Below are 72,089 nucleotides of genomic sequence, written 5' to 3' on the forward strand. Positions count from 1 at the left end.
AACATTCCTCGTCACAATGGACATCTCGGCACTCTACACCAGCATCCCCATGATGATGGCATTGCTGCAACAGCCTCAGTACACAACACCGAGAACTGTCAATCTCCAGACGCAATTCTGCAACTCATCCGCTTCATTCTGGATCACAACGTCTTCACCTTCGACAACAAGTTCTTCATCAAGATGAACGGAACAGCCATGGGGAGCAAATTTGCACATCAATACGCAAACATCTTCATGCATAAGTTTCAACAAGACCTCCTCACCACACAGGACCTTCAACCGACATTATACACCAGAGACATTGATGACATTTTTTTCCTTTGGACCCACGGCGAGGAATCACTGAAACGACGACACTATGACATCAATAAGTTCCAACCCACCATCAGACACACCATGGAATACTCTCCAAAATCAGTTGCATTCTTGGACACACTCATCTCCAACATGGGCGGTCACCTCAGCACTTCGCTTTACTGCAAGCCCACGGATAACCTCATGATGCTCCACTTCTCCAGCTTCCACCCTAAACACATTAAAGAAGCCATCCCCTATGGACAAGCCCTCCGTATATACAGGATCTGCTCAGACACGGAGGAGAGTAACAGATATCCACAGACGCTGAAGGATGCCGTTGTATGAACGGGATATGGCGCTCGACTCATCGATCGACAGTACCAACGCGCCACAGCAAAAAACCGCACCAACCTCCTCAGAAGACAAACATGGGACACAACCGACAGAGTACCCTTCATCGTCCAGTACATTCCCGGAGCAAAGAAACCAAGAAATCTTCTTCGCAGTCTTCAAGACATCATCGTTGAAGATGAACATCTTGCCACGTTTATCCCCACACAACCACTACTAGCCTTCAAACAACCGCACAACCGCAAACAAGCCATTATTTGCAGCAAACTACCCAGCCTTCAGAACAGCGAAAACGACACCACACAATCCTACCATGGCAATCTCTGCAAGACGTGCCAGATCATCGACATGGATACCACCATTACACATGAGAACACCACCCACCAGGTACGCGGTACATACTCGTGTGACTCGGCCAACGTTGTCGACCCCATACGCTGCAGGAAAGGATGTCCCGAAGCGTGGTACATTGGCGACACCATGCAGACACTGCGACAACGAATTAACGGGCATTGCACGACAATCACCAGGTAGGAATGTTCCCTTCCAGTCGGGGAACACTTCAGCAGTCAAGGGCATTCAGCCTCTGATCTCCGGGTAAGCGTTCTCCAAGGCAGCCTTCAGGACACGCGGCAACGCAGAATCGCCGAGCAGAAACTAATAGCCAAGTTCCGCACACATGAGTGCGGCCTCAACCGGGACATGGGATTCATGTCGCACTACATTCATCCCCCACCATCTGGCCTGGGCTTGCTAAATCCTACCAATTCACACCTCTTTAACCTGGAGATACCCCTATCTCTGGATCTGTAAAGATTTAATTACCTGCAAATGCTCGCATTCAAAGCATTGTCTTGCATCTTTGAATTTGTCTATATATATGGTTCTGGAACATACCCCTTCATTCACCTGAGGAAGGAGCAGTGCTTCGAAAGCTCGTGTTTGAAACAAACCTGTTGGACTTTAACCTGCTGTTATAAGACTTCTTACATTGTGTAAATGAGTATTGATCTGTGTATTTGGGTGTCAGCGCCTGAGAGTATACTTTGTTTATCCTCTGTCAATGTGTATGTATGAGTGTTTTATTGTTTGTGTTGAAATCTATGTTTATATATTATTGCCTGTGTTAATATGTGTTTAAACTTTCCTGCCCAGTAATATATGTGTTAATATGTCTTTTTGCCTTCAACTTGCATGTCAGTGTCTTAATGTTTGTGTCTGGATAAGTGCGTTTGTGTGTGTGTGTTTGACTGTGTGTTTGTTAATGCGTGTATTTCAGCATACAATTATCATCATATAATCCCTACTTTGGAGAACGAGGCCATTCGGCCCATTGTGTCTGCACCGACCCTCCAAAGAACACCCTACCGAGGTGAACGCCCTGCCTTTCCCCAGAACCTCATAACACCACCTAACATTTTGGGCGACAAAGGGTAATAGAGCATGGCCAATCCACCGAACCTGCACAGCTTTGGTCTGTGGGAGGAAACCGGAGCAGGCGGAGGAAACAGGAACAGACATGGGAGAACGTGGAAACTCAACACAGGCAATCACCAAGGCTGGAATTGAACCCGGGTTTATGGCGCTGTGAGGCAGCAGTGCTATTTATGCATTGATGGTTGTTTATAACTAACTATTGCTGTGTATTGAAGCCTCAATGTGCACTAATGTGTGTTTGTGTTAGCATGTGTACGAGTATACTAATATGTGTCTACGTGTGCGCAGAAGTGTGCTAATGTGAACTATTGTCTCTGTTTTAATGGAAATATTACTGTCATTGTGAAATGGTGTGAATATGGGCGGCATGGAAGCACAGTGGTTAGTACTGTTGCTTCACAGTGCCAGAGACCCGGGTTCGATTCCTGCGTGGGTCACTGTCTGTGCGGAGTCTGCATGTTCTCCCTGTGTTCGCGTGGGTTTCGACCGGGTGATCCGCTTTCCTCCCACAAGTCCCGAAAGACGTGCTTGAGAGGTAATTTGGACATTCTGAGTTCTCCCTCTGTGTACTCGAACAGGCGCCAAGCGTGTGGCGACTCGGTGTTTCTCACAGTAACTTCTTGCAGTGTTAATGTAAGCCTACTTGTGACAATAAACATTATTGTTACTATTATGTATATGTTATTGCTTACCTTTGTGTTTCATATTCTTGTGTCAGTCTGCTTGTCTGGTTTTATATGTTCGTGTTTGCATATTTGTGTATCTGTGTGGACATGTGGGTGCATGTGCATATTTGTGTGTACTTATGTGCCGGCTTGTGTGTGTGGATTTGTGTGTGTGTGTGTATGTATGTACAATGTGTCTGTGTGCGTATAAACGTGTGCTTCTTTGTGTTTATGTGCATGTTTGTAAATTTTTGTTCATTTATGTGGATATGTATACATGTGTTTCTGTGTGTGAACCTATGTGTGTGTTTGTGTCTATGTGTGCTCGTGTGTATGTTTGTGGGTGCGTACGTGTGCAGGTACGTGTTTATTCCTGTTTATCTGTCTATGTATCAGCTGCCTGTAGCTTTGCCAGTTGTGGGTATTATTGGTACCGATGTACAATATGTTGAACTTTCTGCTTATAAATGTGTTTTCTGTGAGTTGCAAGCTGACATCAGGTGACCGAATGCAAAAATACAAGGAGGTGCCTCAGGAGAGAACAGTGAAAACCCAGGGAGAATGCAATCACCAGCCTGGATTTAGATTATGCAAAATCAGTTATCGCATATGGATAAGAGGAACAAGGGTGCTAAAGAAAATTATGTTGTGTGAATAGATATTTTAAGAATATCTTTAGCATGTTGGTCATTTAAAATCTTCAGCCAGTAAGCTACATGCCGTCTTGTAATGTCAGTAACTGAATTCTTAGTGTAGAGACACATCCACTCCCAAATTCCCTGCTTGGAGCGTAGTTAGATAGTGATTTAATAGTCTCTCCCTCTCTGGACAGCTGAACAAATTATTTTTGGGTTCCCCCTGCAGATGAGGTGGAGATACAGAGAGTCCACTCATCACCTTCCTCCTCTATTGGTCGGGGACGTGGAGGTAAAATTGGTTTATATTGCCCCTCCTCCTCTCTCTATTGCGGAAGTGGGCGTACAGTGCATTAATTTAGGCCCTCTCCCTTTCTTTGTTGGAAGCGGCTGTACAGTGAATTAACTAATGCCCCAGCTCTTTGGTGGGAAAGTGGGGGTACAGTGTTAATTAATGCTCCTCCCCCACTATTTGTTGGGGAGCGGTGATACACTGGATTAACTACTGCCCCCCCCCCCCCATATGCTTTGGTGAGGAAGTGAGGGGTATAGTGGGTTCACTAAGCCCCTTCCTCTTTGTTGGGGAGTTGGGGTGCAGGGCATGAGCTAACGTCCATTCCCCACTCTCTGTTGGAGAAGTGGGGGTGAAGTGCATTCACTAATGCCCCTCCCCCTCTCTGTTTTGGGATGTGGGGGTACAGTGGATTAACTACTGCCCCTTCCCCATCTCTGTTTTGGGATGTGGGGGTTCAGTTGATTACTTTATGCTCCCTCCTCTCTCTTTTGAGGAAGTGGGGGTACAGTGGATTAACTAAAGCCCCTCCTCCTGTCTCTGTTGGGGAAGTGGAGGTACAGTGGATTTACTAATGCCCCTCCTCCTGATTTTGTAGGAGAAGTGGAGATGTAATGGGTTCACAATTTCTCTTTCCCCTCTCCTTGATGGGTGATTGTTGGTCCATGTTTCTGTTTGATTCTCAATTCAGTTCCCAGTGGGTGTAATGCAGCAATTTAAAGCTGACATTAATTTTAAATTCACCTGAGGAAGGAGCAGTGCTCCGAAAGCTAGTGTTTGAAACAAACCTGTCAGACTTTAACCTGGTGTTGTAAGACTTCTTACTGTGATCAATTTTAAAGGGATGGACAATGGGAGAAGCAGGAACACCGATATCTAAATGCGATGGGTTTGTGTGTCTGAAATGGGAAAATGTCCGATTTCTTCTCAGCGGGAGGAAAGTCAATGAAGATATTTTGCTGAATCCTGGAATGAATGAGTTTTACTTTGTCTCTAACCCAGGGTGTTTCTGAGCTGAGAGCACTGGTTGTATCAGACTTGGGGCCGAAACCTGTAGAAATCCGGGTCTCATTGAACAGATCTAATATCAGCAAAGTGGAAGCACCATTAATTAAGCGGCTGTACATTTAAATCACAATTGGAGGAAAAAACCTTTATTATTTTTATTTTAGTTCGAAATGCAATTGATAGATTCTCATTGACATGAATTAACGGTGTCCATCAGAGCGAGGGAAATGTTCACAAAACTGGGTTTACCGCTGGATTTATCAACCGTTCTGTTGATGATCTTCAAGGGGATGGCTTCATGTCCCACCACACAGGAGTAAGAAGCGCCGCTGGCCCACTCCTCCGCTGCAATGGATAACAGGCTGTACATGAAGAAGGAGCTATTGCCGTTCTCCGCCATCACCTCGGTGTTCTTGTAGTTCCCGGGATTCACCGGCTTGTCATTGACGGTCCACTTGACGAAGATCTCTCGGGGGGAGAAACCTCTCACTAAGCAGCTGAGGGAGACGAATCTCTGAGCGGAGACGTCTTCAGCCGAGGGCAGCAGGACAGAGACGGACGGTTCCCGCGGGTTGGGATCTGCAGAAAATGTACAATAAATATCAATAAAATGGGGAATTCCGGAGACAATGGAACCGCGGGTTAGATGTGGGAGAAATGTGTTTTGTGTTGGATTTTAAAGGTTTCCATTTTCCACTTTGGGATCTGTCCCGGTTCCCAGCTCGGAGCAGAGGTGGACACAATCCTTTTCCCTGAGAATTTACGGATATTGGATTCGAAAGTTTCAGAAAGTGTACAGCAAGGAAACAGGCCATTTGGCCCAACTGTTCTGTGCTGGTGTATGAACTCCACACCAAACTCCCCCTACCTCACGCCCAGAGGATTGGAAACTGCCAATGTAACACCCTTATTAAAAAGCGAGGGAGACAAAAACAGGTAACTATAGGCCAGTGACCTTAACAGCTGGGCACTTAGACATACAGGATATAATTAAGCAGAGTCAGCGCGGCTTTGCGAAGGTAAATCTTGCTTCACAAATTTATTGCAATTCTTTGAGGTGATAACGAGAAGGCTAGAGAGAGGGAAACCAATAGTTGTAATATAGATGAATTTCAAAACTGTGTTTAATAAGTGAATGTGCTATTCCCACGGCTGCAGATACAAAAATAGGTAGAAAGGCAAGTGGTGAGGACATAAAGTCTACAGAGGAACAGAGCCAGCTTACGTTACTGAGTAAAATCTTGGCAGATGGAATATGATGCAGGAAAATGTGAGGTTAGACACTTTGGTCGGAGGAGGAACATAACGAAATATTATTTAGATGGACAAAGACTGGGGAAAGCTGAAGTAACGGGGGAATTGGGGGTTCTCGTGCAGAAACCACATAAAGCAAGTTCTGCAGGTAATATGGAGACAAATTGAATGTTGGCATTTATTTCAATGGGAATAGAATATAAACATGGGGAAGTCGAGCTCAAATTATACAAGGCATTAGTTAGACTACACTTGATACACTTTTGTTGCCCTTATCTGAGGAAGGCAGATTGGCTTTGAAGGCAGTCCAGAGAAGGATCACGAGGTTGACCCCGCGTATGGAGGGATTTTCTTCAGAGGAGAGGTTAAGTAGACATAGACATAGAATTTACAGTGCAGAAGGAGGCCACTCGGCCCATCGAGTCTGCACCGGCTCCTGGAAAGAGCACCCTACCCAAGGTTAACACCTCCACCCTATCCCCATAACCCTGTAACCCCACCCAACACTAAAGGCAATTTGGACACTAAGGGCAATTTATCATAGCCAATCCACCTAAGCTGCACATCATTCGACTGTGGGAGGAAACCGGAGCACCCAGAAGAAACCCACGCACACACGGGGAGGATGTGCAGACTCCGCACAGACAGTGACCCAAGCCAGAATCGAACCTGGGACCCTGGAGCTGTGAAGCGCTTGTGCTATCCACAATGCTACCGTGTTGGGTTGTACTTATTGGAGTTTGGAAGAATGAAGGCGACCTAATTGAGACATGAAAGATTCTCCGGGAGATTCTTAGGATAGACGCTGAGAGGTTGTTTTCCCTTGTGGGAGCGTCTCGGAGCAGTGCAGGATCACAAAGTGAGGGTTCACCCATTTAAGACAGAGATGAGAAGGAATTTCCTCTCTCAGAGGGTCGTGAAGCTGTGGAATTATGTAACACAGGGGGCTGTAGATTCTGGGTTGTTCAGTCTGTTGAAGGTTGAGAGAGGCGCATTTTAAATCAGTAAAGACGGCAAGAGATATGGGGATAAGGCGGGAAAGAGGAGTTGAAGATGATCACATCAGATCAGTCAGGACGTCACTGAAGGCTGGACCGGTGTTGATGGGCCTAATGGCCTACATCTGCTCCTACGTCTTATGGTCTGCAGTCTCGTTCCATCTAATCCCAATATCACTGCTTTTAATCCATTGTTCATTCGTCTGCATATCAATTTCCCCCTTAAACTCTAAGGGCCTAGAATATTTAGTTAGTGGAATTACCAATCAGAATGGACCATAAATACACTGAATGCTAAATACTGACCGCTGCACTGACACTAGAAATAGACACAATGACTGACTTATTGCTTCAGTCTCACCGCTCACCTATTTTTTTGTGGATTGAAATTCTTAAAGGAGTTGGCAGGTCCTGATGGCTCGCCACACATTCAAACTCAGCCCCACTCAGCCAGGCTTGTGTGGAGATGTTTAATTTGCTGACCACGCTCTCAGTATCTGCCCCAGGCTGGTCGGCAATCTCTGATTTCAGCAGCTTCTTCGCTTCACTCCAGGACACGTTGACTCCAAAAGGAGCATTCGAAATGACGCAGGTTAAGGTTACAGTCGCCTCCAGTAAGACCTGTTCTATTGGCGGTGGCTGTATTGTTACTGAGGCATCAGTGCAAACGGAAGGATCTGTGAATGAAAACATGAAAATTAACCCAAGTTTCACCTTCAGAATCAGGACAGCAGGATTCAGCCTTCACTCTCTAAATGTGAATAAGTCAACTTCGAAATATCAACCCCGACAGACCACCTTTAATCTTCGATATACAATAGAAAACCAGCGTGTTCTGTGAAAACTATTATAGAATCATAGATCACTACAGCGCAGAAGAGGACCATTCGGCCCATGGAGCCTGCACCGACCGTCGAAAGAGCACTCTACCTTGGGCAATTCCCCCACCCTATCCCTGTAACCTCACAACCCCACCTAATCTTTGGACATTCAGCGACAATTTAGCATCAGCAATTCACCTAACCTGCACATATTTGCCTGCGGGAGGAAACCAAAGCACCTGGAGGAAACCCGTGCAGAGACGGGGAGAAGGTGACTCCACACAGTCACCCATGGTCAGTATTGAACCGGGTCCCAGGTACTGTGAAGCCTCAGTACTAACCACTATTGTGAAAATCGGTTAGCCCCAGTATCATTTTAATGAATCAGTATTGCAGCATTCCCAATGTGATACATAATTCCTGATCTCTGGAAAGCAGTCTTGAATGCTAATTTATAAATAGGTTGGATGACGTTTTCAACAATTTCCCCCCGGAGCTGTTATCAATAAAGGTTTCAAGGCACCCACTGCCTCTGAAATATAATCAGCTGTTTCGGAATAAAGCTGAGATCAGGTCCACCTCACTCACCAAATGATTTGAAAGTAGAGGAAACATTCTTTGCTGTTCTGATAACATCCTGAATGGTGAGCAATCCAAATGCAGCTCTTACATCAGAATGAAACACAAACTACATGGCAGTAAATTAGAACATAGAACATTACATCGCAGTACAGGCCCTTCGGCCCTCGATGTTGCGCCGACCTGTGAAACCCCTCTAAAGCCCATCTACACCATTCCCTTATCGTCCATATGTCTATCCAATGACCATTTGAATGTGTTTAGTGTTGGCGAGTCCACTACTGTTGCAGGCAGGGCATTCCACACCCTTACTTCTCTCTGAGTAAAGAACCTACCTCTGACATCTGTCCTATATCTATCTCTCCTCAATGTAAAGCTACGTCCCCTCGTGCTAGACATCACCATCCGAGGAAAAAGGCTCTCACTGATAGTCCACCCTATCTAATCCGCTGATCATCTTGTATGCCTCAATTAAGTCACCTCTTAACCGTCTTCTCTCTAACGAAAACAGCCTTAAGTCCCTCAGCCTCTCCTCATAGGATCTTCCCTCCATACCAGGCAACATCTTGGTAAATCTCCTCTGCACCCCTTCCAATGCTTCCACATCCTTCCTATAATGCGGCGACCAGAACTGGACGCAATACTCCAAATGCTGCCACAACAGAGTTTTGTACAGCTGCAACATGACCTCATGGCTCCGAAACTCAATTCCTCTACCAATAAAAGCTAACGCACCGTTCTCCTTCTTAACAACCCTAAAATAGAAGTTATTCTGTGCTTTGTACTAACTTCAGTAAATTCCTGATTTGGATTGACAGCAGAATGCAGGATTATTTATTGTTTCCTCTGTTTGTGTCTCTTACCAGACGAGGCGATGTTCAGACTTTGGGTGACCTCTTGATGAGTGACCTGGCAGGTATAGACCGCTTTGCTGAACCATTCCCCAGCGGAGACTGTCAGCCGACTGCTCACTGAGAAGTTCCCGTTCACTTCATAGGCGGGAGAGGTGACAATTCCTGAACCCATGGGTTGTCCATTCTTCAGCCACTTCACGTTAATTGAGTTTGAACGGAAATTGTTGATTGAACAGACGATGGTTGCAAATTTCTTGCTTGAGATTTCTTCATTGGAACTCACGGTGACGAGAACATTTGGGGGGATGTCATTTCCACCACCTTCAAAAACACAAGTTAACATTTCTTGCAGAAGATCTTGTAACAAATAAAATGACTTATTATGTTTAACTCTTTGTCTGCAGTCAATGTTTTTCGCCAGGAATCAGAACTATGCAGAGTACCATAAATGTATCATAAATAACCAAAGTTGTAAATAAAGGAATGACAGATTTTCTGTTTCTCACAGGTTATGTGAATTGCGCTTTCACATAGCCGTCCGTCAGTCCAGAAGTAAAACACTCGAACACGTCAGTAACGAATATTCGTTTATTCACGGCCGGGACAAATCTCTAAGTAGTCGGGGAACCACCTTCGAGAAGTGCCAAAGTCCCAGAGTACGGACTGTCCCTTTATACAATCACAGCTTAGAGGTGGTCCCCTTAAATTCCTAGATACACCAATGATTTGGCAAGGATCCAGAACATGTAACTTATATGGAATTATTATCCTGACGTAGGGTGGTTACTATGACATAATCATTAGCACGGTTCACTAATACTGCTGCTGCTAACGGTTTTCTTATCCTATCCGTCCATCAGGTCGAACTTCCTTATCTCTTTCCCTCTCATGCTCCTGAGTCAGCTCTTTCACATTCCAATGCCCATTGTCTCAGTTGACAAGGTTTTACACACTCATCTTTGCTGTCTCTGCACTAACAGATACAGAGATATGTTCTCATTCCATTCTCTCAACCCTTTAACATCTTTTACTTGATGATCACAGATATATTTCAGAACCTTAATATTACGTACAGACAGCAAGGTTAAAACAAGACAATAAATGTAATCCACTTCCACATTTCCACAACACTTACATTTCATTCCAATGCTCTTGTCTGAGCCTCTGTGTCGAACCTCACAGCTGATTTTGCTGCATCCCCCCTCTGACTCGGTGATGGTTAACTGGCTGCTCAGGGTGTAGGTTCCCTTCAAGTTTCTCACTGACGGGTATTTCTTAACACCAGTGGTGATCGGCTGCCCATCTTTCTTCCAGGTAAGTCTGGTGATTTCTGGGGAGTAGTCCATCGCCAAACAACCGTAGGTCACGGAGCCATCGGTGTTGTGTTGCTGACAGGAGGAGACCAGGCTGTAGAGAGTGGGCGGAGACGGTGTCGCTGGGAGAGAATGGCCCATTCAACAAGTTAGACTCTGGGATCGTATTTATTCAGTAACGTAACCTTTCAATATTCGACTATAACTATGAGTTTATTCTAACATTTTCCTATTAAATGCAACAACGATATTTCAGCATTTATTTGATCTATCATTTGAGAATCACCACCTGTTCGCCCCCTCATTATAAACTCACATATCTTTCTCCGTCCCTATCACCTGGCAAAAAAAGAACATTTTGATGTAATCTGAATGGTGTAACTTTCATTGGATTGAAAGAGAGGAGCAGAGGGGTTATCCCCATTTTTTCAGCCACCATGTAATACAAAATGGAAATGTCCCATAGTTCCTGAGTCTCCCTCCTTTTTAGAGTTTACTGGTGGGGATTTAACCTGAGCGTCACCACACCTCAGGCGAGAGGCAAGGTTGAGAATGGGAGTTTTCATGAATAACCTCAGCCGGTGCAGCAATTGAACCCGCGCTGCTGGGATCGCTCTTCATCACGAACCAGCCGTCCAGCTAACTGAGCTGTGTACGTCACAATCCAACTACCTGAGCTGTGTACGTCAGGATCCAGCTAACTGAGCTGTGCAGGTCACAATCCAGCAATCTGAGCTGTGTACGTCACAATCCAGCAATCTGAGCTGTGTACATCACAATCCAGCTAACTGAGCTGTGTACGTCACAATACAGCTAACTGAACTGTGTACGTCACAATCCAGCGAACTGAACTGTGTACGTCACAATCCAGCTAGCTGAGCTGTGTACGTCACAATCCAGCTAGCTGAGCTGTGTACGTCACAATCCAGCTAGCTGAGCTGTGCACGTCACAATACAGCTAACTGAGCTGTGTACGTCACAATCCAGCTAACTGAGCTGTGTACGTCACAATCCAGCTAACTAAGCTGTGTACGTCACAATCCAGCGAACTGAGCTGTGTACGTCACAATCCAGCTAACTGAGATGTGTACGTCACAATCCAGCTAACTGAGCTGTGGACGGCAAATCCAGCAAACTGAGCTGTGTACGTCACAATCCAGCTAATTGAGCTGTGTACGTCACAATCCAGCTAACTGAGCTATGTACGTCACAATCCAGCTAACTGAGCTGTGTATTTCACAGTCAACAACATTTTGTGATAAAGAAGTTGTATCTTCATTTATATCATTGCAGTTTTGGAAATTGCCTTTTTTCAAACTGACTGATCCCTCTCCTCTCTCCACCTCACTACCCCCACTCCCCAAAACACTCCACTTCAGAATGCACACTTATGTAATTACAACAAATCTCTAAATTTGAGTAGTTGCAACATTCTCTAATTTTAGGATCATGCACATTAACAGCGGGAGGCGGCCATTCTGCCGTCGAGCCCCCTCCACCATTCAATAATGGCTGTGTTGATTGTTGTGTTAACTCCACATTCCTCCTGTCGCTGAGACCGGGCTGTGTGCCCCGCGTCTCTGTGCGTTTCCCCATCTCTCTGTGATTCGCGCTGGACCTCTGCACCGTTCACCTGCTCCTTTCACTTTCTTCCACATCTCGTTGTTCTTTGTCCACTGCTCGTCTCTTTCCCCAGTTCTTTGAATATTTTCCGGTTCCTGACACTTTCCATGGGCTGTTTGAACTTCTCGCCAGTATTTTGCGCTTTACCCCGATTCTTTTCGCTGATCGCCCGCTCCATGGACTTTCCTCCGGATAGCTGCAATTCTCTCAGCTCTCTGCGCCTTCACCGGCTTGGTGCACTACCCCCGGCTCTCTGTCCCTTTCCTCTGCTCTCTCTGCTTTCTACCAGCTCTCTGCCCTTTGCTACGGCTCCCTGTGCTTTCCCCAGCATATCTGCCCTGTTCACCACATCTCTGTTTCCCCCCACATCTCCGCTCTGTCCCTCACATCTCTGTGTCCCCCTCCCCCATTCCTGCCCTGTTCCTCGCCTCCTTGTTCTTTCCCTGGCCCTGGAAGTTACTCCGGCTCCGGCGCTTTCTCCCGGCTCTCTGAACTATCCTCTCCCGGGCCGCACAGACACTTTCGGGCGCCAGTCGTGCTCATGCCCCGCTCCAGTTCTCTCTTTCTCTCTCGTTGCAGACATTCGGGACCGATTTAGGGACCGTGCGTAAGAGAATGAGTGAGTAACAGAGTGAGGGTTGGAGAGTGAGAGGGGGTGAGTGAGTTGGGTGATTGAGGATATAAGAGTGTGGATGAGTCGGAGATAATGGTTGATTGACTGAGTGATGGTAAATGGTGAGGGTGTGTCACTAAGGGTGAATGACTCAGGGTGGGTGAGGGCAGTAAATGAGACGTGGAAAATAAGTGAGGCCGAGTGAGTAAGTTTCGGAGTTGAGTTTGTTAGTGCAGTCGTGTAGTGAACATGAGAGCGAAGGTGAGTGAGTGAGGGTGGGAGAGTCAGGATGGGTTACTGTGGGTGAGTGACTGGGTGGGTGACTGAGTGAGAGTGAATGAGTGAGAGTGAATGAGTGAGGTGAATGAGTGAGGGTGACTGAGTGAGGGTGAATGAGTGAGGGTGAATGAGTGAGAGTGAATGAGTGAGGGTGAATGAGTGAGGGAGAATGAGTGAGGGTGACTGAGTGAGGGTGAATGAGGGAGGGTGAATGAGTGAGGGTGAATGAGTGAGGGTGAATGAGTGAGGGTGAATGAGTGAGGGTGAATAGGTGAGGGTGAATGAGTGATGGTGAATGAGTGAGGGTGAATGAGTGAGAGTGAACGAGTTACGATGAATGAGGTTGTATGAGTGTGGCTGAGTGATTGAGGTGTTTAACTAAGAATTAGCGGATGAGCTTGGTTGTGTGAGGGATATGAGCGGCGAGAATGAGTGTGGGTGGGTGAAAATGAGGCAGTGAATGTGAGTGGGTGCGTGACTGAGGGTGATTTAATGAGGTTGGGTGAGTAAGGGTGAGCGAGTTAATGAGGGCGTGTGAGTGAGTGTGGGTGAATAAGGATGAGTGAGTGTGCGTAAGTGAGGGTGAGTGAGTAAATGTAAGTGAATGACAGTGTGTGAGTGTGAGTGCGAGTGGGTGAAAGAGGGTGGGTTAATGATGGTGTGTGAGTAAGGCTGGGTAAATGAGTGTGCATGGGGGTATGTGGGTGAGCGAGGGTGTGTGAATGAGTGCGAGGGCAGTGTCAGTGCGTAAGAGTGAGTCAGTGTGGGTGGGTGAATGAGGGTGAGTGAGTGAGGATGGGTGATTGAGTCAGGTGAGAGACTGAATGAGGGTGGGCGAAAATGAGTGAGGGCGGGCGTGTGAGGGTGGGTGAGTCAGTGAGTGATGGTGGGTGACTGAGTGAGGGTGAATGTGAGTGAGTGATGAGGGTAGTGTGAAGGTGAGTGAATTAGGTTGGTCAATGAGGGTGAGATAGTGATGGTGAGTGAGGGTGTGTGAGGGTTTGTGAGCGAGTGTGTGTGTGTGAGTGAGTGGTGAGGGTAGTGTGAAGGTGAGTGACTTAGGTTGGGCTAGTAAGTGTGAGCCAATGAGGGTGAGTGAGGGTGTGTGAGTGAGTAATTGTGTGTCTGTGAGTGTGTCTGTGTGAGTGAGTGATGGTGTGTATTTGAGTGAGTATGTGCGAGAATAAGTGTGTGAGTGAGTGTGTGTGAGTGAGGGTGTGTGACTGAGTGAGGGTGAGGGAACAGGTGAGTTAGGGTTGATGAGTTAGAGTGGGAGCGTACCATTGGCTGAAAGAGGGCGAGTGAGCGTGTGGGCCTGAGTGGGTGAGTGAGATTGGCAATGTGTGTAAGGGAGAGTGTGCAAGTGTGTGTGAGTGTGTGACAGAAAGTGTATGAGAAAGACAGCATGTGAGAGACAGGGTGTGTGTGTGTGTTGGCAAGAGACCCTTTGTATAAGTGTGTGTGTGAGAGTGTGTGTAAGAGAGAGAAAGGATATGTGTGAGAAATAGAGTGTGTGGGAGAGAGACAGTGTGTGAGAGGCTGGATGCGAGTGTGTGGAAAAGTAAGTGCGCGAAAGAGATAAAGTGTGCGCATTTATCTGTGGGAGTGTGCATGTGGGAGAGAGGGGGCGGAGATGAGAGAGAGGGTGTGAGATGATGTATGTGTGAGACAGATTCGTGTGTCTGACAGAATATCCAAGAGAGTGGTAGTGTGCGTGAGAGTTGGTCAGAGAGAAAAAGTGTGTGAGTGCAAAAAATGTGTACTTGTGTGAGAGTGTATTTCTGTGCAAGGAAGTGTTTGAGTTTGTGTGTGTGAGCATTTTCTCTGTGGGTGTGTGAGAGTGTGGTAAGAACGAGAGTGCGTATTTGTGCTTTGAGAGATTGTGTGTGAGAGAGAGAACAAGAGAATGTGTCTGATAAAAGCAAATTATTGCCGATGCTGGAATCTGAAACAAAAATAGAAAATACTGCAAAATCTCAGCAGGTTTGACAGCATCTCTGGAGAGAGAAGAAAACTTCCTTCTGCCCCTTCTCTCTCCACAGATGCTGTCAGACCTGATGAGAATGTCCAGCATTTTCTGAGTGTTTGAAAGTCTGTTTGTGTGTGGGTGTGTGAGAGAAGCAGTGTGTGAGAGCGAGAGTGGAACTGTGTGTGTGAGACGGTGAGTGTATGTGTGACAAAGAATATGTAGATGTATGAGTGTGTGTGTGTACTTGTGTGAAAGAGTGTATGTGTCTGTCTGGCTCACTCCCAGTTTCCATATTCTCATTCACCCTCACACTCCACAAATATTCCCATCCACTCTCACAGTGAGTGTGGGCGACTCAGTCAGCATAATCCGGTTCGCGGACCATGGGCTGGACAATCATTTAAATCGTTCACAGATACGTTGTCCATTGACTTTGTCAATTAACGTGCATAATTTCACCGAGCAATGAAATGAAATGAAAATCGCTAATTGTCACAAGTCGGCTTCAAATGAAGTTACTGTGAAAAGCCGCTAGTCTCCACATTCCGGCGCCTGTTCAGGGAGGCTGATACGGGAATTGAACCGTGCTGCTGGCCTGCCTTGGTCGGCTCTCAAAGCCAGCGATTTAGCCCTGTGTTAAATCAGCATTTAGCTAAATCCCTAAATCACATTGCTAAATGGGGCAATATGTTTCCAGATATCTGATTCGATAACTCGCAGCTTGTTAGTTCGATGTTTATTCTGTCTACTTGACCTCTGCGGGGAAAGGCCCTCAGGTCACGCACAGGTCATTTTAAGATATAAAATAAAGTCCCCACTCCTCCTCACAAAAGCTCCTATCTCCCGCTGCAAGGATGGAGATACAATGCTGGTCTGATATAAAATAAAACATCTGCTACATTGTCGAGCGACAAGAGCCTGTCAGAGACTGGGAATTCTGTGTCAGGTAATTCAAAACCTATCTCCCAAAGGCATTTTACCATCCACAAGTCTGGTCTGTGATTGAATCACTTCCACTTCTCTCAATGATTGAACCACAAAATAAACTGCAGAAATTCAACATTGTCCAGGACAAAGCCGACGCCAAATTAGCCCCATTCACTGTCTTAAACATTCACTCCCTCCATCACTGACAAACGTTGGCAGCAGTGTGGGTGATATACAAGATGCACTGCAGCAACCCTCCAAGGCTTCATCGAAAATGCCTTCCAAACACCCAACCTCTACCACCTAGAAGGACAAGGGCAGCAGATGCATGGGAACACCACACCTGCACTTTACTTCCAAGCCACACACCATCCTGACTTAAAACTGTCCCGATTCCTTCACTGTTGCTTGGTCAAAATGGTGAAAATCTCTCCGTCACAGCACTGTGGATGTATCTACACCACATGGACTGCAGCTATGCAAAAAAGTGATTCACATCAACACTTTCTCAAGGGGCAATTAGATAGCAAAAGCTGGCCTCACCAGCGACTATAACATCCTGATTAAGATTAAATGTAAAATACAGAATAATTTGTCTCTTTTCTTGCGCCATTAAATAGTAAGAAGTCTTACAACACCAGATTAAAGTCCAAAAGTTTTCATTCAAACACGAGCTTTCGGAACACTGCTCCTTCCTCAGGTGAATGGCGAGGTATGTTCCAGAAACATGTATACAGACAAAGTCAGAGATGCCAGACAATGCTTGGAATGCGAGCATTTGCGGGTAATCAAATCATTACAGATCCAGAGATAGGGGGTGATCCCAGGTTAAAGAGGTGTGAATTGTCTCAAGCCAGGACAGTTGGTAGGATTTTGCAAGGATCACTCCCTATCTCTGGATCTGTAATGATTTGATTACCCGCAAATGCTCGCATTCCAAGCATTGTCTGGCCTCTCTGACTTTGTCTATATAAATGTTTCTGGAACATACCTCTCCATTCAGCTGAGGAAGGAGCTGTGCCCCGAAAGCTCGTGTTGAAACAAACCTGTTGGACTTTAACCTGGTGTTGTAAGACTTCTTACTGTCCTCACCTCAGTTCAACGCCGGCATCTCCACATCATGGCCATTAAATAGGATAAGGACTGTTATGACAAGGAATAAAAGAGAATAAATCTCCCTCTGCATTGCCTACTCTAACATTCCAAAGGCAGATGCAGCAATGATTAAAAAGCAACCAGATCTCCTACACTACCTGGCATTTCTGAATTGTTCTTTCTGACTGTCACAATTTGGGGCAAGTATCTCAGTCTGAGGCGCCTCGTCAAACATAAAGTAAAACTTTCACATTCCTCACAGATACCATTTAAAAAAAAAGAAATCAGTCAAATTCCATCCCCTAAAATACAAGAGAATGAATTATTCAAGCTGTTTCATTCTAATTGATCAATGGTCAATTTACGACAACAACAACTCAATAACTTCTTTGAAATTAAACTGATATTAATTTCAAAGCTTCCATCGCCTTTCAGATATTTCTCGCTGTATGTCTGAACTGAGCACAATGTATTTTCACTGAGAATGAGCACATTAAATATAACAGGTTCAGGGGAGTTTAATGACAGTGATCCAGTGATACGATAAGAAATAAAGAAACCAGGAAACATTCACATTTAAAACCGATTAGCTGATTTGATCTAATTAATTAATTAAATTTAATGAAATAAACAGGGCGAAACACTTCATCCACCTGAGTAAAGAAATTATTGTTTTCTAAATTAATTTTGGTTACAATTACAGATTCTCTAAATGCTTGACTGTCGGGGGGCATTTATGTTTAATTAGTTAGTACAAATATGTTATTGCCTGTTGGTTAATTGTCAATTAGGTGTCTTGTCAGATTATTTGCACTCTAATAAAAATAATAAAATGAGTTTTCTATAATTCAGAACTAGTTCCTGCCTGGAAGTTTGTTACAGCATCTGAGTTTAATTAAATCTTCAGCGATGCTAAACAATAAATATCAAATAACTGGATGGAAACATTCAAACATGTATAATATTTTTACTGAAAAATAACCATGTTTTAATGTTTAACTTTTTTGTTTTGAACTGCTCTGTATTAACCTACAAAAATGTTAACTATTAATATTTCTGAACGCATTGATAAATCTTGAATTTCATCTATTCACAGAGTGTAATTCTCAAGATAAGTCTATGAGTGCAATATTTCAAATACTTTCAACTGGGCTGACATCGCGAAAACTGTCCCTGTGAGGTGTGATGGCATTACATCATCTGTTTGTTAAAGCGAGACTCCCGAGTTTCTAAACTGTCGCATATAAACTATATATATAAATAAATAAAGTGGCAGGCTGTTTGTGATCAATTAAAGTGCTTCCTAGATTTAATAACTCGACTAATCTCTGTAATTTAATTATTAAAATTATTATGAAAGGAGATCCAAATTAATTAGTGTAAAATACGGTTAAAACTGTTCATTCAGATCCTCTACAAAACTAAACATGACGAGCAACTGGAGTAAAGATATTGTTACTCAATTTAATATTTAATATAAATAAGCATGCGGCTCAGATATAATCTGTCCTCCTGTTCTGTAATTTGTCTTTCATATACTTCTATTCCATATACAGCACAGTTGTGCGAAACAGGGTATTATTATTTATTGCAAAGCTAATACTGTGTGTAATTAAATTAATCTCTTTGAATTTCAAGCTTTTACTTGTCAATCTCCTGCCCAATGCAGTCTGAACATTCTTCCAATTCAAATAAAATCATATGAACAATTCCTTCACTGTCAGTGGCTTCCAGGTCGCAGAAAACTCTTTATGATTAGATTAATGACAATTATCTCACTATCCAACTATAAATGGCATTGAAGGAATCATGAATCATAATGAAGAAGCAGAATCATATAGTTGTGGCTGCACAGAAATAATATAACAATCGGACACATAAATTGCAAATTGCAAAGTTAAACTCCTATTTAAGTAAATGCAAATGTTATCGGGGATATACAAATTAAAGCAAAAATCTCTTGTGCAACTGAACACTGCTGTAGAATCGGTACGGTCTGATTAATCTGTAATCATCAATTAAACATTTTAAAACGCCCGAATATATCTTTAATTATTTTGTTCATTTCCGAAACCTGCCTCTTTTCTCCCTACAATCGCATTTCAAGCAGGTTCAAACAATTAGAATGCATTGTGCTAGAAAACATGTAACTGTCAATATCACCGAGTTTAAACAATGTAGAAACACCAAACCGGTTTTTAAAATCACCCAGACACATAATCCCCTCAGCAGGAAAACACCAAAACTCATCACTGAGGGACTGAAACCCGTTTGCTGGAGAAGCAGCTCAATTCCACATTGAACACAATCAAACGTAACATTTCAAAAACATCTCAATATCGAATCCAGCAGACAAGCTCGCCACCAAATGTATGAATTATCAAATAAATAAAAATATGGAATAAAAGCAGTATCATTGTGAGGAAGTAGGACAGGTCCAAAAATAATATTGAAACTTTACGATATTTTATTCATATTGGGCTATATTGAAACATATTTAAATATTTAATGTTTGCAGGAGATGGTAAAAGCTGCAACCATCAGATGCCACCGTGATGAAACATTGCTGAGAAGCGAGGCTGTGATAGCAGGAACAAATTATGTTTGGAAGGAGCATCTAAAACTGTAATTTATTTTAATCTGCAAATAGTACTTTTGAAAAACCTAATATCTTGTCTGTTTTTAGCCTATAATCATGCGTCAAGCAGTTTCAAACGCGTGTATTGTTTTCATCCAATTACAAAACATGTAGCCGCTCAATATCATCGAGTTCAAACAACGCAGAAACAATACAGAAACAATGCTGAAACGTCACACCGCTTCACAGATTTTACTTATTCAAAGTTACCCAGACATAATCTCCTCAGCTGATAAACACCAAATCACATCCCCGAGAGGTTAAACCTCGATTCACGGAGAAGCAGCTCAATTCTACAAACACTTTGAACAGAATCAAACATAACATTTGAAGACAATCTCAATGAGAACCCACCAAATCCGCCAGTCACCAAGTGAATTAATTGTTACCCTAAACAGAAATGTGGAATAAAAGCGGCAAAATTGTGCGTAAATGGAACATATTTAATAAATGAACACAGAAAATTTCGCATATTTTGTGAATATTGGGTTAGATTTTTAACACTTGGTGGTAAAACTTGCAGCCACCAGATGTCACCGAGATTAATCATTGCAGAAACGCCAAACTTTTTAACAGTCGTTGGATATTGAAAGTAACCCGGTTACACAGTATCCTCAGTAAATAACCACCAAATCATAACAACCAGGGACTGAATCCCTCAACAGAAACTTTTGTCAAGAGGCAGAATAATTCTCTTTCCCCTTTTCAGCAAAATCGTATGAAACATTGCAAAACAACGCAATACAAAATCCAGCAAACTATAATTCAGCGAACGAATGAATTGTTAACTTAGAGAAAAATATAAAACTAAGACTCAAGTAAAACAGTGAGTAAATAATTGCACGGTTCTTACCTGCAGTCACCGTCACCATGGTCCCTTGTCCCCAGTAGTCTAGATAGTCACAGTGTCACATTCCCTGGGCAGTTCCATACAATAACCGCACCTGCACAAAATAGACAGAAATCCACTTTATTTTAAATATTCACAAACCAGCAGCAAAAGAAAGCCAAGGTGAATGTTCATGAAATTATAATTGTATTTGTGGATATCGCTTGCTCTTCATAAATGTTTTACATTAAGAACATGTTATTGAAATCACCAACTGATTGGCGAATAATTATCACAGATTTTCCACATTTCTTCTTATCATTTGGACAGAGATGGATATATAAATAATACTTCACTATGAATAAAGTTGGATTGTAAAAGGGATCACTGAGTCAGCCTCAGTTCATTAGTGCTGAGGGGATTTTGTATTGACACTAGCTAGTGTGCCCCCGCCCCCCCCACACCCCAGGTATCTGGTATCTTGCGCAGTAATAGACGGCGGTGTTTTCGGTCTTTAGGTTCCTCATGTCCAAAGAGAAGATGTTGTTTGAAGTGTCTTTGGACGCAGTAAATCGATCCTTAATTGCTGGGGTATAGATGTTGTCTGATGAACTATAATAATATACCAAGCCCTCCAGCGCCTGTCCGGGAAGCTGGCGGAACCAGCTCATGTAGCCACTGCCAAGATTGAAGCCGCTGGTTTTACAGGTCAGTGTCAGGGAGCCTCCGGGACGCCCGGTCTCTGCCTCCGGCTGAGTCAACACAACATCCGACTGGACACCTGTAAAAATATATCAAAAAGCCCGAGGATTAATGCTGGTGAAATGATTGGTGACTCTGGGAACATTCCAGAGAGAGACTAACACTGAGACAGTAACAGTGAGAGACTTGGACAATAAAAACTACTCACGGGATAAGAAAGTCAGCAACAAACTGAGAGAAATGGCCCACCTCATCCTTCTGGTCATTTGGGGGAAATGGTTGTGTCAGGAATTCAGTGAACAAACCAGCTCCCGGACTGTTGGATTCGGGTCCCAGTGAGCGGCATTTAAATACCCGGCAGAAGGGGGCGGCTTTCCAGGCGCCGCCTGTTGATTCCCTGGTGGAGGCGGCGACTGGATCCACGTCCCACCTTCCACACCCCCAACAGAATGGACACAGAGATTTACTATATGTTATTGTTAAAGTAGACATTTATCTGTATCGGGATATTTGTTTGAATGGATTCATTTTATTATCTGTAATCTGAAATTATATTTTCGCATCTGTTAATAAAAGTTAATTTCATTGTAAATTCAGTCCCTTTATTTCTGCACTCCATCATAAGTGGATGAACAGAAACAGATTAACTATATTATGATGAAATGACGTCTGTCTGTCTGATTTGCAACAACTCCGGGTCTCTATCCAATTAAAATAATAATTTATAATTTATCAGCAGAATTGTTCTCGATTTCGGTAACTAAATACGGGCAATGAATAAAGTGATTCTATTTAAAGTATGCACGGTTATCATTAAATAATGTAGGTCTAGTGCCAAGAAGAAACTCTAACAATACACAATGTTTCTCCTCGTATTTCTCGAACTGTCCATGAGCCTCAGACAGTCCTGTGAACATTAGCGGTAAAATAACCCGCTTGCCTGATAATTCAGCAGTGAGTTGACAGAGAGACATAAAATTCACATCAGCTTTTGACAGAGAAGTTAATGAATCGGAACGGACGCGGCGATCAGCAAAGTTATCCTTCAGCATCCAAATCATTGCCGCTAATTTTACTGTAAGAAGTCTTACAACACCAGGTTAAAGTCCAACAGGTTTGTTTCAAACACGAGCTTTCAGAGCGCAGCTCCTTCCTCAGAAAGCTCGTGTGCGCTCCGAAAGCTCGTGTTTGAAACAAACCTGTTGGACATTAACCTGGTGTGGTAAGACTTCTTACTGTGCTTACCCCAGTCCAACGCCGGCATCTCCACATCATGGCTAATTTTACTGACCAGCGGCTGTCTAACATTCACTGGTGTTGGGAACACAGGATATCAGGACATTGAGGCATATTAAGCAATATCACAGGAATAAATGTTTTATTCTCCACTAAAGCAGGTCATGAACTGGTAATTTCTCCACTCATTGGCAGCAATGAGAGGGACTGTTAAATAATGGAAATCAGCACAAATTAAACTGTACAGAACACTTTGTTAATCAGGTAAAAGAGACCACTCCATTTAAAAGACATCAAGAACTCGGAGAATATTGTAGGAATCTCCCCCCCCCCCCCCCCCCCCGCCCCCCCCCCCGCCGAGTTCAAAGCAGTTTTTTTTACATTTAATTCATTCTATTTTATTTTTTGTAATTTCACTTATCTTATTGAACTTGTGGATTGGGTTAACCAACACCACTCACTCTCACTTCATTAGGCTCTTAACAAACGGACTTTAATAACTAGAGTGACCTTTACTCAGAACTAATATAAATTAAATAGCATCTGGTCAGGTTACTATTTTCCGATTGTGTTTAATCTCATAGTGAACAAAACAGTCAGTGAATATATTTCTTTGCATGGATCACCATTTAAAACGTTCACCTCATGTGCGACTAAACATTTATTGTTTGAATGGATAAATCCCATTTAATCCATTCATATTCAGGTAAATCTGCCTCACACAGTATTTGGCAGCAATCCAGCCGCCTGCAGTCAGGGAGGCTCGAATGTCCAAAGTTGTTTACAGGAAGCATCTGGATTTGTTTTTCAAAGATCTGTTTCCTCAGTACTGGCCGCTTGGCTGCAAGCCAACTTCAAACTCTTAACATTGCCAATGAGGACTATTTATAAACAAATCTACCCAGCAACAGTACTGCACATAATTTTATGTTTTAAATTGAGAACCGTTTTGAACTGTTCCCATCTCTAAGGAAAGGAGAGTTATACAGCTTTTCTAGCCTCTCTTAGCAACAGTAGCCGGCTGGAGGATCTCTCCCACATCTCATAACATTGTGATGATGCATAGAAATACATTCAGACTATCAGACAGGGGATACATTTTGTAATAGATAAACATGTAATTTATGTGTTTTTCCCTTTAACTTCCTTGGAATGTTTGACTCACTGGCAAGACCAGCATGTGATCCCTGTCCCTAATTGCTGTTGAACTGAGTGGGCCAGCTCAGAAGGAACTGAAGAGTCAGACATGTTGCTGTCCGACTGGAGCCACATGTCGGTGAGACCAGGGAGGGATGTCAGATTTCCTTCATTGATGATGCAGAGGGGATTTCATGGTCACCATTAGTATGTATTCCAGATTTATTAATTAAATTCAAATTCCACCACCGGCCATGGTGCGATTTGTACCTGAGTCCCCACAGAATTAACCTGGGCCTTTGGATTACTGGTACAATAACATTAATACTACACCACCACGTGCCAAAAGATAAAATGATGACTGCTTTTATGTCGGGATGTATGTTGGTTGGATGCCTGAATATTTTGATTGAGGAATCAGTGAATGTGGTTGATGGTCTGAAAGATATTGTTCTACATTCTTAACTTTGCGCTTGATAAATTAAAGCAGGTCCTTCATAATTTGTGTCAGTCTAATACATTCGGTGGTTCAAGATTTTCTGGATGCTTTCCATCCCCAGACTATGGGGAACTAACGAGCTGGACGTCATTATAAGGAAACTGGAGATATTCCTGCGGTTCTGGTGATTCTTCTCTGCTGATGGCGAATCTTCATCTCAAAGAGAGAATGCAGGAATATGATTACATTTGGGACGGTTGTAATATTGTGGGCATGTGGTCATATCATGTACAATAAGTCACTCCAGATGTCCCAACCCAAATTAATGAAGACACCAGACTGAAAACAGAAATCCTGTGAAACTCAGTGGACAGCTGCAGACGTTGCATTACTTTTCAAAACAATGTAATAACAAATCGGGATTTAAAGATTCATTAACGTCACATTAGGTACAGGTATTTTCATTTCTACCGGCACTTTAAAAATCGGCACACACTCCAGTCTGGAGATTATGTGTGACGATGAGGTGATCACTGACCAATACAGCGCAGAGGCTGCTGGGTAGCTGCATATTAACCTCGGTGTGGTTTAATTCCATTTCACATTGAATTCTGATGCAGATGTTACTTGTTGGTGACAGAATGGTCAACGCTATCGCAATGAAGTTTAATCGCAATAGATTATGTTAAACATAGGAATTAGGAGCAGAAGTAGGAAATTCAGACCTTCGACCTGCTCCGCCATTCAATCATCATGGCTGATCTCTTCCTGGTCTCAAATCCACCTCCCTTAAATGAATTGCTTCACATATTGTAAAACCAAATGCCGAAAATAATTGGTGAATGTAACTATTTATTTTGTGAGTTGATCATAATTTATTAATATAATTATTTAACTTTGTGAATTGTGACAATTGGTAACATTCGCCATGGAAGTGCTAAAGAATGACCATCTCCACCAAATAGAATCTAACAATCTCTCCTTGACATTCAGTGATATTGCTATCGCTGAATTCCCAATTATCAATACCCTGGGGTTACCATTGACCAGAAGCTGTCCTGGAATGATCATATAAATGCTGAGGCGCCATGATCCGTTCAGGGTCTAGGAAATCTGTGGCGAGTAACTCACTCCTGACTCCCAAAGCCTGTTACCATCTATAAGGCATAAGTCAGGAGTGTAATTGAATACTCTCCAGTTGCCTGGCTGGGTGCAGCTCCAACAACATTGAAGAAGCTTGACACCTTCCAGGCCAAATCAGCCCGCTTGATTGTCACCCTATGTGCAAACACCCTTATGATGGACATGGATAGAATGGATGGCAGGAACTCATTCCCAGGGTGGCGAGGTCAGTCACCAGGTAGCATAGGTTTAAGGTCCGTGGGGCAAAGTTTAGAGGAGATGTGCGAGGCAAGGTTCCATCCACAACCGACGAACAATGACAATAATTTACCATCCGCAGGATGCACCGCAGAAACCCATCAAGTCTCCTTTGAAACGCCTTCTAAACCCAGGCCCATTACCTTCTAGAAGGAAAAAGCAGCTGACACATGGGAAGGTCACTTGAGGGGCAGCAGGGTAGCATGGGGCAGCAGGGTAGCATGGTGGTTAGCATACATGCTTCACAGCTCCAGGGTCCCAGGTTCGATTCCCGGCTGGGTCACTGTCTGTGTGGAGTCTGCACGTCCTCCCCCTGTGTGCGTGGGTTTCCTCCGGGTGCTCCGGTTTCCTCCCACAGTCCAAAGATGTGCGGGTTAGGTGGATTGGCCATGCTAAATTGCCTGTAGTGTCCTAATAAAAGTAAGGTTAAGGGGGGCGTTGTTGGGTTACGGGTATAGGGTAGATACGTGGGTTTGAGTCGGGTGATCATGGCTCGGCACAACATTGAAGGCCGAAGGGCCTGTTCTGTGCTGTACTGTTCTATGTTCTATGTCACCACCTGGAAATTCCCCTCCAAATCACTCACTATCTTGACTTGGAAATATATCGCAGAATCTTCGGTGTCGCTGGTTCAAACGACTAGAACTCCCTCCCTAACAGCACCGTCGGTGTACCTACACCAGAGTGACTGCGGAGGTTCAAATAGGTGGCACACCACCACTTTGTGAAGGACAATTAGTGATGGTCAATAAATCATGGCCAAGCCAGCGACACCCGCACCATGTAACTTAATTTAAAACTGTACCAATTTTTGTGAAACGACGATAATTGGTGAATTCAATTATTTATATTCATAATTGAATGAAGATTGATGAATATAATTACTATGTTTCTGAACATTCGTGGCCTGCTCCTTCTCTGATGGAAGATATAAACCATCCCACAGGAGATGCAAAATCATAACCAATATCTGAAAACAAAGTGGACAGAGGAAACTGCAGCAACTATTGACATATCTCACTCATAGCAGCACTGGAAAGGCCTTTGCTAGCTTCACACTTTGAACATTTCATCTGCTTGCAGGCCGAATGTAGTTGGAAGAAAGGTGTGGTGTTTGTGTCGCAAGATTTACTCTGGGCGTGATCTGTTCCCTATACCACAAGTCTACCTCTTCACCTTACCATCAGGAGAGCAGGGACTATAAGATTTGGGGATAATTGGCTGTCTCTCAAAGCTCCCCTGTCTCATTAACTTCTTCCATGGCAAAATGCACTGCATTGTACAGATTGACGATTCCACTTCCGACAGATTCTAAGTGAATAATTGAGTGAAAGAGGACCGTGTGATTGACCCAACTCTATTCGGGAGCTTTCTCTTCAAGCTGCTGATCTTTGCCTGCCCTGAAGATATGGATGAAATCCACTAGCACACTCGGTCAGGCTGCAACCCCTACAACCTTTCAGTCATCAAAACTGAGACAAAATCACAATGCATCCGCATCAGAGAATTCCTCCACGCTGAAAATTCGATCATCCAAACAAAACATCATCCATAGAGACTCATGGACTCTATCCCCAATGCATGTAACTTGTTCTTCCTTGCCATAAGCATGAGGAAAACAGTGATCGTGGACATGGTGTTGCACTTTCTGCCTTGATGTAGAACATGATGCTGACATGGGGAAAGCAGGTACTACCTTTGTTTGACTCATTAAAATGTCCATGGAACAACATCAAGCTTTGGAACGAGCTAATGGTTTATAAGGCCTAAACTCTCAGAACCTTAGGTGAACAAGTTAGAACAGTGGCAAGCACAGTTGCTTCATAGCTTCAGGGTCACCGGTTCAATATCCGCCTTGGGTCACTGTGCAGAGTCTGCACATTCTCCCCCTGTCTCCGTGGGTTCCTCCGGGCGCTCCGATTTCCTCCCACAGTCCTAAGATGTCCAGGATAGGTGGATTGGCCATGCTAAATTACCGTTAGCATCCAAAGAAAGGTTAGATGGTAGTACAGAGATAGGGTGGAGATGTGGGGATAGGGTGGAGGTACGGGTTAGATAGGATGCTGTCTCCAAGGGACTTGATGGGCCGAATAGCCTCCTTCCACACTGTAAATTCTATGATTCTATGAACCTTGTCTTCTGTCTGTGAAACAAGGAACACTTGCAGCTGTCAAGAAAAATAGCTCAAAAAATTTCATCTTTGTTGTCCGCAGTGCATTATGGATATTTACTGGCAGGACAAAATCAGAAATGCAGCAGTTCTCTCAAAGACAGAGCTTCCAAGTCCCTTCAAAACAATCAAAAAAGGTGGTTTTCACGGTTCTAGTGTGGTCTCCAAATGGAAGATGGTCACATGACAAAGGAATTTCCACTTTGCGAAGCAGCCGGAGCCACGCATCCAGTGGGGAGCCAGATATTCCACTTCAAGGTTTCTTCTAAGTGTGACATAACGTCCCTAAACCTAAATATTAAGCATCGCAATTGGGTGTCACCAGCAGCAAACGGAAAAAATGGCGGCACTTCCGGTGGGCTGGTGTGAGCCACCAGGACCAGTGGATTTAGCAGCTTTGACATTGACATAAACCGAGAATATGAAAACCCAGAACGACAATTGGGAGCTTCATGTGCAACACTTGTCTCGAAATCAGTGGATATTTGTTGGGTATCTATTAGAAATTGAAGGATGCCTGTGACCTGAGTGACATTCAGTTGTACACAGCATGGGTGCTTTCGCGCACACACACGAAACACAGATATACAGTCTCTCACACATGCATTCTCTCTGTCTTACACGCACACCCACAATTTCCCATTCAACTTAAGATCCCATCTTAACTTCCTTGGAGGCCTTGGAGACAATGACCCCAACCGTCTTTCAGCTGGTATAATGAACCAACAAATTCGCCCCAACATCATGTACGCTAAGTTGAATGTTAAATTTCCTATGGACTCCATACAGGGCCCAGGAAACACTCCTCCATTTAACAAACATGAACAAAACCGCGCGACCAGGGATTGAGCCGCTTTGCTCTGGCGCTGACCTCACTGCGCAAGAATTAGCCACCAACACCTGCAATGAGTTAAACCTTAGATTATAGCAGCTCCGCAGAACGCGATGTGATATTACATTTGTGGAGATGAATTATTGACCCATCAACATCATGGATCATACCTGCCAACGACATTTTCACAGTAACTGCAATTGCAAAATCTGGCCAGCAGATGGAATTTAAATCGAGATGCTTTACATTACATGAAACAGACATTGCCTCAATAATTACTGCATTAATTCCTGTCTCTGTTAATTTTAAATTGGGCTCCATCTGTATTTTTGTTAGACTAGACTGTCTCTGTTTACATTACACGACACTCTGTTTCAATTAATACTGCACCAGTGCATGTCGTTGTTTATGTCACACAATCACTGTGATCCAGTTTTCAATGGATAGGATCTACCTTTGCAGTTCACCCACATCCAGTCCTGAATAGTAATGAACAATTAAACAAATAGCCGGAGCAGGAGCCTCAATAAAATTCCCCTCTTCAATGATGCGGGAGCCCAGCACGTTCGTGCAAAAAACAAGACTGAAAGTTCCTGCCAGAGGTGCCGAGAGGATGATCCATCTCGGCCTCCTCCGGTGGTCTGCATCATCGTGGATGTCAGTCTTCAGGAAATTTGATTCCTCCACACGATATCAAGAAATGGCTGACAGCGCTGCAAACGTCATTAGCCCTGGCAACATTATAGCAACAATACTGAAGGTTTGTGCTCCAGAACTGGCTGGGCCCCAATAAACTTGTTCCAGTGCAGATACAGCACTGGCATGGACCCAACAATATGCAACATTATCAAACATGACCCGTTCACAAAACGCAGGATAAATCCAACCCAGCCACTTATGTCCCTTTGCAGCCCAGATCAGATATAGAGGAAAATTGTCTCTCCAGTTCTCATTAAATATCTAAAGTCATTGAATGCTCCAACCACATTTTCGAGTATAACTCCCTCTACGTATTCCAATTCATTGAACTCGATCCATTAGTTTGAAGCCAACGGGGTGAGATCGGGGTGAGCGAGATGGTTTAGCTCTGTGGGCTAGACAGCTGGTTAGTGATGCAGAACAAGGCTAGCAGCGCGGGTTCAATTCCGGTTCCAACTCACCCGAACAGGCGCCGGTTGTGGCGACTAGGGGCTTTTCGCAGTAACTTCATACATGTGTCAATAAAAATTATTATTATTATTGGCCACATGTCGATTAAAGACAATGACCCATCGTGGAGAGACATGAGATAGAACCAGTTATGAGAAAGACACAGAGAGAGATAGGATACAAGAAAATTCTACTAACACACTTGGCATGCCCTTTTCTTTAGAGATTAGAGGGAATCTTTCTTAATTATGAGCATGGATATCATAATTATATTTTTCTCATATAACTGATGAATAAAAATGTCGAAAAACAAACACTACTGGAATCCGTTGATCTATTAGCATCTTTGGATCTATTTCTGTGCTGTGTTGGTGGGGAAAGATTTGTTTTGTTTTTTTTCAGTCCAAAATCTAATCTGGGACATCTATTTCTGTGTTTATTTACATTAACACCTCACTGGTCACAATGAAATGTCCATGTCAGCAAAACGAGACAAACATAGTCACTTATTGATTAGTTTCAACTCAAAATAGCGGTTTATTTTAAGAATATTGACAGTTGGTTAAAATGAATAGAAACTTCCATCAGAACAGATGTTACTTAATTGAAATAAAAAATACTTTAAGTTAAGTATTCATTCTGAAAGTTCTGATGCCTATATTAATAAAGCATCTTTAACCAGCGACTTTTCCACTGAATGATTATTTGATTGAAATATTAACCGATTTAAAGTAGATAGATTCAAACATCAGCCAGAAGAGTGACCTATAGTCACACCAATCTCAGATCTTTTGACAAATTACAACTTGCATTTTAAAATGTTACCATTTGGAAAACGCTTGCATTTGTGAAACGCTTTACCCGACTTCAGGTCACCATCAACGCCCTTAAAACTCACTGATATATTTTTGCTGAATTTAGTCACTGCTGTAATGTTGGAAACAGAGCAGGGAATTTGTGCACAGCAAGCTCCCACAAACTGAGATGTGACAAGTGACCAACTAATCTGTGATTTTAGATGAAAAACGGACATTGGTCCAAGATACTGGGAAAAGTAGCTCTGCTCTTCAGAATTATATCAATAAGGTAATCCACCTGAAATGTGAATCTGTTCCTCTCTCTGCAGATGCTCACTGACCTGCTGAGCAGCCTACTTTGTTGTTTTTGTTTTAGATTTCCAGAATCTTCAACACTTTGCACAGTTTTAGTTCATTCTCGCCATATGGCCATCTGTGACAAAGTCAGCATTAACTGTCCATTCCGAGAAGCCGGATGTGAGCCACCTTTTTGATAAGGTGCACTTCGAGCGGTTTTATCACATTTGACTTTCTGTAGCAACTTCCCATCAACTGACGTTCTTGCTCAGCAATATCAAAGACAGTTAATAGTCAACCCATCACTGCTGAACTAGTCACATATAGGCCAAACAGAATAAGGAGGGAAGATTTCTTCTCCTGAAGATTGTTGGTGAACCTGCTGGGCTTTGGGAAATTTCGATAACTTCATCAGTATTGTAAATGACACGACGATTTGTTTCTGATATATTAATTCATTCAATTGAAAGTCCCCCAGTTGCCATAAAACCTTAATATATAGGAGCAGAAGTTGGCCATTCGGCCCATGGAATCTGATCTGGCATTCAATGAGATCGTGGCTGATCTGGTAAAATCCTCAACTCCATATTTCCTACTTATCCCCATATCCCCAGACTCCCTTCCTGATGAAAAATCTGTCTGTCTCAGCCTGGAACATATTTATTGACCAGACCACCTCTCTACGGCAAATACTTATATAGAATCACTACCCTCTGAGAGAAGAAATTCCTCTTCATCCTCGTCTGAAATGAGCGGCACCTTACTCTGCGATTGTGCCCTCTGGTCCAAGATTCTCCCAAAAGCAGAAACAACCTCTAGCATCTATATTGTCAAGCCCCCTGAGAATACTATATATCTCAGTAAGTTCGGAACTCATTTTTCGAAACTCCAGCGCGTGTAGGCCTTACCGACTGAACCTCTCCTCATGCAACTGGTCAGCGTGTTTGGCTGTTTACCGAAAGGTCTGCGCTTCAAGGCCGGATTCTTTTTTATTTGCTGACAGGTAGAGTAACAATGGGTCGAAAGGTCTATTTCTGTGCTGTGAAATGCTACCTACTTTGAAAATCCCTCCATACTCGGGATTAACCTAAAGAACCTTCTCTGAACTGCCTCCAAAATGTCTATCCTCACATAAGGAGACCAGAACCGTTCACAACATTACAATATGACCTGGAGGAAATTGTACTCCTGTGTCTGGAGTATTAGCTCAGGCCTCCAGATTGCCAGTTTTGTAATAATATTGCGAGACTGTCCCTAAGGCTGTAATAGCATCACATCTAAAAGATGGGACAATTGAACATTAAACACTCCTCCTGCATTGGATCACAGGTCTGAAGCATGTGCTCAGGTATCTGTTGTGGGAGGTGATATCGATTCCACTGAGACAAGACTGTTAACCTATCATGGTTTGTATTTTGACATTCTGAAATATTGCTCAGTGAATCTAAAGTTCAAACTAAGGGTCTAGTCTTACATGGGTCAATTTAATTTTCAAAGGCTGGTATTTTACTAGTCCTGGGTCTTACTCTGACACAATGGTAATGGTGAATGGGAATTCCACTGGCTCCATATAAAATATCAGTTATTCCAAAAATAGCATCTAAATGCAAGCAAAGCAGAAACATACGCACAACTTGATCTTCCCACTGTATGAGCTGCATGGCCAGATTGGTTGGAAACTGGGATAGTTTTTCTTAGGACCGAGCAGGTTATGGGAAGGCGTGGTAAAAATGGTCACAATTAGGAATGGTTTTGTTTGATTAATTAGGAAGAAACTTGATTCACTGGCAGGGGGGGGGTCAGAAAACAGAGGACACTGATTAATTAGATATTAATTAATTCTCCCCTCTGATTATAAACCTATCAAATTGTGTCAGGACTAGAGAGGGCGGATGCAGAAACGATGGTCCCGATGGTGGGAGAAGATAGAACGAGGGGCCACCGTCTCAGAATAGTGGGTGAACGATTTAGGGCTGAGATGAGGAGTAATATCTTCACCCTGGAAGTCGTGAATCTGTGGAATTCTCTACCACCGAAAGAAGTTGAGTCCAATGTATTGTATGTTTTCAAGAGGAGTTAGACAGCTCTTGGGGATCAAAGCTCTAAAGGGACCACATGAAACGGGGGAAAGTGAAGCAGGCTCGAAGGGCAGAATGGTCTACTCCTGCTCTATTTTCTATGTCACTGTATTACATCAAATCCGTTCCTTCTCATGTCGAATGAGACCCTGTCTTTATTTGTATTAAAGTAAACCCTGTCCCTGTCTATACTACGCTGTTCTGCTTGTGCTACACGCAATTAATACTACACTAGACCATGCATAGGATTATATTACAATAAGTTCCGCCTCTTTTATATTCCACAGGATTTGTCTCTTTATATCATATCAGGGCCTAGCTCTGTTGATATTTTACCGGACTATATTCCTGTTGCCTATTTCGATATTATAACTGATTTTATACGTTTGCTTGTTTGTACAAGTACAATCATTGTTGATTTGGAGATTATATTAATTCTTGTTAATAACTACAAGTAGTTCTATGAAATTTGCATTTGCTCTGCTATCATGTGGGCAATATTAAGTTTAATATTTTACCTGCGCTCCAGTAATGAACTGGGCTTGAGGGACAGGCCGACATGTGAACACCGGTGCACTGCCATTTGCAAAGGTTAATGGGAATTTCGGTTTTATTCAAAATGATGAATTTACTCATGTCTTACACTCTTTCGATTGGAACGTTTTTTTCACTGTGTGGATTATTTTCCTGCCTCGTTTTATATTCACCAATGACCTAATATACGGCAGTGTTAGACTGAACAGTGTTCTCACAGAATCACCAGATTTTGTATGGATTTCAGCCCAGGGAGGAGGGAGAGTGTGTGGGACGGGGATTTACAGCTTTGAGGGAACAAGAGAGGAAGTGGAGGAGGCCTTGGCACGACACAGCGACCAGGTCACCTTGATGGGGACGAGCTGCGGAGGGTGGTGGAGGTCAACAGAGGACTCAGAGGAAAGCTCGAAGACTTGGAGAAGCGCTCAAGGCGGCACAATTTGAGAATTGTGGGCTTGCCTGAAGGGACAGAGGGCCCAAGGGCAACACAATATTTCACTAAAAAGTTGGCACAGCTGATACGGGAGGGTGAGAACCCCTCCCGGTATAAACTAGACCTAGCTCATCGGCCATGAAGGCCGAAGCCCAAAGTGAACGAGCCGCCAAGGGCAGTAATTATCTGCTGCCATACGTTCGGCATGAAGGAAAATGTATTAAGCTGGGTGAAGCGGAAGCGTGAGGTGCTGTGGGATGGTACTGTGGTTCGGATCTACCAGGACTTGACGGTGGAGATGGCAAAAAGACGAGCGGCATTTGGGCGAGTGAAGGAGGCACTGTACAAAAAGGGGGTGCGAATTGGTATGGTGTACCCGGCGAAGTTGAGGGTAACGTATAATGCCAAAGACTTTTATTTTGAGACAGCGGAGGTGGCTGAGGCATTCATGAGGGCAGAAGGCTTGGCACAGACGTGAGGAGCGGAGCTGGAAGAGAGACTGTGGGATGTGTTTGAGCAGCATGTTGAAATGCTACAACTTTCGTTTTACTGATGTGTATTGTAATTTACTTCTCTTTGCATTGTTACAGAGTTCAAGTTAATGGTGGGTTGTTTGGTATTCTGTGTTGCGACGATTAAATGTTATGTTAGTGAATTGTAGGGGTTGTATTGTTGGGTTTGTTGTTTTTTATTTTTTCTTTCTCTGGGACTGGGTGGAAGGGGACGATATGTCTTTGCGGGGGGGGGGGCACCCGCGCGAGCTAACTAAAGTCAGCTAGTGAACGGAGGTGAGCTGAGAGGAGGGCTGCAGGCGGTGGAGCCTGGACAGCAGGCTTCAATGGGTCTACGAGGCGAGCGAGGGGGGGGGGGGGGCGAAGGGACGGAGGCTGGGGGATGTTGATTCAGGGGGAAATGTAGGGGGGGTTTTGGGAGAGGGGGAATTGGTTCGATGTTAACAATGGACAGGGCGGGTCAGGCTTATGGGGCAGGGCCCGCTGGATAAGAAAGGTGGGGGGGGGGGGGTGGGGGTGGGGTAAGAGACCCCCAGCAAGGATAGTCACATGGAATGTGAGAGGGCTGGGAGTTCCAGTCAAGAAGTCAAGGGTGCTTGCGCATCTTAAAAGTTTGAAAACCGATGTGGCAATGCTGCAGGAGAACTCACTTGAGGGACCAGGTGAGATTTAAAAAGGGCTGGGTTAGCCAAGTGTTTCACTCTGGATTTGATGGAAGGGCTCGAGGGGTAGCGGTGTTGGTGGGCAAAATGGTACATTTCCAGATGGAGAAGGTGGTGGCACATCAGGGGGGTAGATATGTGATTGTGACAGGGGCGCTGGAGGGGAGACTAGTGGGGGGGAGGGGGTTGGGGGGTTGGGACTGGAACTTGGTGCAGGAGCCAAGGTAGGTCAGGTCACGGCCGTGATCGCTGGTCCCATCAGCGGTCGTGAAGGCGCTGTCTGGGCTAATGGTGGAAACTGGAGGGGTGGACACTTGGAGGTTCATGCACTCAAGGGAACGGGAGTACTCGTTTTTCTCAGCAGTCCATAGGGTATACTCGCGGATTGACTTTTTTATGGTGGGAAAAGCTTTGCTGGCTGGGGTCAAGGGGTCGGAATACTCAGCAATTGCAGTGTCAGATCACGCTCAGTATTGGGTGGATATGGTACTGGAGAAGGGAGTAGCGCAGAGGCCGGGGTGGAAACTGGATGTGGGGCTCATGGGGAACCAAGTGTTCTGTGAGAAAATTGAAAAGGGAGTTAAGGAATATGTAGGTTTCAACTCTGCGGGTGAGGTGTCGAAGGCAGTTTTCTGGGAGGCTCTAAAGTTGGTAGTGAGGGTGAGATAATTTCGTTTAAGGTCAGGGTGGACAAAGAGGAGAGGTTGCAGCGGCAGAGCGTAATGGATGAGATGCTGGAAGTAGATATGAGTTATGCAGAAGATGGGGATCCAGCGAAGCTGGAAAAGAGGAAGGAACTACAGGCGAGCTTCGACCGACTATCCACCAGAAAGCCGGTGCGCCAACTGAGATGAGCAAGGGGTGCAGTTTATGAACATGAAGATAAGGCAGGTATGTTCGCAGGTCAGCTCCAGAGGGAGGCAGTGGCAAGGGAAATTCTTCAGGTGAGGGACAGGGCAGGGCAGTTGGTTTGGCTCCGGAGCGGATTAACAAGGTTTTTGAGGAGTTTTATGAGAGGTTGTACAGGTCAGAGCCACCTGGGGGAGACCGGGAGATGCAGGAATTTCTAGATGGGTTGGAGTACCCGAAGCTAGGGGAAGGGGAGAGGGCTACATTAGAAGGAGCAACAGTGGAGCAGGAGATAAAGGATGCGATAGGGAGGATGCAGTCGGGGAAGGTGGCAGGGCCGGATGGGTTCCCGGTGGAATAGATAGATAGATAGAGAAATACAGCACAGAACAGGCCCTTCGGCCCACGATGCTGTGCCGAACTTTTGTCCTAGGTTAATCATAGAATTTTGGACACTAAGGGCAATTTATCACAGCCAATCCACCCAACCTGCACATCTTTGGACTGTTATAAAATGAATATAATATGAATATTATAACAAATTCAAGGATACGTTGGCACCCCTGATGGTGGGGATGGTTGAAGAGGCGATAGGAAAGGGAGTGTTGCCACAAACCTTGGGGCAGGCATCGATTTCACTGTTGCCAGAAAAAGAAAAGGGTCCGACGGAGTGTGGGTCGTATAGGCCATATCACTTCTGATTGTGGAGGCAAAAGTATTGGTGAAGGTACTGGCGGATAGGCTGGAGTGCCTCCCGAAGGTGATGGGTGAGGATCAGGCGGGGTTCGTGAAAGGGAGGCAGCTGTTTTCCAATATTTGGAGGGGTTTGAACGTCGTTATGGCACCGGCGGAAGGGAAGGAAACAGAGGTGGTTGTGGCATTGGACGCCGAGAAGGCGTTTGACCGAGTAGAATGGGGATGCCTGATGGCAGTTCTGGAGTAGTTTGAGATTGGACCAAGATATGTGAACTGGGTAAAGCTATTATATAAGGAGCCAAAGGCGAGTGTCCGAACAAACAATATCAGCTTGAGATACTTTTTTCTCCACCGTGGGACGAGCCAGAGATATCCTATGTCGCCCCTGCTGTTTACACTTGCGATTGAGCCGTTGGCCACCGCATTAAGAAGCTCGGGTGCATGGAAAGGAATAGTGCGGCGGGGGGAATGTGCGCAGGACGTCCTTATATGCCGATGACTTGCTGTTGTATGTATCGGAGCTGAGTGCATCAATAGGACAAATATTGGAGCCACTGCGAGTATTTGGGTCTTTCTTGGGCAACAAGCTGAACCTGGACAAGAGCGAGTATTTTGTGGTATCTCGCCCGGGGGTGGGGGCTGGGATGGGGGGCTGCCATTCCGTAGGGCTGGGACTCACTTTAGATACCTGCGTGTGCAGGTTTTCCGGGAGTGGGAGAAGCTTCGTAGGTACAACATCTCTAGTTTGGTGGGGAGAGTGAAAGCCGATCTGGCAAGGTGGGATGGTCTCCCTCTGTCACTGGCGGGTCGGGTACAGGCGGTTAAAATGAACGTGTTGCCGCGATTTCTGTTTATTTTTCAATGCCTACCGATTTTCCTGCCAAAGACTTTTTTTCAGGGAGATTGAGGGGAGGATTACCTCGTTCATATGAGGAGGGAAGGTGGCCAGAGTTAGAAAGATGCTGCTACAGAGGGGAAGGCAGGCAGGGTGTTTGGGTCTTCCGAAACTGATGTACTACTACTGGGCGGCGAATGTGGAGAACGTGCTGAGCTGGGTCATAGGGGTTGATTCCCAGTGGGTCAGAATGGAGGAGAGTTTGTGCAGGGGGTCGGGACTGAAAGCAATTGCAACAGCGCCGCTCCCTATAACTCCGGGGAAATACTCAGGGAGTCCGGTAATAATAGCTGCATTGAGAATTTGGAGACAGTTTCACCAACACTTCGGGTTGGGGGTAGGGTCAAGGTAAATGCTGATTCGTGGAACCACAGATTTTAGCCAGGGAAGTGGGATGGAAGTTTTGGGAAATGGGAAGAGAAGGGGATTAAGACGCTAAAAGATTTGTTTCTTAGGGGTCGGTTTGCAGGATTGAGGGCGTTGGAAGCGAAGTATGGGCTAGAGCAGGGAGAAATGTTTAGATACATGCAGGTTCGAGATTTTGCCTGGAATGGGATACAGAACATTCGGGAGGAGCCGGCCTCCACATTGCTGGAGGCGGTGCTTACAACAAGGGGACTGGCAAAAGGGGTAGTGTCAGCGGTGTAGGGATCTATTTTGGAAGAGAAGAAGGCACCGCTGGAAGGGATCAAAGCAAAGTGGGAGGAAGAGTTGGGAGAGGTTATAGAGGAGGGGGTCTGGTGTGAGGTGCTCCGGAGAGTGAATGCCTCCACCTCGTGCGCGAGGTTAGGGCTGATACAGCTGAAGGTGGTATACAGAGCACACCTCATGAGGGCGAGGATGAGCCGATTATTTGAAGGAATAGAAGATGTGTGTGAGCGTTGCGGGTGGGAGGGGGCGGGGGGGGGGGGCGCTAATCACGTTCAGATGTTTCGGTCCTGTCCCAAGCTAGAGGATTACTGGAAGGAGGTTTTTAGGGTAATTTCTAAAGTGGTGCACGTGAAACTGGACCCGGGTCCCCGGGAGGCCATATTCGGGGTGTCAGACCAGCCAGGGTTGGGAAAGGGTGCAGTAGCGGATATCGTAGCCTTCGCCTCATTGATCGTCCGAAGGTGAATACTGCTGGGATGGAGCGCAGCCTCTCCACCCTGTGCCCTGGCGTGGCGGGGGTATCAGTTGGAATACTTGACCCTTGAGAAGATTAAGTTTGAACTGAGGGGAAGGACGGAGGGATTTTATAAGTCATGGGCATTATTCATTATGCACTTTCAAGAACTGGATAACATTCAACATCAGTTGGGAGGGATTGGTGTGGGGGTTGGGGGGAGGGGGGCTGTGTATATTACGGATGACTATGGGTAATCCCTGATTCCTTTTTGTCAATTGTTTATGTTAACATGCGGGCTGATGTTTGGGGGTTGGTGGGAGGATGGGATCGTTGTTATTGGTATGTGGATTGACATATTTGTTGCTGATTATTGTTTATTGTTGGTGGGTGTAAATTCGGGAGAAACTGAAAAAGGAGGAGAACATAAATATACTTTTTTAAATCTCCAGAACACTTCAAACTTTATGTAAACTCACGTTGGAAGTTATTTTAATTTCTGGGCATATATCTGTACAATTGTACATCTCTATCCGTGTTGGTCTTTTCCTGCGACCGTGTGTCAGTTTCCAATATGCCGTGGGCTGTCCACGGGAGGACGCTCTCTGATCACTTGTTTTAAGACATAGAACATAGAACATAGAACATAGAACGATACAGCGCAGTACAGGCCCTTCGGCCCTCGATGTTGCACCGACATGGAAAAAATCTAAAGGCCATCTAACCTACACTATCCCTTATCATCCATATGCTTATCCAATAAATTTTTTAATGCCCTCAATGTTGGCGTGTTCACTACTGTTGCAGGTAGGGCATTCCACGGCCTCACCACTCTTTGCGTAAAAAACCCACCTCTGACCTCTGTCCTATATCTATTACCCCTCAATTTAAGGCTATGTCCCCTCGTGCTAGCCACCTCCATCCGCGGGAGAAGGCTCTCGCTGTCCACCCTATCTAACCCTCTGATCATTTTGTATGCCTCTATTAAGTCACCTCTTAACCTTCTTCTCTGTAACGAAAACAACCTCAAGTCCATCAGCCTTCCTCATAAGATTTTCCCTCCATACCAGGCAACATCCTGGTAAATCTCCTCTGCACCCGTTCCAAAGCTTCCACGTCCTTCCTATAATGAGGCGACCAGAACTGTACGCAATACTCCAAATGCGGCCGTACTAGAGTTTTGTACAACTGCAACATTACCTCATGGCTCCGGAACTCAATCCCTCTACCAATAAAGGCCAACACACCATAGGCCTTCATCACAACCCTATCAACCTGGGTGGCAACTTTCAGGGATCTATGTACATGGACACCGAGATCCCTCTGCTCATCCACACTACCAAGAATTTTACCATTAGCCAAATATTCCGCATTTCTGTTATTCATTCCAAAGTGAATCACCTTACACTTCTCCACATTAAACTCCATTTGCCACCTCTCAGCCCAGCTCTGCAGCTTATCTATGTCCCTCTGTAACCTGCAACATCCTTCCGCACTGTCTACAACTCCACCGACTTTAGTGTCGTCTGCAAATTTACTCACCCATCCTTCTGCGCCCTCCTCTAGGTCATTTATAAAAATGACAAACAGCAACGGCCCCAGAACAGATCCTTGTGGTACGCCACCCGTAACTGAACTCCATTCTGAACATTTCCCATCAACCACCACTCTCTGTCTTCTTTCAACTAGCCAATTTCTGATCCACATCTCTAAATCACCCTCAATCCCCAGCCTCCGTATTTTCTGCAATAGCCGACCGTGGGGAACCTTATCAAACGCTTTACTGAAATCCATATACACCACATCAACTGCTCTACCCTCGTCTACCTGTTCAGTCACCTTCTCAAAGAACTCGATAAGGTTTGTGAGGCATGACCTACCCTTCATAAAACCATGCTGACTGTCCCTAATCATATTATTCCTATCTAGATGATTATAAATCGTATATTTTATAATCCTCTCCAAGACTTTACCCACCACAGACGTTAGGCTCACCGGCCTATTGTTACCGGGGTTATCTCTACTCCCCTTCTTGAACAAAGGGACCACATTTGCTATCCTCCAGTCCTCTGGCACTATTCCTGTAGCCAATGATGACCTAAAAATCATAGCCAAAGGCTCAGCAATCTCTTCCATGGCTTCCCAGAGAATCCTAGGATAAATCCCATCCGGCCCCGGGGACTTATCTATTTTCACCTTGTCCAGAATTGCCAACACTTCTTCCCTACGCACCTCAATGCCATCTATTCTAATAGCCTGGTTCTCAGCATTCTCCTCCACAATATTATCTTTTTCTTGAGTGAATACTGACGAAAAGTATTCATTTAGTATCTCGCTTATCTCCTCAGCCTCCACACACAACTTCCCACCACTGTCCTTGACTGGCCCTACACTTACCCTAGTCATTCTTTTATTCCTGACATACCTATAGAAAGCTTTGGGTTTTCCTTGATCCTACCTGCCAAAGACTTCTCATGTCCCCTCCTTGCTCGTCTCAGCTCTCTCTTTAGATCCTTCCTCGCTTCCTTGTAACTATCAAGCGCCCCAACTGAAACTTCACGCCTCATCTTCACATAGGCCTCCTTCTTCCTCTTAACAAGAGATTCCACTTCTTTGGTAAACCACGGTTCCCTCGCTCGACCCCTTCCTCCCTGCCTGACTGGTACGTACTTATCAAGAACATGCAATAGCTGTTCCTTGAACAAGCTCCACATATCCAGTGTGCCCAACCCTTGCAGCCTACTTCTCCAACCAACACATCCTAAGTCATGTCTAATGGCATCATAATTGCCCTTCCCCCAGCTATAACTCTTGCCCTGCGGGGTATACTTATCCCTTTCCATCACTAACGTAAAGGTCACCGAATTGTGGTCACTGTTTCCAAAGTGCTCACCTACCTCCAGATCTAACACCTGGCCTGGTTCATTACCCAAAACCAAATCCAATGTGGCCTCGCCTCTTGTTGGCCTGTCAACATATTGTGTCAGGAAACCCTCCTGCACACATTGTACAAAGAATGACCCATCTAATGTACTCGAACTATATCTTTTCCAGTCAATATTTGGAAAGTTAAAGTCTCCCATAACAACTACCCTGTTACTTTCGCTCTTTTCCAGAATCATCTTCGCCATCCTTTCCTCTACATCCCGAGAACTATTAGGTGGCCTATAGAAAACTCCCAACAGGGTGACCTCTCCTTTCCTGTTTCTAACCTCAGCCCATACTACCTCAGAAGAAGAGTCCCCATCTAGCATCCTTTCCGCCACCGTAATACTGTCCTTGACTAGCAGCGCCACACCTCCCCCTCTTTTGCCCCCTTCTCTGAGCTTACTAAAACACCTAAACCCCGGAACCTGCAACAACCATTCCTGTCCCTGCTCTATCCATGTCTCTGAAATGGCCACAACGTCGAAGTCCCAGGTACCAACCCATGCTGCCAGTTCCCCTACCTTATTTCGTATACTCCTGGCATTGAAGTAGACACACTTCAAACCACCTACCTGAACACTGGCACCCTCCTGCAAAGTCAAATCTGTGCTCCTGACCTCTATACTCTCAATCTCCCGTACCCCAAAACTACAATCCAGGTTCCCATGCCCCTGCTGAATTAGTTTAAACCCCCCCAAAGAGCACTAACAAATCTCCCCCCCAGGATATTGGTGCCCCTCAGGTTCAGATGTAGACCATCCTGTCTATAGAGGTCCCACCTTCCCCAGAAAGAGCCCCAGTTAGCAGATAATCGGATATCCCCGCCCTGCCTGAACCGATCCTGTAGCCACGTGTTTAATTGTCTCCTCCCCTAACATTTTCCTTAATGGCACTATCACGTGGCACGGTGCAAATTAACACAGAGATAAACCACTCTGGTGTATTCTACGCTTGAGCTTCCATCCTAGCTCCCTATATAGCCTGCCTGGACACCTTTTCCGCCTTTCCTACCTATGCGCTTTAGTGCCAATTTGGGACTACGACTCGGGTGGCTGCTCCCTCCTGTACTTAGCCGGACCGGGACAAAACACGATCCCGCAGACACTCACGTACCCTGCACTCTGGGAGGCAACATACCAAACGGGAGTTGCTCACTCTCGCTCCCCACAAAATTCTCCTAATCTGTGCCCCTGACTATTGATCTCCCCAGATTACTTAATGTTCTACTCCTTTCCCCCCTTCCCTTCTGAGGCAACAGGGGACAGGACTCCGTGCCAAGAGGGCCCGTACCCCATGCGTCTTTCCCCTTGGTAAATTCCCCCCCCCCCCCCCCACAAGTAATTTCCAAACGGTATACTTGTTACTCAGGGGAACGACCGCAGGGGGGTCCCTGCACTGACTGCTTCTTCCCAGTCCCTCTTACAGTTACCCATCTATCTCCAGTCTTTGGTGTAACTACTTCCCTGAAGCTCCTATCTATGACCCCCTCTGCCTCCCGAATGATCCGAAGTTCATCCAGCTCAAGCTCCAGGTCCCTAACACGGTTTTTGAGGAGCTGGAATTGGGTGCACTTCCCACAGATGAAATCAGCAGGGACACTGACGGCGTCCCTCACCTCAAACATTCTGCAAGACGTGAACATTGGCGGAGAGGGGATCGCATTCGACCTCACAGCCTCCCTCTGACTATTTCAACTTTTACAATTGCAGCTCTGGTACACTCAGTGATCACTGTCTCTGTTTCTGAAATTCAGACTGGAACCATGAGGGTGAAACTCTGCGTCTAGTTATTGTCCTGATCACAGGAGCGTTATATTGAACCTTTATCGAAATTCCCCAATTGCCATATTTTTCCAGTTTCATCTCCGGATACATATCCTCTGCCTGTTACTCCTTCTAACCCGCGGTACTTCTGTTGTTTATTTTCAGGAATGAGTAACGGAGACTCAATGTCCCAGTCAGAACAAGGAATTGAAAGAGAAGAGGGTTAAAGATTGAGCAATACCTAGTTACTCGGTATTGAGTTCAACTACCGACTATGGCCTCTTCTGGTGTCGCCAGTATCCACACCGAGCTCCTCAGTATCTGCTCAGAGCCGAGAGTTATGGATTTAATGAGACGGCTCCGGTTTTCAACAGTTCAGTCAGAAACTCAACCCGACACAAAACACTTTTCACATACACATGACAGATTTGAAGGTAACACGCAACGCCGTGCATTACTACGCGCTGAGACCCACAGTGAATGAGGGCCCGGCGGGCCAGGAGACACAGGATGATGACAGATGGCTGCTTGAGCGTCTGGAAGCCAGTAACCAGTGGCATATCACAGGGATCTGTGCTGGGACGCCTATTATTTGTCATTTCTTTCAATGACATAGATGACTATGTGGAGGGTAGGGCCAGTAAATTCGCGGAATACACAAAGATTGACCGCGTGAGCTTGAGTGACTTGGGTTGCAGGAAGATATAGACAGGATGGTGAAATGGGCGGATGGAACTTAACCCTGAAAGTGTGAGATGATACACTTTGGAAGGAATAATTTGACAAGGAAGTATAATATGAAAGGTCTGATACCGACTAGTTTTGAAGAGCAAAGGGACCTTGGGGCGTGTGTCCACAGATCTCTGAAGGCTGAAGGGCAGGTTAATAGAGTGGTGAAAAAGGGATATGGGTCACTCGCATTCATCAATCGGGGCATAGATGGAGCTGTACACAATCTTGGTGAGGCCACAGCTAGAGACCTGTGTGCAATTGTGGTCTCTACATTACAGGAATGATATGATTGCGGCAGCGCGGCGGCGCAGTGGTTAGCACAGCTGGCTCACGGCACTGAGGTCCGTGATCCCGGCCCTGTGTCACTGTCCGTGTGGAGTTTGCACATTCTCCTCGTGTCTGCGTGGGCTTCGCCCCCACAACCCGAAGATGTGCAGGGTAGGTAGATTGCCACGCTAAATTGCCCCTTAATAGGAAAAATGAATTGGGCACTATAAATTTATTTTTAAAAAGGGATATGATATGATTGAACTGGAGATGGTCGTGCGGTGATTCACCACGATGTTGGCTGGGATGGAACACTTAGGTTATAAAGAGAGGTTGGATAGGCTCTGGTTGGATTCGTTGGAGCAGAGAAGACTGAGGGGTGACCTGATCGAGGCGTACATGATTATGAGGGACATGGACAGCGTGGATTGGGCACCGCTGTTCCCCTCGGTTGAAGAAGGGTCAGTCACAAGGGGACGCAAGTTCAAGGTGAGGCGCAGAATGTTTTGGGGAGATTTGAGGAAAGACCTAATGCATTGCCTGGGAGGAGGCGGGTGGTTGAGGCGGGATGTCACTCATCCTTTAAAAAGTACCTGGATGAGTACTTGGCACGCCATAACATTCAAGGCTATTGGCTAAGTGCTGGCAAGTGAGCTTGATGGGCCGAATGGCCTCTTCTGCCCTGTAGTACTCTGTGATTCTGTGATTGTGCGATATTGTATTCCAGCCGTCACAGTAGGTAACACAACAGGTAAATGCAACAGCAGGTATATAACACTGAGGGAAGTGTAGGAACAGAGTCTCTATGTGTACAAAGGCGCATCCGATGTGTTTGGATTTCCAAAAGGTTTTCTGGTCCTTATCGCAAATTATCTGATACTTTTTTCAATGAGGCTTTCAGCGGTATTATTTATTTTATTTATTAGTTTATGGGATGTGGATGTAGGCGTCGCTGGCCCCTCCCCTCTCTTTATCTTCTATCTTCTTACCAAGTGTCCCAGTGTCGGGAACACATCAAGCCTGTCTTTAGTGATGATTTATTTGTTAATTATTGTCCATCAGATTCAAACCATGTCCTGAAAATGACCACTTTGCACTTGTTTATATTAAGGATTCTTAGTTTACTTTGTGTAAGAGAATTAACATTTCGAGCTTTATAATAAGGGTACTGTAATTATTAGGATTTTCATTAACCATCTGACTTTAGTTTACACCATTGACTGATATTTCAAAGTAAAGTTGATTTGTTCCCTGTGCATGTGTTCCTTCTGAAACATCAGAGCAGGAACATAACTAGTTCCAGACCCCCTCCGCGTTTTGTATTCTGAATGTTAGTACCGAGTTCCAGGTGATCCCCAAATACACAGCAGAAAATTCTTCCCTCACACAGTGGATGTAATAATCAGACTACACCTGTCTTCGATGTGAACTATTTAGAGGTGTTCGTGTGTATTGTGCTTGGGGTCTGTGCTCACAGGAATGTATTCAGGTGTCAGTGTCTGAACCGCTGTTATAAACATCCCTCAACAGACAGCAGCTGTGACGCAGAATCCTGCGTCAGTTTTTGTTCGAGACTTTCCCTCGTTCCCATCACTGTGAGACTCTGTGCATAGTAATAGACCGCAGTGTCAGACAGCCGCAGCTCCGAGATGGTCAATCGGTACAACTTCTCTGATTGTTGGACGGTAACGGAAAACCGTTCCTGAGCGAAATCCGCCTTCAATTCAGCACCACCGCCCGTGTGCCTCCCGACTGCATTTTGACACAGCATTTTGCTGCTCAGAGGGAAAGACCAGTATAAATAGACAACTTTATCTCTAATTGGCCTGAGCTGCAGCTTGGTCTCTAATTGTCCTGAGAGACAACTTGTTCTTTAATTGACCTGGAATAAATCGTCTCAATATTAGAAACCCAGGTGTTGAATATAAGCGAACATGCTCAGTTTATTTTACTGACTGTCACTCATCAGGCTGAGCTTGTTAAGAGGAACTGGTTATATGTAACCAACTACTGGACACAGACAAGGGGAAGATTTGATCTCGTCACTCTGTCTTAGTGACATACTAGGCAGTACAGGAAGGGACAGGGGAACATGAACAGAAGAAACCTCCAATTCCATAGATGTTATACGTTCGGGTTCTCTAATAAGCCTGCACAGAGTTTGTCCTGCCAGTCCTTCATTATAGGGTGAATAAAATCTAAAAAAACCACTTCCATTCGGAGCTTCTGGAGAAATTGTCGATTGGGCCTCCTTAAGTAAGTAATGGCATTCCACATAATGTACCCCCCCCACAGACCGCCGCTCCGTCACCGTGTCACACTGCGGTCAGTAGGTTTTTGTACGAGGCTCCCTCTGGTTGCTGTCACTTGTGTCTCTCAGTCCGCAGTAATACCACCGTAGGCTGTCAGACAGCCGCCGCTCCCGGATGCTGGAAGAATTCCCCTCACTTGTCGATTTGTCGATAGATGCCGAAAATCGAATCCCCGCGCAAATCTCCTCTGAAAACGATTCCGTAATTGGAGATGTAGATATAAGGAAGATAGGGGCTTTCTCCTCGGTTAGAACATAGAACATAGAACGATACAGCGCAGTACACGGCCCTTCGGCCCACGATGTTGCACCGACATGGGAAGTCAAAAACTAAAGGCCATCTAACCTACACTATGCCATTATCATCCATATGCTTATCCAATAAACTTTTAAATGCCCTCAATGTTGGCGAGGTCACTACTGTTGCAGGTAGGGCATTCCACGGCCTCACCACTCTTTGCGTAAAAAACCTACCTCTGACGTCTGTCCTCTATCTATTACCCCTCAATTTAAGACTATGTCCCCTCGTGCTAGCCACCTCCATCCGCGGGAGAAGGCTCTCACTGTCCACCCTATCTAACCCTCTGATCATTTTGTGCCTCTATTAAGTCACCTCTTAACCTTCTTCTCTCTAACGAGAACAACCTCAAGTCCATCAGCCTTTCCTCATAAGATTTTCCCTCCATACCAGGCAACATCCTGGTAAATCTCCTCTGCACACGTTCCAAAGCTTCCACGTCCTTCCTATAATGAGGTGACCAGAACTGTACGCAATACTCCAAATGCGGCCGTACCAGAGTTTTGTACAGCTGCAACATGACCTCATGGCTCCGGAACTCAATCCCTCTACCAATTAAGGCCAACACACCATAGGCCTTCTTCACAACCCTATCAACCTAGGTGGCAACTTTCAGGGATCTATGTACATGGACACCGAGATCCCTCTGCTCATCCACACTGCCAAGAATTTTACCATTAGCCAAATATTCCGCATACCTGTTTTTCTTTCCAAAGTGAATCACCTCACACTTCTCTACATTAAACTCCATTTGCCACCTCTCAGCCCAGCTCTGCAGCTTATCTATGTCCCTCTGTAACCTGCAACATCCTTCCACACTGTCTACAACTCCACCGACTTTAGTGTCGTCTGCAAATTTACTCACCCAACCTTCTGTGCCCTCCTCTTGGTCATTTATAAAAATGACAAACAGCAACGGCCCCAGAACAGATCCTTGTGGTACGCCACCCGTAACTGAACTCCATTCTGAACTTTTGCCATCAACCACCACCCTCTGTCTTCTTTCAACTAGCCAATTTCTGATCAACATCTCTAAATCACCCTCGATCCACAGCCTCCGTATTTTCTGCAATAGCCGACCGTGGGGAACCTTATCAAACGCTGTACTGAAATCCATATACACCACATCAACTGCTCTACCCTCGTCTACCTGTTCAGTCACCTTCTCAAAGAACTCGATAAGGTTTGTGAGGCATGACCTACCTTTCACAAAACCATGCTGACTATCCCTAATCATATTATTCCTATCTAGATGATTATAAATCGAATCTTTTATAATCCTCTCCAAGACTTTACCCACAACAGACGTGAGGCTCACCGGCCTATAGTTACCGGGGTTATCTCTACTCCCCTTCTTGAACAAAGGGACCACATTTGCTACCCTCCAATCCTCTGGCACTATTCCTGTAGCCAATGATGACATAAAAATCAAAGCTAAAGGCTCAGCAATCTCTTCCCTGGCTTCCCAGAGAATCCTATGATAAATCCCATCAGGCCCCGGGGACTATATCTAATTCACCTTTTCCAGATTGCCAACACTGGAATGTCTTCTTCAATCCCTACGCACCTCATGCCTCTATTCTAATAGCCTGGGTCTCAGCATTCCTCACTCCACAACATTATCTTTTAGTCTGCAAGCTGAAGTACTGACGAAAAGTAGTCATTAGTATCTCGCTGATCTCCTCAGCCTCCACACACAACTTCCCACCAAGTCCTTGATTGGCCCACCTCTTACCCTATTCATGTCTTGGTTATTTCCTGCATAGATACCATATAGAAGCTTTTTTGGGTTTTCCAATTGATCCTACCGCCAAGACTTCTCATGTTCCCCTCCATTGCTGCGTCTTCTTCGCTCTCTCTTTAGAATCCATTCCCTCCGCTTCGCTTGTAACTTCAAATCGCCCGCAACGAACTTCACGCGTGCCTCATTTTCACCATAGTCCTCCTTCTTCCTCTAAGCAAGCGATTCCACTTCTGGTTTGTTAAACCACGGTTCCCTAAGGAAAATCTCTCTAGGCCCTTCCTCCCCTCTGAGTGTACACGTAACATATCAAGAACAGCAATAGCTGTTTCCTTGACAAGCTCCAATATCCAGCTGTGGCCCAACCCTTGCTAGCTGACTTACTCTCTCGCAACCTACAACATCCTAAGGGTCATGTCTATGGCATCATAATTGCCCTTCCCCCAGCTATAAAAACTCTTGCCCTGCGGGGTATACTTATTCCTTTCCATCACTAATGTAAAAGGTCACGCGAATTATGGTCACTGTTTCCAAAGTGCTCACCTACCTCCAGATCTAACACCTGGCCTGGTTCATTACCCAAAACCAAATCCAATGTGGCCTCGCCTCTTGTTGGCCTGTCAACATATTGTGTCAGGAAACCCTCCTGCACACATTGTGCAAAGAATGACCCATCTAATATACTCGAACTATATCTTTTCAAGTCAATATTTGGAAAGTTAAAGTCTCCCATAACAACTACCCTGTTACTTTCGCTCTTTTCCAGAATCATCTTCGCCATCCTTTCCTCTACATCCCTAGAACTATTAGGTGGCCTATAGAAAACTCCCAACAGGGTGACCTCTCCTTTCCTGTTTCTAACCTCAGCCCATACTACCTCGGAAGAAGAGTCTCCATCTAGCATCCTTTCCGCCACCGTAATACTGTCCTTGACTAGCAGCGCCACACCTCCCCCTCTTTTGCCCCCTTCGCTGAGCTTACTAAAACACCTAAACCCCGTAACCTGCCACAACCATTCCTGTCCCTGCTCTATCCATGTCTCTAAAATGGCCACAACATCGAAGTCCCAGGTACCAACCCATGCTGCCAGTTCCCCTACCTTATTTCGTATACTGCTGGCATTGAAGTAGACACACTTCAAACCACCTACCTGAACACTGGCACCCACCTGCGAAGTCAAATCTGTGCTCCTGACCTCTATACTCTCAATCTCCCGTACCCCAAAACTATAATCCAGGTTCCCGTGCCCCTGCTGAATTAGTTTAAACCCCCCCAAAGAGCACTAACCAATCTCTCCCCCCCCCCCCCCCCAGGATATTGGTGCCCCTCAGGTTCAGATGTAGACCATCCTGTCTATAGAGGTCCCACCTTCCCCAGAAAGAGCCCCAGTTATCCAGAAATCTGAATCCCTCCCGCCTGCACCATCCCTGTAGCCAGGTGTTTAATTGCTCTCTCTCCCTATTCCTCGTCTCACTATCACGTGGCACGGGCAACAGCCCAGAGATAACAATTCTGTTTGTTCTCGCTCTGAGCTTCCATCCTATCTCCCTAAAGGCCTGCCTGACATCCTTGTCCCCTTTCCTACCTATGTCGTTAGTGCCAATGTGGACTACGACTTGGGGCTGCTCCCCCTCCCCCTTAAGGACCCGGAAAACACGATCCGAGACATCACGTACCCTTGCACCTGGGAGGCAACATACCAAACGTGAGTCTCTCTCGCTCCCACAAAATCTCCTATCTGTGCCCCTGACTATTGAGTCCCCAATTACAAATGTTCTACTCCTTTCCCCCCTTCCCTTCTGAGCAACAGGGACAGACTCCGTTCCAGAGGCCCGTACCCCATGGCTTACCCCGGTAAGCCGTCCCCCCCACAAGTATCCAAAACGGTATACTTGTTACTCAGGGGAACGACCGCAGGGGGTCCCTGCGCTGACTGCTTCTTCCCAGTCCCTCTTACAGTTACCCATCTATCTCCAGTCTTTGGTGTAACTACTTCCCTGAAGCTCCTATCTATGACCACCTCTGCCTCCCGAATGTTCCGACGATACAATTGAATGTAAGGTGCACCAGCAGCTGAATAGCTGAACCTAATGGTCGCCGAGTCTCCTTCAAACTTCATTGCTGTAGCCGGCTCCTGTGAGATCGAGTCTGCAGCAGTGACACCTGAACACATTTAGAAAGAGCGAGCGGTAAAATGTATTATACGTTTCCTATAATGCAGACGCTCAGGGAACGGATCACATTATAATGAGCGAAAGAGCGGAATAAAATTAACTTCGACGTTGCCCACAACAAGAAGATGACGTAACTTGTAAACTTACCAGGTGTAATAGCTGAAATAGTGAAAAATTAGTTGAAAATGAAAGCCAGCATGTTTCTAGCGAGCTTGTCGCGGTTTTAAACAGAATGATTTGACTCTGTATTGTTTCAGTGACGAGTTGTGGAGATATTCATCTACATCCGGTCCCTCCAGCGATTGGTTCATCCATGAACGGATCAAGAGATGACGTCCAATAAGCGCCCATGTTTTCTTCTCCCCAATTCATCCAATCAGATCACAGCCCCTTTGTTCTCCATTTCATTACATCAGAACAGGGAGCAGCGAATCAGTGAAGTTGTTTCCCCCAAAGCGGGAACCGAGATTAGGATTCACCACATTGTTATCCCTTTAGCGGAGTCAGCGTGTGAGCTGGTGGCAGTGAGGGGAAATTGTTAATGTTGTCCGTGTAACAATGTCAGATGTTCCTATTGAAAGAGATGACTACTGACCATATTAATTATAGTCTTTATTGTCACAAATAGGCTTACATTGCAATTAAGTTACTGTGAAAAGCACCTAGTCGCCACATTCCGGCGCCTGTTCGGATACACAGAGGGAGAATTCAGAGTGTCCAACTCACCTAACAAGCACGTCTTTTTGGACTTGTGGGAGGAAACCGCAGCACCCGGAGGAAACCCACGCAGACACGGGGAGAATGTGCAGACTCCGCGCAGACAGTGGCTAAAACGGGAATCGAACCTGGTACCCTAGCGATGTGAAGCAACAGTGCTAACCACTGTGCTACCATGCTGCTCTTCCTTTGCTATAGTTTGGACGGATTGAGGCGCCTTTGGAACAGTTTCCGGCTAATCACACATTAATACGTGTCAGGGTCAGAGATAAGAGCACCGGTGACCGTTAACAGAATAGTTCAATTATCTCAGTCCAAGTAAGCAGAGAGGCGGTCTGGGAAATCTCGAAACTTATCTCAGTCTTTGCAGAATCTCTTCAGTAGATATTTCAGAGGTTTCCCGGGAAGCGGTATGTTGCTGGATGTGGAATAATTGCAGTTTAGTTGCAACCTTTGCCCTATTGAATCATTAATCCATGTGGATCCTGAGACACTAATTGTTGGTCACTTGTTCCTGTAACAAAAACATGGAACGAGCCAGAATTCCGTGAATACCTGTAACCAATGGAATACAAACGGACCATTGAAATACGGACTCACTGGAAAGCACTGCTATCATCATCAGTAAGAGATATGGCAGCACATGGTGGCTGATTTAGATGAGATAAATACAAAACATGTGAAAATCTGTTGACTCTGATATTGAAGACAAATTCGGAGAAGGGGAAGATGTTGCTTGTTACTAGAATAGGGGCGTGTCTCTTTGACAGGTTTGACTAACTTCTAAGATTGGCAACAGATGTACGCCAACCAGAGCTGGTTGTGAATCAGTTATGGATGCCTCCCGTCCAACATTAACCTTGTGAATGAAGTTCTGTTTCTCCTGCCCCGCTCTCCCTCTCTGTCCCATACCCTCTCTCTCTCTCTGCTTTCCCCACTTTCATCACTTAATTTAACTTAATTCACATTTTTTCTCTCCAATCTCTCTCTCGCATCGTCTATTCCTTTCACTCTTTCTCATTGAATATCGGCTTCACTCTGCGTTAATCTCCTTATACCCTTACGCCTCTCTATCCCTCTCGATATCGCTCTTTCTCTGCCACCTTCCCTCTCTGTCTCTGTTTATAATGTGGGAAGGTGAAAGTAATTGTGCTTGTTGCCAATCACGGTAATAAGTGTCCCACTCAATGAGCTCAACTACTGCTGATAGTTGGGGCAGCACGGTAGCATTGTGGATAGCACAATCGCGTCATAGCTCCAGGGTCCCAGGTTCGATTCCGGCTTGGGTCACTGTCTGTGCGGGGTCTGCACATCCTCCCCGTGTGTGCATGGGTTTCCTCCGGGTGCTCCGGTTTCCTCCCACAGTCACAAAGATGTGCAGGTTAGGTGGATTGGCTATGATAAATTGCCCTTAGTGTCCAAAATTGCCCTTAGTGTTGGGTGGGGTTACTGGGTTATGGGGATAGGGTGGTGGTGTTGACCTTGGGTAGGGTGCTCTTTCCAAGAGCCGGTGCAGACTCGATGGGCCGAATGGCCTCCTTCTGCACTGTAAATTCTATGATAGCTGAGACGCATTAGAGACATTAGAGCTTCCTGGATCCCCAGGACTGTCTCTTTTGTTGGGGGGGGGGGAGGGGCAAAGTTGCTCTGGTGAACTCCTCTGCGACCTTCCCACGTACGGGATTACAATTGCACTGGGCTGGGAACTATCCAAAAAAGAGACGTATATCGTTAACTTCGGATGATTTTTGCCACTTTAAGCCTAATAGCTACTCTGAAAGGTAGAAGGGTAAAAAACCTCTAACTCCAGATTGACAATTTAAACACCCAGGCCTAACCTCACACAGGGCAGCCTGGACACACAGTCCCACTCTCTTCCCTTCCCAGGAGAACCCCCACACCCACCCCACCCTTGACAAGCCAAAGCCGCCCATTTACACCCGCCCCCATCCCACCGCCCGCCCAAACCATGGGCCCAGCCCGAACGCCCTCATCCGACAATGCCGACACCACCCCTCATGTCACCCCACGACTCGGCCTGACCCCTCCCTCCTGAGCACCAGCTACCCCAAGCCAACTCACCGAGCTAATCCGACCCTGTCCCCTCCATCTCCAACCCGGTCCGAACCCACAGCCCTCAACGCCGCCTCGCCCATCTTTATCCGGTCCTGCTGTCGAGCCCCATGAATCTTCGGTGCTAACCCCACACCTTCTCAGTTCTGACAGTTCGACACCACTCCCTTGTCCAGTCCAAACCCACTTTTCAGGACCAAACCACGTCATCTGGCCCGCAACCCTCCTTCCACTCCCCACCCCGCCTCCATCATGCTTCTCTGATCTGACCCACTTCTCTGATCTGACCACCATTCTGCGGTCGCCTGCCACCCCTCTTCCAACCGTACCCCACCTGTAGTCCGACTCCCCCTTCTCTGGTTCGACCCCCCTTCTCTGGTCTGATCCCCTTCTCCGATGCGATTCACCCCTCCTCTCCAGTCGGTCCCCGCCCCATTTCTCCACCCTCCTTCATCTTCTCCGTGTCGACTCCCCATATCCCCCGAATGACCTGCTCCCTTTAAATTGCCCCTTGAATCCTCCCCTTTAGGGCAACTGCTGCCGTTTAAAGGGGGAGTGACTGTTCTCTCTCTGTCCCAGTCACTCAACGCCGATGTTGCCGGGGACGGGATTCGCTGCTCCAGTATTCCCAGTCTGAGTGAGGAAACCCCAACGAAAGTAAATCCGGCAAGAGTGGCAATCTCGACTGTGCAATGGTGCGATGGCTTTTAACAATAGGACCTGGAGCATTTCCAAAACACCCAGTGCACATATGGTAGAAATGGGCTCTTCTCTTCGTTTGGAGATTTACAGGCCAGTCTAAATCTTAGAACTGCGGAGTTGGGAGGACGGTACCTGATTTTCACTCCCACATTTAATGGGAGAGAAATTTCAATTTTCCAAGATCAGCTGGAGGAACCTGACTTGATCAAGTTCTATGTTTTGATTCATATTCTGTGCAAACACCGGGAGAATCATCTGCTCTGATATCCTGTTCTGGCTGAGACAGTGAATCCTCATTACTCACCTCCGAAAGTAAACAGAGCATTAGACGAAAAAATAGAAAGAGAAGAAGCAGCCAGAAATGGTACTCAGAAATCATGCGAGGAGAGGGAAATATTGTCGGAAAGTTCCAGCATCCTGGACAGGTGACCAGAACAATTACCACCGACAAACAGAGAAAGCGCCTTCATGCTTCCAGTGTGAACTGTGCAATCAGAAACTTTGATCATCGGGGGGAAATCTGTAAAACTGCGCCGGGATGTCAAACAGAATCACTTCTCCATTTGTATCTCTCTCAGAAACTCTCTGGGTCTAATGAGCGATAATAAGTGAGCGCGAGTGCCCTCTGCTGGGCGGCAAAAGCTTTGGCGACACTATTGGATTGCACAGACACATACAGACAAATACACAGGCACACGCATATATCTATATAGACTGATAACAACAGTCTATACACACAAAAATAGCTGGATATCCTTTTAAATTGTAGACCTAAGTGTAATTTACCTCATATCGCCAATGGAGTCATTTGCTTTTATCGAAGTAATCCGTGACTGCTTCTATCCACGAGATGGATTCGCAGCATCGGCAGGTAAGGTTTTCGAATCTCCCTAAACTGTTTCTTCATATCCGCATATTGGTGTGTTTCCATCTGCACAGCTAGCGATTAGTCCTGATACAGCCTGATTCGCCTTCCTTTGAATTGGAAGTTTTTCTCGCTCCAAGCAAATTACTGCGGATGTTGGAACCTGAGACAGAACCTTAAAGTGCTAGATAATCGCAATAGGTCTGTGGCAATCTGGTGAGAGCGAATGGAGCTGGCTTTTCTAATCTGGGTGATAGTTTCTCAAAGCTAGAGAGGACTGCCATTATTTTGGTTGTCCTTTAAATTATTAACTAAGCCTCAAGCTTTGGTGAAGACAAACTGTTTCATCGGGAACCTGTGACATTTCACCAGGAATTATCTCGAAGTTGCATTAGCATCTAATGGCATTACTTGCAGCGATCTGCCAGCTCCAATTGTGAAAAATCGACTGTGGATCCTTGACAAAGCGTCAACCTACTGGAGAATGCGCCTACCTTATGAGTTTTTTAGATTGCACTTCATATTGTTATGGGCCAGGGTTTAGAGAACCCCAAAGTGTATCATGGAGTTTACCTGACCCCCAACTTTTAATTGATTGTGGTATGGGGAGCACACGGCCCACTCTACAGGTGTGGTACAGCATAAATGGAAAAGTATTTTTTAAAGAAAAACAATGTTTATTCTATGAATTCAAGTTAACCTTTTCAAAACAAATAGTGAATATATTAGCAACCATTAATTCAATTACAACCCCCAAAGAATACGACACTAAGTAATCATTTAAGCTTTCCTTTTAACATCCTGAAGACTTACAAAAATAAAACACCTTTTAACAGAGGCATATCGGGTTAAAGTCACTACTGAAAACATTTATAATTCTGAATTCACCAAATGATCATGAAATAGTCTTTTCATGACAGAGAGACCAATAGTATCAACAGCTCTGTCTGGGTTCGGCTCCCACACTGAAACTAAACCACACCCTGCCGCTAACAGCCTAAAACGAAAGTAAAAAGCTGACGGACAGCCCAGCTCCACCGACACTCTGACATCACTGCAGTAATATGAGCAGCCAAACATTTCTTAAAGCGACATTCACATGACAATATCAGACTAGAAGAATCAATATATCAAGAATAATCTGTATTTTCTCTCGAACTTCAAGAAGCTACCAAGTGTTCTCCCTGTTCCTTGGTGATAATAATAATCTTGCTGCCTGGCGAGACTATGTTTAGTCAGGGTGTTATCCAGACGTTCCGTTTACTTTATGACTTTTGGAATATTCTGCACTTGATTTACAACAAACAGAAGCGATGATCCAGTCTCCCAGGATCTGTCAGAATTAACAATTCAGGAAGAACAGAGCGTTATACTGTAATGTCGTTCCTCAGCAACTTACGGGGCCCCAACTCGCCAAGGTTCCTTCGATAGTACCTTCCAAACCCACAACCACTGCCATCTAGAAGGACAAGAACAGCAGGTACCTGGGAACCCCACCACCTGCAGGTTCCCTCCAAGTCACTCACCATACTGACTTGTAAATATATCGCCGCGTCTTCACTGCCATTCGGGAAACACCCTGGAACTCCCTCCCTAGCAGCACAGTGGGTGCACCTACATCTCAGGGACTGCAGCGGTTCAATAATGTAACTCACCACCACCTTCTGAAGGGGAACTAGGAATGGACAATAAATGCTGGCCGAAGCAGCGATGCCCACATCCCATAAATGATTGTTTTAAACACTCTGTTCTGCTTCTAACAGTATCAGCTAGTTCCCCCCCAAAGAGTGCTCTTACACAAAAATCGGCATAACTCAGTCTATACAGTGTGGGGCACAGGGATCTTTCTACAAGATCGTAAAAACCACAGCACTCAACAATTGGAGAGGAACAATTGCAGAAATATATTAATTAATTTCAACTCATATTTATACTATAACCGACCTCTTTAAATCTAGTCTTCGCTTTTCATTTAGTTGATGCAGTTTCCCGTGCCTGTCTAATGCTGAGAAAGTCTTCTCCATCTGTCCTTGACAGTTTCCGCCCTGTTCACTGAGTGTATTTGACCCCCGAGTTGTGTTTTTGCTTCATAGCGCAGTTTATACACCATAGACAGATTTCATAAAGAAGATAAAATATAACACCTCAAGTGCAGATTCCGCCAATAACCTGTGGGATTTTATAATGTTCCTTGATGCTAAATGTTACAAATTCACCATGGATTAATCGGTTTTTCTACTGTTAATTAAAGACCAGGGTGTAATTCCTCGCGTGGTTAAAAAGTGACCCATTCCCTTATAGATAATATTGAAAGCAATCGAGTTCCGATAGTTCCCCGGGATCCATTCGATGTCAGCATTTCCCATCGCCGGACACGCACAGGACTCACAGAGACCACAAATAACTGAATTTATGATCAACGAATGCGGTAAACATTTGGTGGCAGCTTGATACCGTGGTCATATGCTTTTTTGTTGCTCCGTGCTGTTTTCAGTCTTGAGCGGCTACACTAGTAACCATTGTGACTGCATCTGCCGCCTAACACGGCAAGGATGTTGCAATCTGCCGTTTAAAGGACAGTTTTGGTAACGGTGGCCGATTTGGTCTACTTTCCTATCACTGTGAGTTCCAACGACCCCCGAGGCGCAGTCAAGTATATCCAGCAGCGGTCAGTCAGTCTGTCAGAGTCCACGATAGTCAAACTTGGTCAATTTACTTGGATAGTCAGCAAGCTCTCTCCAGTGAACGGCTTTTAAGCAAAATTCGCTACCATTCTTCACAAATATCGAGTTTTTCCACAATATAAACCCAGGCTGTGTATCTGGGTGTTGCCGGTCCCAGTATAATAGTAGTTGCTCGTTGAGTATCATAGGTACAGTTTAAAGTCACCGCTTCTCCTTTCCGTCTTAATATCCGAGGATAGCTGCTGAGTGACAGAATCTCCATGACTCGGATCTGAAAAAAAACATTCAAGTGGAAACAGATCAGACCAACGATTACTTAAAATCAGTTTTAATACATATTGTGGTCATAAAACAAAAGATGAGAGACGCTGGATCCACAATTACTTGTCAGGAATGTTCCCCACAACACAACCCACAAGCTGAGTAGCCGCATTGTTTATCTCCGCTCTGTGAAAGGCAAGTTGGATACTTGAAGTCTACTGTTCTCAACCCAGCCCTGAATAATCTGCTGCCCTGTCTCAGGATGTGCTTCACCTCATTTGATTGTGTCCCCAGTGGTGCTGTGAGATTGGCAGCTGGTGAGCTGCCAGACAGTGAGGCGCTCCGAGCTGGCTTCAGTTAGCGATCTGATAGGACTAAATGTGTTTCCTAATTAGACACGTGGAACTAGATTTTGCAGCCGGAAACATGGGGTCTCTGAATGGGGTTTCTTCATTCTGGCTTCAATTCTTCATTTCAAATTTCAGTGGCCTTACCGTCAGGGCAATGGTAGTTCTAACTGCGCGAGATGCCAAAAATTAAGTTGTGAAACACCAATTATTTCAAATTCTGTCAGAGTGTTTTTTTCGGGCCGCCATGTTAAAATGTTATGTTGTTCATATCATTAACTGCTGGTGCTGCACATACAACTGAGCAGACATAACGAATAGATTGTCGCTATAATTTAAAAGTGTCCCCAGCACCTTTTTCTGCAGACGTATTTTAAAATCGGTTTAATTATTCCGTAGAACTCTGACTGTCTTTACGTTCGCGATGAATAATCTAAACATCTATAATGTATAGATTTTGGATTTAAGGTGAGAGAGAATACTTATTATTGCTTTTTTTCTTGGAGTGTGCCTCTCGTGGGTGAAAGTGATCGGAAAAGAGCGCAGGGAGTGGCTTCAAAGTCTCTAAGATCAGATGGAGGGACGGTTTTATTAACAATAATTCAACACCGACAGGACATGGATAACATTGTTCAGAATTTTTTCTAGGATTTAAAAAACTGGGGCAATAAAAGGAAATAAGACACCGGAGTTTTATTTTCCCTTGCACTGCTTTACCATCCATTTCCACATCATTGCATTTCGGAATATTGTGGTCTGACGCGCGCCCTCTAGTGGGAGAGATGTTCGGCCGCTGCTGGACAGGTTGCGATTCTGTCTTCAATCTTTGACCTAATAGTGAAAGGTGACAATAATACCATATCCAGGTTGAGCGCTCCTGACGCAATATCAAAGCAATAACAAAGATTTTATTCATTCAACTAACGACTGTGTCAAGAAAGTGAAAGCATTATGAGTAAAAGGTAGAGACTGACGATTGAGAGGGAACGTGCAGGGGAAATATATTGAAAAGCAGCGGGTCAATTCAGGTTCCATAGATGCATTTGTAAAGTATATTTTTATTGGACACTTAAGTTGTTGATGTAATTTACAAGAGGACTTGGTCCGTTCTTATTGAGTCCTGTGTTCCTTTGTAATTGTTTTTAAATCTCTGTGAATCTGACGGTATTGCTTTTGTTCATGGTGTGCGGGAGTTAGCTGGAATGACATCGAATTGAACTCTCAGTGTGGGATTTCAGGAATGCGCGGTACCTCTGCAGCATAGCGGGACTCCGTCGTGGAGAAATATGCAGCCGTGTGGATATCAAGGCGGGGTAATTTTGGTAGCGCTACTAAGCATGGCAATTAATCACTCGTAAACGTCGGGGCTCCGTTTTGTTATTGTGCCATAAGGTAAAAAAAAACACTGCAGGTAATTCCCGTATCTTACTGTACCAGAACACATAAGGTCTGTGATAGCCTGTTTGAAAAATGTTGTTTATGGTAATATTACTTTGCTCTTCAATCGTCTGTTCAGCTACCGGCTGCTCCAGTGAATCTTAATGGCTCCATTCTGACTTAGATAATAGCAATATTTAACATTACATAAACATCACAATAATTTCGATATTAACAATGATTTGGGTCGCAGCCAGGGTTGGTGGTGCAGAGAATATATATTTACTTGGGAACATAGATATTAATAAGAACTACTACAAAAATGAGTTTCCCCACTGGACCGCTGATACAGTCAATGTCCAACAGAGAAAGGCGACAACAATCTCTCCAATAAAACAGGGCAGGTAAGACGCTTCAGAACAAGAACAACACAGGAAAGCTGAGGAGGATTTCCACAAGCAAAATTGCTGTATGTAGGATTTATCTGCAAGGAAGTCAATAGGAAAATTATCTAATTGTCTCACTGTGAGGCGGGTAACTTAATCATCATCCCATACTGCGGGCCACCAGGCTCGTATCAGGAGTGCCAGTGTTAGTAAATTATACAATGCTTAACGAAATTTTCACCTGTTTAGTGAATAGAAACCAGGGTCGAATAGAGCCAGAGTGTTACAGCGCGAAAAGTGACCCTATGGCCCATGGTGTCTGAACATTAAGTACCTATCTATTATCATCCATTTTTCAGCGCTTGCTCCATAGCCTTGTGTGTCATGTTGTTTCACGTGCTCATCTAAAAGCTTCTTAAGTGTTGTGAGGGTTTTCCCCTAAACCACCCGTTCAGACAGTGACATCCAGATTCCCTCCAGCTCTGGGCTGAAAATGTTTTTCCTCAAATCCCTTCTGAATTCCTGCCTATTATCCTAAACGTTCCCCTTGGTTGTTCACTCCTCTAATAGGTGGGAAAGTGTCTTTCTATCTACCCTATCTATATCCCTCATAATGTTGTAAACTTCAATCAGGTACGCCCCCCCCCCTCTCTCAGCCTTCTGTGCTCTAAGAAACACAACCGCAGCCGGATCAGCCTCTTCATGGTGGAAACGCTCCATTCCAGGCAACAGTCTGCTGAAACACTCTGCAACCTTTCTCGAGCAATCACATCCTTCCTATGGTGCGGCGACCAGAACTGCACACAGTACTCTAGCTGTGGTCTAACGACAGTTTCATACAGCTGCATCATAGCTTCCTTGCTCGTATATTTTCTGCCTCGGCTAACGAAGAGAAGTTACCCTTATGCCCTCTTAACCACGTTATCTCCCTGTTTTGCTGCCTTCGGGGATCTATGGACATGTATCACAAGTCCATCTGACCCTCTGTGCTTCACAGCGTCCTACTTTCATTGTGCATTCCCTTGCCTTGTTGGTCATCTCAAAATGCACCATTTCAAACTTTTACGGGTTGAATTTTATTTCCATAATTTCACCCATCTGACCTGCTCATCTATATCGTCCTGTAATCTCAAACCTGCCTTCTCGCTATTTACCACAGCACCAGCTTTCCTGTCATTTGTGAACTTGCTGAGCATACCCACCACATTGACATCTAGATCATTAATGTGCACTACAGACAGAAAGTGACCCAGCACTGATCACTGTTGTTCATCCCTGGATGCAGGCTTCCAGTTAAAAAAACTGAACAGATGTGTTGGACTGGTTCTGAATTAACGTACAAGGTAGTAGGAAACGCTTTAAATGTTTATATTAGAGAGGGGAGGGATGAATAAAGACACGTGCAGTCACCAAGAAAAGGGCAGGGAAAGATGTTGTAAACTACAAAGGCTAGTAATGGTATTACTGATCGATTGGTCAATCCACTATCAACGAAGTTGCATTTATAAACTAATGCAACGGCGCAACTGGACAACACCAGTTCTGACTGTTGTGTTTGGTGACGTTGTAAGAATCTCCCTGTCACTCTCATTGTGGAAACTAACCCCGCTTGTGTGCGTGCGCTCCCTGCTGAACAGATTTAATTGTGAGTGAGAGTTTTTGTATGGAATCCGCTATATCTCGGCAGCAGTTTGGGCTTCATGGCACAGAAATCCACATGTTAGCTCGATAATCATGTTCTCCTGATCAAACGTAGAAGGAAATCGATCATTGAGATCACTCTTCCTCTACACAGTCACCCCAATAAGACGAAACATGTAGCGTACGGTTTCCCTGGCTGCTGACTGTACCCGTGCACATATGTGGCAGAATCGATTGTTGTCAAGATGCAGGTGAATCTGATATTGTTTTGATCTTTAACCGTACTTTTCCAGCATCTAGCAGCTGTATTTAGTCTTGGTAGCTCCATTCTAACAAACATAAAAGTAATAATAAAAATCAGAGTCAACCTCATGTTAATCAATATGATAATCAACTCCGCCTTCACTATTGCTTTACCAGCAATAGCAGTTATGGCAGTTAGTAGGAGAATCGATTTTACTGGGACGGAAATACCTAGTTTTCACGCAGAAACTGGTGAGTGCTTGGTACGTGCTGGCGGAGGATGTGGTGGAAGCAAGCACATTAGCAACATTTAAGAGGCATTTGGATGGGTACATGAATAGGGAGGAAATAGATGGATTACTAGTAAGGGTAGAAGTTTTTTCTCTCGTTAGGGCATCGTGATCGGCATAGGCTTGGAGGGGCGAAGGGCTTGATCCTGTGCTGTACTTTTCTTTGTTTGTTTTGTTCATCCGGTTAAATGAGGTTCGTTTTAATCAAGATGTAAACACAGACCTGCCAACGATTCGCTGAATCTTAAGCACACATTCATTGATAGGTTGCAGATATGATTTCCGATCCGCACATATCCATTGGATCCAAAGTTAGCTACTTCCATTTTAGTCTGGCGCCTGAGCTGTAGTTATCATCTTGTATATTTTATAGTTCCTCCCATCAAAGAGCTCCCCTACCGTATTTTCCTGTTTACTGCAACGGATGCGGTTGTTGGTTCCTTTTATTGCTATTAAATGTACTTTAACACAGTTGAACATATAGACAGAAACTCATTTAGAATTTTGTTTAAATCGCAGCAAAATGACTTATTTTGACAAGTGTTGTGTTTTATTCAATTGATTATACCTTATTTCTCAATTATTTAATATTTTAATATATTATTACATATCTATTATTTTTCTTCCCATTTTGAATTCCTGCATCTACTTTATGTTTTTTCTTACCATATCCCTTTATTTCTCTCTGTGTTTATGTTGTTATCTGTTCGTTTGTCTCTCTTCGTTTCCTCGACTTTATTGTCTCCACATCACTTCACCGGGTCCCTTCACTGTACCGTGGTTGGTGAATTTGTTGAAACGGGAATTTGAGATGAATTTGATTTTCTACTCTCTGAACTTGTATGCCACGCGAAGGAACGAAAACGAGACAATGAAATTGAGAGAGAGAGAGAGAGACGACATACCGACAGAGAGAACCGAACGGCAGAGAGAGACAGACACGAAGAGAAAGCTGGAGACACCAAGGCCGCGTAAATACGAAAGGAATTAATTAGCCCAAGAGCAAAAACGATTCGAGCCCGATTCTCAGGTGTTCTGAGGGACCAGCCAATTCTACCCTTGGGAAACGCCCCTCAGAATCACATTGAATGAAGTCTGCAGCTGATTGGAGATTACTCTTTAATATCAGACTAGAGCTGCAACGTATTTCAAACATAATCTTATTTCTTTCCAACTTTAAACCGGGTACCATGTTCTCCTCATATTGCTTTATGGTGGTTTTGATTCTGCTGCCCAGTAAGTAAATGTTTAACATAATATTCAATATCACACACACACACGTTCCACATGTTATGTTCACTCCCAGACGTTTGAAACATTATTTGTCTTGTTACAGGAACAAATGGCGAAGATGCAGTGTTCCAGGATCGATCTGAATTAAAGGTTCTGGAAGGACAGAATGTAACACTGGATTGTAGATACTCGATAGCTGCTCTTCGAACTCTGTTCTGGTACATCCAGTATCCCAGGAAAGCGCCAAAATATTTAATGGCAATATATAGCTCTGGGGATGTAAATAATTCTCCAAGTTTTCCAGCCAGATTTTTGGCGATTTTGCAGAAAGAAAACACAACGATTCCTTTAACTATCACCGGGGCTCTTCTCTCCGACTGTGCTGTGTATTTCTGTGCCATGGAGCCCACACTGCTGCAGAGATATGGCAGATCACGTACAAAAACCCCACACTGAGAGTTCCAGTTAGTGGCCACCAGAGGGCGTTCTCTCGCCGATAAACATTCGACCTCCACAGGGTAAGTCAACGAGAATTTTCATAATTTCAAACCAAGATAGGCCACCCAACAAAACCAGGCAAAGGCCACCTTAATTGAAGCAGTTGTTTTCAGCTCACAGCTATAATAGAAATGAGAGTTACAAATTAATTTCTGGTGTCAACTCAATTTTATCTTTTGATGTTATTTCTGTGTCTGTCTGAATTATTGTGGACCTTTTTCCTCATCTCCCCATTAATGTACCGATGGCTTTGATCACGGCCCTGCACAGAGTCTATATGAACAGCGTGTTTTAGTTGTCTGGATTTTATTTCGTGGAAAGATTGAATTTCACAAGTTAGGAACATCGAGTGTTCGCCACATGCATCACTTTCCCTCATTTTCACGGCCTTTAGGAGTATCTTTTTAAACCTATAATATTTTCCACCAGCTTTCATAGCCCGGAGTTTCTGTCTGGTGTCTAAAGAAAGTTTTTTTTCTCACCCATCTCCTCCGACAGAACCAGCCCCCAAGATGTACCCGGCACTATAGACGGGCCCGAGCTCGGTATGTTTCTGTTCACTCGCAGTCACTTCACCATTCATCCGTTTCACAACCGCACTGCGAGCAAATGGCAGTCGGATGATATAATCCTAAAACTTTTCAGCAGATTAGTGATGATGGGATCAGAACCAGTGTTCAAATATTCAACCTTTCTTTTAAAGAGCGGATACCGAGCAAAATGTTACTTAGCATCAGGATATTGCAGGGACATTTTTGAGATGTAATGATGGAATAAACACCTGGGACATTGAATCCATTTCCGTAATTGCTGAAACAAAGGTCAAGATGTGTCAGACGTTAGAGTAAATGTAAACAATGGAACATAGAAACGACTTGACAATCCATTCACTGGGCAGTACGACCATGATTATCGGGAAAGGACAGAGGAGAAACCTGGTGGATGGTTTAAATTTCAGCTGACAAAACAGAATGTTTTAAACATTCTGAATGTTATAGACTGACATTAAACAGTGACCAGAAAACGAGGAATGCTTCGCTTATTATGAATCTGAGCTCCTGCTCCTCAGGAAGACGATTGGCTGCTCACTCAGAAATGGGGCGAACCACCAACCAATCAATGACGGTTGCAACCTATTACTGCATCAACACTCAAAGCTCTTTCCGTGCTTTTCGGCTCGAGATTGTCCCTCTATCTATGCACTTACACAAGACACACACACCAGACACACTCATACAGACACTCAAGCAGAGGCTCACACTTACATTTCAATATATGTGTGCACTACCTCGTGTGGCTAAACCTGTTGTGGTATCTTTCTCATTTTTGACCTTCTGCTTAGAGTTTTGCGATCAATCTCTCATTATCTCCCTCTTCTCTCCACCCATGTCCTTGTCTCTCTCAGTATCACTTTCTATCTTGCTCACTCTTTTCCTCTCTCTCATGCGAACTTTGACGAGGTGAAACTGAAGCAATTCCTGGGTTTGATGTAGCCCATTAATAATTCCAACCGTAATAACGTGAGAAACATGACGCATACTATCGGAATTATCAAAAGTACACATAACGCCTTGTTGAATTGGAAGTAATCGACATACATTGAAAGTTGCTTGCGGTAAAAATTCTTTCACAAATTATCTACTAGCACCCTCTTGCGTCACGGTTTGGAAACATAAGCATAACTACAGACGCCTGGAAACAGAAGTAGAGACACTCATATGAACATTTCTAAACGCACACGCAGATATTGAAGCTGGTCAACAACAACTTATTGTCACAAGTAGGCTTCAATGAAGTTACTGTGAAAAACGCCTAGTCGCCACATTCTGGCGCCTGTTCGGGGAGGCCGGTACGGGAACCCTCGCTGCTGGCATCCTTCTGCATTACACGCCAGCTGCTTAGCCCACTGTGATAAATCAGCCCCTGTAACGTCTAACGGAAGGCAATAAAGCACACATGCATGCACGCACATACAGCACACACACATGCACACATACAGACACATACTCAACCAGACATATACACTCTCACACACAAACATAAACACATGCACACTCACTCACACACACAGACATCCAATCACAAAACAAACATTGGTAGACAGACCATTATTGTAATCGAGTGGTAGCTTTCGATATGCATTTCATTGTAAATGACGCAGTTTTTAATAAAGCGTGACTGAACGCAGGTCATTCTTTAACTGGATCCAGCAGTTTATCAGAAAGATTGGCAAATGGTCCAAAGCATTCGGATAATTCCTCGGGATGACACGAGAAACTGAATTCAGGGTCTGTCCTTTCTCACTTCCCGTCACGGACACTTTTTCAAGGTGAATATTTTCAACTGTTCCTCATTGGAAGAAAAAATACTGAGGTTGCCTTTGATCTCCAAGAAAACTGATTTTCAAGCGAGTTCCCGTTTCTGAAGGGCAGGCAGGAAATTAGACCGGCCGTAAGTGATCAACTGTGATCTTACTGAAAGTTCGAAGGGTCAACTGATCTACGGTCGATGCTACTTCTTATGTAGTTAGTTTCATATGATGCATAGAGAACCAAGAGATCTTTGGAAAATATCAAGGCCTCAGGTTTCTTAGGTGGAATATCGACTTCATTGTTTTTTAAAAGACAATTCTCTTTTGGAGGTCAGTCTATCAAGTGGAAGGAGTGTTGAGAAAAAGCCCATGTTGTTGTGGTGCTGATACCGGAGTTTCTGAGGAGAAGCGCTTCTCATTGGTCAAACTAACTGCGTACAGCCTAAACAGAGGGGATAATAGGCAGGCAGTGGCCCCGTGAGGTAACTGAACAGGCAATTGTGCTAAATTACAAAAGTAGAAATGAAATAGAGAGTGCCCCACGGGTTTGAGAAAAATGGGATTGTTGGACAAACAAGTAGAACGGGGCAGTAGGGTAGCATGGTGGTTAGCATAAATGCTTTACAGCTCCAGGGTCCAGGTTCGATTCCCGGCTGGGTCACTGTCTGTGTGGAGTCTGCACGTCCTCCCCCTGTGTGCGTGGGTTTCCTCCGGGTGCTCTGGTTTCCTCCCACAGTCCAAAGATGTGCGGGTTAGGTGGATTGGCTATGCTAAATTGCCCGTAGTGTCCTAATAAAAGTAAGGTTAAGGGGGGGGGGGGGGGTTGTTGGGTTACGGGTATAGGGTGGATACGTGGGTTTGAGTAGGGTGATCATGGCTCGGCACAACATGAAGGGCCTGTTCTGTGCTGTACTGTTCTATGTTCTAGAATCGGTGATATTTGGAAGCAAAGATCAGTCATAGGAGAATGGAGTTTTAAGGTGAGGGAAATGTTTTCTGAGAAGTCAGATCTTGTTGAGGAGCGGGACCAGGAAGATCCTGAATTAGTCCCTCTTCAGTGGAGGAAGTGATCAGCTGGAGTAGAAATACAGATCCCCAGACCACTGCATGTTGGTCTAATGGACCATGTGCAGCAATGTCACCATCAGCACAATTGTTTCAGAATGAGAGCAGCAAACAGAAGCTGCTCCCCGGGACACCACAGACTCTAAACTAGTCAGAATGTGCGGCTGCAATCAGGTGCAGGCTCGACTGGCGGAGCGGAAATAGCAACGGTTGAATCTCGAGGTGCCTGTAGCCATCTTGCACCTGCTAGCAGCTCAAGAGAGTGAGAATGATTAATAGGGGACGGGCATGAATCGCCCAGAATTACAGAAAATTAGGGAACGGAATGAGCATTCGGCTTACCGTGCACGTGCCGAATTGACAATGCTGTCCCAATCGTCTTTTGCACCCCACATTTTCCATACTGCTTTCCCGTTTAAGATTATTTGCCATTGAATCTTTCACTTTCATCATTTTAGGCGTCATGTTCTAGATGTTTACACATCGGAATGTTATGAATAAATGCATCATTCTCTGTCCTATTTTTTCATGAAATCTGGATGTTTTATTATTGAATCTGCTCCGAATGGGAACAATAACAGACGATCTATGCTACTAAAAGGCATATTTTTCAGCAAAACGACCCAGTCTTCCTTCTACCTCCTTTGTTACAGCAAATTAAGCCAAAATTCTCTGATCTTGTCCATAAACGGACCTCTTCCCTGGTAATCTTTAAATATATAACATCCGCACATTCTCCAAAGTCCGAACACCACTTCACATTTCAAGTGCACAGGATTTGAAAAGAAATGGCCAGCAAAGATTTCATCGATTTAGTATCCCTGTCTGACATAAACATCAAACTAATACAAACTGTTTCCTAGCAGACTCAGTTTAGAATTCTGCGAAACATTCGTGACTCCTTGCGTATTTCAATACATAGCGAATCGATTCAGAGTCTGCATTCAAACCAGAATGATACTACTCCGGCACCAGAGGGCGCCACCGTCAAACATGGGGATGATGAAGTTCCGTGACGGCATCGTCACAACCAATCGGCGTCGTGGTCTGAGTGATGTCACAATGGGCCTGACCCCCAGCAGTGTGTGGGTGGAACAATGAGCTGAACAGAGCCCGGGTTCCCTCTCTGCTTCTCAATCTCTGGCTCATTACAGTCCCATTCACTGAGAGAGATTCAGTCAGACATGTTTCTGTTGATACTGGCGGCGCTGTTGGACTGTAAGTAATGGATACTGTTCATTAAACCAGATTAGCAGGAGATGGATTGTAATAATATTTAATAATTAACGATCAGAAATATTCACATGAAGAGTAGAGTTGAGTTTCCAAAAACTCACACATATACAAACACATTTAGATGAATTAGCTTTAAATCATTGCTGTTTCATTTCTCTTCCCTTTACAGGCGGGCTCAGTGCAGATCCAGTAACTCAATCACCGGTGCCAAAAACCGTGTTGGAAGGAGGTTCAGTGCGGCTGGATTGTGAATACACAGACTCTGGTATGGATTCCATGCAATGGTATCATAAGAAAGCGGCACAGCCACCAATCTGGATTATTAGCAAATATGTAGCTCAGAAGGAAGATGAAGTTTCAGGACGATATCTGGCGGCTGCTGACAAGTCGAAACAGAACGGTTACCTCAATATAAGCGCTCTCAGTGTGGATGACGGGGCGGTCTACTACTGTGCAATGAGGCACAGCGTTAGAGAGCAGCTGGTGCCCCGTACAAAAACCTCAGCGAGTATTTACAGCTCCACTAAATCTGCTTTCCTGCCCCTGTCTGCGGGAATTGTTTGATCCTGGATTCACGAACACAGTCAGGTCTATTTATTATTTATCTATTTATAATTTGGTGTCTCTGCTCTTCTGCAGATGAACAGAGGAGCAATTTGGGAAATCACGCGACTCATTTCCATGTCGCGATGTACACGTTAAAGTAAAACTTGGAAAGCCAGCGTATCAGCAGAGGTAATAACAGTTCTCAGATGTGGAGGTAATGTAGCCGGAAATTGTAGTTTGTTCTTCTAGACCCGTCAGCTCAGATGAGCCCTAGGCCGTTGAGTCTGTCCCGTACGTTCCTGTAACAAAACAGAGAATGTGTCAAACTCTGCTGTTGTATTTAACACGCGGAATTCACAATAAGAATTTCAACAAGGACTCACGGAGCAATACAATTATTATTATCATGCAGGATCATGGTGTCTGCTTGAGGCTTCAGTAGAAAATCGATTTTCCGAACGAAACCGCATCCCTTACCTGCTGCTAGGGAGTCACTCAGATACGGGACTTATTTCGGAAGGGTGCGGCTCACGGTGAGGCCTATAGAACTGCCGGCGGTCGGGTGACTCCACAAGCCATGAACGCCCGTTATGATCGTCAGCTGGGTAATCTTGTCTTTTTAATATTTGACATACCCAGGATTTAGTCAGAAGATTCCAGCGGTGATTTCCGCAGATTCAGCACACGTTTCTGGCATAAACATCAATAGTAACAAAGGCAGTGTCTAAACAGCTCCAGTTCAGATTGCTGGGTGGCATTCGAGCCTTGGTGTATTTTGCAGTAAACCCTGAACCCACGGTAAAACTCGATTTAACAGAATTTGCCAGCAGAGGGCGCCGAATGCAAGCACGGGCGTTACAAACCACGTGATGTTTTCTCTAAAGCCTGTATGGCTGGGAGACCAGTGAGGACCAGTAGCAGTGGAACACCTCCTCCCTCGCAATGAGCGGAGCAGAGCCCGGACTCCCTCTCTCCTGTATGGCTGGGAGACCAGTGAGGTCACAATAGACACCCCTGAACTCTAACCCCTCCCCCTCGCAATGAGCGGAACATAGCCCGGACTCCCTCTCTCCTGTATGGTTGGGAGACCAGTGACGTCACAAGAGACACCCCTGCACCCTAACCCCTCCCCCTCGCAATGAGCGGAACAGAGCTCGGGCTCCCTCTCTCCATCACAATCTCTGAGAGAGATTCAGTCTGACATGTTTCTGATAATACTGACGGCCCTGTGGCACGATAAGTACTGGATAATAAACATCGAGGCAGAATAGCATATTAATACACATCGATGGCAATAGAATTACGATCGAAAATATCTATATGAAGCGCAGTTGGGAGGTTTCACAAACTCTCTCAGATACAGGCAAATTCACTTCAAGTTTGATATTTAATCAATCTACCTTCACAGCGGACTGTGCGCAGATATAGTAACTCGGTTACCGATGGCAGAACCGCATCAGAAGGGGATTCGGTGCAGTTGAATTGTGACTATACAGACAAGAATATGTAAGACATGCTGTGGTATCAGCAGAAACCGGCACAGCCGGTTGGAGCACTCTAGCATTGAAGAAATATGCAGGTTCAAGACGATATATGGCGGTTGCTGACGAATCCAAACAGAACGGTTACCTCAATATCAGCGCCCTCAGTGTGGGGGACTATTACTGTGCAGTGAGGCACAGAGTGAGATAGCAGCTTGAGCACCGGACAAAAACCGAAGCGAGTCTGTACAGCTCCATTGTTTCCTACTGCACCAAGAATTTGATATCCGATTTTTGAACGCTGTCAGTTGCATTTACCAGACAGTTTTTTTTTTGGTGCTTCCACCCTTGTGCCGATCAACACCGGGCAATTTGGAGAATGTTGAGGCCTATCATGCTGCGATATTTACAGTAATTTGAATCCCGGAATATCCACCAAGCAGCAGAGGGAAGACCTCAGATGTGGAGTTAGTACTGTATAGCCGAAAGTACGGACTGTTCTTCCAGAAGCCTTAACTCAGCTGCGCCCAGGAACACCGACTCCTCGGCACCCGATGAGAAATTAAATGCAGAATGGACTAGGGGGAGGCGGTGGCAAAGTGGCATTGTCATTTGACTAGCAATCCAATGACCCAGAGTAATGCTCTGGTGTTGACTCTTAACTGCCCCCTCTAGAGCGATGAACCTAAAAAAAACAATTCTTGCAACATTTAACACATGAAATGTACAATAGCAGAGATTCACCTCACAACACGGCCAGCATCATCAGTCCGTGACATGGGGAACACGTGATGCCGGGTTTAGGCTTAAATAAAAATCGGAGTGTCGAACGATAATGTAAATAAAAGCAAATTATTGCTGGAATCTGAAAACTAGTCAATCTCAGCAAATCTGGTAGCATCTGTGGAGAGAGAAGGTAGCTTCTCTCCGGGTGCCGGGTTCTTTCGAATCCGGGTGACTCTTTATCAAAGCTGAGGATTCGGATGTTGAGTTGATTAAGGGGTTACCGAAATACGAACCAAGCCACAAATGCAGAAATCTAAATTGCAGCTGTTTAGACACTATCTTCTTTATTGTTAATGTTTATGTCAGAAATTGATGAGGGCCATGGATAGGGTAGATAGGAAGGGACATTTCCACTTATTAGATGGGTCAATAACCAAGGGCATAGATTTAAGTTAAGGGACAGGGTTTATAGGATATTTGAGGAAACAATTTTTACCGGAGGGTGATGGGAATCTGGAACTCGCTGCCTGAAAGTGCGGTAGAGGCAGGAACCCTCACAACATTTAAGAAGCATTTATATGAGCACTTCAAACGACATAGAATATACGGCTATGGGCCAACTGCTAGAATATTTGATTTGAATAGAAAGGTGATTTAGGCCAGCGCATGCACGTTGGGCGAATGGCCTCTTTGCGAGCTGGAACAATATATGGCTCTATAACTCTAAGTTGACGAGTAAAGAGATCTAGCGATGAAATTCCAGATGTTTGTGTCCAGGCAGCTGAAGGCACGGCCAGCGATGATGCAGTG

The 72,089-nt window shown here is 44.9% G+C and overlaps 1 pseudogene; it reads right to left on the reverse strand.

The window, feature by feature from the left end:
* Nucleotides 1-4,815: 4,815 nt before the first annotated feature.
* Nucleotides 4,816-21,479, reverse strand: LOC119959600 (annotated as a pseudogene).
* Between the last annotated feature and the right edge of the window lie 50,610 nt (nt 21,480-72,089).

This window comes from Scyliorhinus canicula, unplaced genomic scaffold, assembly GCF_902713615.1.
Source record: "Scyliorhinus canicula unplaced genomic scaffold, sScyCan1.1, whole genome shotgun sequence".
NCBI lineage: Eukaryota > Metazoa > Chordata > Chondrichthyes > Carcharhiniformes > Scyliorhinidae > Scyliorhinus > Scyliorhinus canicula.